At 56.2% G+C, this 54,726-nt stretch overlaps 3 protein-coding genes, 1 long non-coding RNA gene and 1 other non-coding gene across 6 annotated transcripts; 1 reads left to right on the top strand and 4 right to left on the bottom strand.

The window, feature by feature from the left end:
* Positions 1 to 4,320: 4,320 nt before the first annotated feature.
* CPNE7 (copine 7) lies at positions 4,321 to 16,242 on the bottom strand. 2 transcript variants are annotated; one of them, XM_061134341.1, is made up of 15 exons: positions 16,069 to 16,242; positions 13,960 to 14,142; positions 12,426 to 12,500; positions 12,149 to 12,223; positions 11,683 to 11,766; positions 11,150 to 11,239; positions 10,807 to 10,917; positions 10,472 to 10,558; positions 10,022 to 10,081; positions 9,308 to 9,441; positions 8,881 to 8,935; positions 8,423 to 8,474; positions 8,224 to 8,357; positions 5,194 to 5,430; positions 4,321 to 4,683 (listed from the first exon to the last, which is right to left on the bottom strand). In XM_061134341.1, exons 1-15 carry the CDS (start codon positions 16,240 to 16,242, stop codon positions 4,573 to 4,575), a joined length of 1,662 nt encoding a protein of 553 aa, XP_060990324.1. In that variant the 3' UTR covers positions 4,321 to 4,572. The 2 variants fall into 2 exon arrangements, with proteins under 2 accessions (XP_060990324.1, XP_060990319.1); XM_061134336.1 differs by having other exon boundaries at positions 10,819 to 10,917.
* Positions 16,243 to 24,174: 7,932 nt separating this feature from the next.
* RPL13 (ribosomal protein L13) lies at positions 24,175 to 26,443 on the bottom strand. Its single transcript, XM_061138379.1, has 6 exons — positions 26,337 to 26,443; positions 26,041 to 26,161; positions 25,792 to 25,933; positions 25,418 to 25,591; positions 24,877 to 24,933; positions 24,175 to 24,358 (listed from the first exon to the last, which is right to left on the bottom strand). The coding sequence occupies exons 2-6, from the start codon at positions 26,142 to 26,144 to the stop codon at positions 24,200 to 24,202; spliced, it is 636 nt and encodes a 211-aa protein (XP_060994362.1). The 5' UTR covers positions 26,145 to 26,161; positions 26,337 to 26,443; the 3' UTR covers positions 24,175 to 24,199.
* LOC133055325 (small nucleolar RNA MBII-202) lies at positions 25,647 to 25,730 on the bottom strand. Its single transcript, XR_009692614.1, has one exon. It is a non-coding gene; the product is annotated as a small nucleolar RNA MBII-202 (small nucleolar RNA).
* A 15-nt stretch (positions 26,444 to 26,458) lies between the features above and the next one.
* Positions 26,459 to 33,501, top strand: LOC133053920 (uncharacterized). The gene is made up of 2 exons (XR_009692349.1): positions 26,459 to 26,977; positions 32,650 to 33,501. It is a non-coding gene; the product is annotated as an uncharacterized LOC133053920 (long non-coding RNA).
* Positions 32,069 to 53,050, bottom strand: SPG7 (SPG7 matrix AAA peptidase subunit, paraplegin). Its single transcript, XM_061138378.1, has 17 exons — positions 52,855 to 53,050; positions 50,059 to 50,161; positions 47,861 to 47,950; positions 47,220 to 47,461; positions 46,012 to 46,151; positions 44,974 to 45,076; positions 43,758 to 43,883; positions 43,352 to 43,514; positions 42,956 to 43,129; positions 38,876 to 39,000; positions 38,281 to 38,383; positions 37,589 to 37,699; positions 36,201 to 36,316; positions 35,051 to 35,207; positions 34,386 to 34,552; positions 33,814 to 33,891; positions 32,069 to 32,419 (listed from the first exon to the last, which is right to left on the bottom strand). The coding sequence occupies exons 1-17, from the start codon at positions 53,035 to 53,037 to the stop codon at positions 32,261 to 32,263; spliced, it is 2,340 nt and encodes a 779-aa protein (XP_060994361.1). The 5' UTR covers positions 53,038 to 53,050; the 3' UTR covers positions 32,069 to 32,260.
* Positions 53,051 to 54,726: the final 1,676 nt, after the last annotated feature.

Raw genomic sequence — 54,726 nt, 5'->3', positions numbered from 1 at the left:
TCACACCTGCAAAAACTTATTTACAAGTAAGGCCCCCATCCACAGGCCAGGTTGAGGAACTGAACGTGTCTTTTCTGGAGACACATGACGCCTGAGGATGGGGGAAACGGTTGCTGGTCTTCCCCCAGGAGCTGGGGGCCTGCTGCAGGGGCCCCCGGGACATGTGGACTTTCCCTTCCCTTCCCTTCCCTGATGTGGGGACTGGACACATTACTCCAGCACAAGCGTGAAACAGCGCTGTCCAAAGGCCTTCCCCTCCCCAGGATGTTGACTGACCCCGTCCCTGACCCCCAACATGCTTCCTCCCGCCTTCCCTTGGCCACTCAGCCGGGGCCCTCAGCGCCAGCCAGCACCCAGGCCTGGCAGCAACAGGGGGTGCCTGCTCTGACGACCCTTCCCCACTGTCAGTCATAAGCCTCAGGGAAGCTCACCCCTTCAGGAACCCAAGGCCACACAGAGAGGGAAGCTGGTGAGAACCCGCGGCTCTGAGTTCAGAGCTCGAATCTGTGTCCATCAGCTCTCCCAGAGTGAAGAACTGGGGTCCTGAGATCCCATACCTGAAAAACCCACTAACCGGGCTGGTGTTATGACACCACAGGCCTGCACTGCCCGGGGCTGACAGCTGGTGGCTCAGACCCTGGTCACAAGAGGCAGGAGCCGCCGTGTCCCTGTTCTGTGGCTGACGGCCAGGGTGGGATGGGAGGCGGGCTCCTCGCTGGGACCACCTGAACCTTTGACTGGCCGGCTGCCCCCTCCAGACGGAGCCCGGGGCCTCCAGGAGTCTTCACGGAGCCTCAGGCTTGAGGGCCCTGGAAGTTAAATCCCCAGAGGGCAGCAGCCTAGGGAGCCACAGCCTTGGCAGGTAACCAGGTCTGGGTCCTCTCACCCTGGGCTCGGCGGCTGTTGCAGGTCTGAGTCGGGGAGAGTCTGTGCTGGGCAGGGGTCCCGGGTGCCCTCACTCGGGGGCAGACACCAAAGCCGGGGAAGCAGGGCTCTTGCCCATGGCCCTGTGCCTAGCGTCTGACAGCCCTGCTGCCCACACCAATCAGAGCACTTAGTCTCCTGCTCAGCTTCGTCTCCGCAGCAGAGGAAAGAGCAGGTTGGAGCTTCAGGGTTCTGCTCCCTCGGCCCACGGCTGACTCTGAGGACGCGGGGGTGGGGGCCTGGGCCTGGAGTCCTCCCCCGCACAGGGCGAGGCTGACAGCCACAACTAAGGATACTCGGAACAAGGAAAGGACACCCTGCTCCCTCAGGAAATGGATATTTATTTACCAACAGGTGTTTTGTCTCAGGCCCAGTACACCCTCCCCCCATGCAGTCCTTACAAGAACGTGCAGAGCCAACTACCCCCAAAATGTGGTGGCTTAGCATACCAGCAAACACGGACGAACTCATTCCATTTCTAGAGGTCAGGAATACAGGAAAGGATTGTGATAGTCCCAGTGAGGTCTCTCCCAAAAGTCCAGGAAGGTGTCACAGGCTCTGGCGAGCCCCTGTCCAGACAGCAAGGGACCAGGACGGTGCTGTGTGTGTCCATAACTGAGCCTTGGAGACATACAGCACTGAGGCTACCTGGATTCACGGGGAAGCACTATACACCCCACTTCTCCAGGGGAGGGTCAGTCAAGTATTTCAGGGTCACCCTGGTTCGATCCCTGGTTTGAGAAGATACCCTGGAGGAAGAAATGGCAACCCACTCCAGTATTCTTGCCTGGAGAATCCCACGGACAGAGTAGCTTGGCAGGGTACAGTCCATGGGGTCGCAGGGTTGGACACGACTGAGAGACTAACACGCTCGCTTTTCACACCCCCAAGTGAAGCAAGGGGGTCACGTGCAGGCTGAGGAGAGTGGGACCAGGTGTCCAACCTGACTCTGGACCAGTGCTTAAGTCATTGACCACCATAGGTTTACACGAATCCCAAGCCCACCCTGCAAGAAGGAGCTGCTCCAAGAAGTGTGTTGGAGCAACTTCTGAAGACAGTCAGGCCCAGGTGCCTCCCACAGCAGCCCCAGTCCATAGCACACCTTCAGGTCGACTTGTTCTGAACCCCACAGACCCCACGTTCAACTGTTGTGAGCAAGAGTGAGGCTGCAACCCAGGACAGGTGGTGCCGAAGAGCTAGGGGCTGGCATCTCGTCTGCAGGTCTCCACGCCAGCTGTCAGGATTTCTGACTGCCCTGTCTGGGTCTTCCCTCCCTAGGAGCCCATCTGGATACCAGAACCCTTGATGGAGGGTCTTGCACTGAAAAGTGAAAATCCAAGAAATTGCACGGGGCTGGTGGGTCTTGCATCTGCCACTGCCAGCTGTGTGACTCTGGGCAAGTCACTCAACTGTTCTGAGCCTTGCTTTCCTTGTCTGTGAACTGGGAATATTTGCCATCCTTGTGGGCCAGACTCTGTGGGTGGCAAGAGACAGAAGCCCCGTCTCTGACCCCAGTTGGCCCGAGCGGAAAGGGAGGAGCTAGGTCTCCGTGCCCCGGAACCATTGCTCTGTCCACCTCCTCTGTGCCAGCTTCCTTCCCAGGCAGGCCCTGCCCACATTGCAGCAGTGATCACCAGCTGCTCCTGGTGCCCATTCACCAGCTTAGCAGCAGAAAAGTCTCAGAACCCAGTCCCTTTGGCCAGTAAGGTGGAGTGCCCACCCAGAGCCAATCACCATGCCCAGAGAACAGCACGCTCACTGAGTGGCCAGGTCTGCATCATGTCCACCCTGGGACTCAGACAGTGGTCCAGGCCCATTAAATACATCGACTGGGAGATGGACCCCCAGAGAGCAGGGCTGCTGTTACCAAGGAGGTGAGAGCGGTTGGTGCCTATCTGAACCACCCTGAGCCATAATCAATTTATTATTTTATTGCCTCTGGGCAGAGTTGGCTACCTTCTTGGGCTGGGCGCTGGCTGAAACACTCCTCGCGTCCTTACAGCTGAGTTGGCTGATGCCTTCCTGACCCCAACCCCCCCAGCGGCTCCCCCTCACCTGCACGTGCCCAGCCAGGCCACCCACAGGCCAGGTCCCATGGCTGCCTCCCGTGGTCCTCCCGTCCACACATGCTCTGGCCCTAGGAGGGCATGCCCTGAAAGCGGCGCTGCCCCCGATTCCACTCCTATCCAAGGTGGAGAGGAGAGGCTGGGGCCTTGAACCTTGGCCCTTCCCGGCCCCACGTGCTCTGGAAGAGGCTACAGCCCATCGAGGCTGCAGCTCCCTGGGCCATCACTGCCCCCACTGTTGTGCATGGACTCCCCCATCCCCCAATTCTTCTTGGCTTCTGCCTCCCCAGGGATCTCAGCTGACCAGCTCCTGCTGGCTTTGCCCCTGATCAGTGCCCAGGAACTGTCCGAGGCTTTCTGCTCCTGAAAGGGCAGCCCAGTCACACGAGACTCAGTGGCTGGGTTCTGCTGACACTGACCCTCCCTCCTCAGGGCCACAGTGTCCCCCAGCCTGCAATCCTGCTGCCTCCCAGATGTGAATGGGGGGGGGGGGTGCTGCATCTCTGGTGTCCTCTCACCCCCGAAGAGACCAAAATCAGCCCTTCCAGAATTCAGCGGTAGCCAGGTTACCATGGCGATGCCCATTATCCCTGCTGAACAAGAGATGAATCAGGAGCTAAAAATAGGCCCCCAGAGTGGATGGATGGACGAATGGATAGAGGCAGGGGTGGGTGGGCCTGCATTCAGGGTCAGAACAGTCTGTTTTTCCCAGACAAGATAATTTAGGGGGAAATCTCAACTGGAAACCCATGCCCACAGAGCTGGGAGGTGCTGCAAGTGGTGTCCCCTCCCCTGACAGGAGCACACACCATGCAGCACCCAGTAGGTCCTCATAAAGCTCAGGGCTTGGAGCCCTCTCCACCTGAGCCCGGCTGGTATAGACTTCAGGCAGGGAACAGGGGAGGCTCTTGGCTTGGGGTGGCCATCGCACTGACTGGCCCTTTCCAGAGTGGAGCACTGCCCCCTGCACCCTTTAATTCCCAGGAGGGCCCTTGGTTCAGTCCAGGAAGGACCTGGGGAACCTGCCGAGGAGCTCCCTACTCTAGTGTGAGGCTTCAGGGCACAGAAACACAACGCCCCACCCCTCCAGTGGGGTACAGTCCTTTGCTGGTTGGGGGGTGGGCAATGAAGGCACAAAGCCGCTGCAAGGACAAGACACTTTATTCTGCCTAAGTCCCCTCCCCCACCCCCGCAGACCCCACAGACAGAGAGACAAGGGCAGATGCAGCTGGGACCAGGAGGAATCTGGCTGCAGGGACAGGTGTCTGGGGGACCAGGGTTTTCTCAGAGACAGGGCACTGCCTGCTCACTCTCCCCAGTGAAGATCAGAAGCAAAGGAGCTGTCCCCCAGCCCCCTCCCCACCCACCAGGCTGGGGTAGGGTTAGGTGTGCCCCTGGGACCTCTTCACCCTTCAGCCTGGGGGCTGGCCCACCAGGCAGCAGGGTCACAGGAGCTGAGGGTGGGCCTGGGCTGCAAGATGGGAGGCCCCTGGGGAGTCGGGTGGAGGATGCTGGAGGCAGACGGTGGACACAATCCTGGCCACCCCATGGGTCCTCAGAGAGCAGAGCCCAAGCTGGCTTCTCAGGCGTGGGCACCGAGGTCTCTCGGAGGCAGCTCCTTGTGGCTGTAGTATTCCACCAGCTGCCTGGGCACCTCAGCCAGCACACTCTTGGCCAATGCCGCGGGGGACGCCTGGGTGTGGGGACAATGTGCCTCCAGCCAGCTTCCCATCCCCTAGTCCCCCTTTCCCACCTACGCACATCCAGCCCCCTTCCCTAGAGCCCCTGGCTCCAGGCACCACAACCAGGAATTCACCAAATGAGCAGGTAGGTGAGCCTGTGTTAAGGTTGAGACTGCAGTGGCTGGACAGTCCACCCCTGCTGACACTGCGGGGGCACAGATGGCCCTCTGGGTGGGTGTGACCCTGCTCTGGGCACAGGGCAGAGTGGCTGAGGCCCCTCGGATGCCCAGGTCCTCCCATGAAGCTGCGAGTGTGTGTCCATGTGACGCACAGTTCCTACTGCATCACAGAGGCTTGAAAGCCAGAGAGGTGGTTGCCTGAGGGGCACCCTGCCCTCTGGGGCGTCCATGGACACTTCTCATAGTGCAAAGGCTTCTAGGGGCTGAAACTGCTCAGGATGGGGTGGGGGCTCAGTGCCTGTAGCCCCCACAATGCTGCCGAGGGACCCGCCGGGCACTCACGCTCTTGAGCTCCCGAAAGGGCACGAACTGCACGATGTCGCGGAGGGCGGGCTCGCCGCGTGGGGAGCGCAGGACACCATCGTCACCGTCTAGCACCTGCATGTCGGTGAAGTCGGCGTTGCCCACCCCAACAATGATGATGGACATGGGCAGGTGGGAGGCGCGCACAATGGCCTCACGTGTGTCCGCCATGTCGGTCACCACGCCGTCCGTCAGGATCAGCAGAATGTAGTATTGCTGGGGGCACAGGGGAGGAGGGGCCGCGGGAACCCTGCAGGGCCGCTGCATCTCCCCCAGTTGAACCCCAAGTCCACCAACCAGACCGCCTGGGGGTGACCACGGTTGCCAAGCTTTTCTAAAAATGTATTCGCAGAAGCGTACCACATGCACACAGGTGTACACACACACACACATGGAATCACAGTGAGCTGTGACCACATGCTCCCTCTAACCTGGAGGTGGATGTGGCCACACCTTACAGGTGGGGACATTGAGGCTAGGGGAGCCGGGGTTGACCCAGGTCTGAGGCCAGAGGAGAAGGGATCATCAGCCCTCGGTGGGGAGGGGCTCCCACACCCCAAAGAGACACTGAAATTTCAAACAACACACTCTGGCCCAGTCTGGCCCAGTGCCCAGTGTGTCTGCACATGACAGACTGGGGCTTGTTTCAAATAAAGGTCCATTTTCAGTGTGAAAAAAACAAAACCACTCAGCAATCATTACTAAAAATCTGGGCGAGAGAAAACACAGAAGAGCTGCAAAAATCACCCTGGAGCTCCAGCGCTGGAAGGCCGGCCAGACTATCCACTAGCCCGCCCAGCTCTAGCCAAGTGGGTACCCTCTCCCAGGGACCCCCTCTGGGCCCCCAGACCAGGGGGATGGCTAGTCTCCTGTCCAGGGCTGGTGGATTCCCACAGTGCCTGGCCCAGCCCTGAGCCCCACACACCCTCCTCCCACCCCCAGAGGAGGGGCAGCACCCACTGAGACCTCACAGCCCTGCATCTGCCAGCAGTGCAAACAGCACACCATCACCGCCTGCAATGGAAGCGTCACCTGAACCCGGGGACCACTGCAGTCGGGGCCCCGGGAGGCATCAGCCAGAAGGGACAGGGCTTCTCCATGGGACAGGAAGACGGGTGAGGGCAAAGTTCAAGAGGAGGCTCAGGGAAGGGGATTCCAGATGCCGTCCAGCCTCCACCCACATCCACCTCACGCAGCTAAGATGAAGGGTCTGAGCCCCAGCAAGGACAGAGGCAGACCTGAGGCCCCCAGAGTTTAACTCCTCCCAGAGGAATCAGATGGGACATGAAGGCCACCACAAAGGCATGGTCAGCAGACTCCAGCAGGGGACCCTACTGTATGCACACGCTGATCTCTTTAATGAGGGGGTGGCAAGAGGACCCCTGTAGGAGAAGGCAGGGGTCCCCAGCAGGATGGCCACACCCACTGTCAGGCCCAGCCCCCTTATCTTAACCCTGTGCCTCCTGGAAAATCCACCATGGTGTGGACGAGACGGCTGGACACTTAATACTCGGGAACTGACGCTGTCTTTAGGTGTGATAATGGGACCCTACTGTACCTCTTTCAGAGGTTTATACTGACATTTACAGATGAAATTTTGTGTCTAAAACTTGCTTCAAAACAATACAAGAACATGAAAGCTGACTGTAATCCTTAACTCCAGGCTGGATTCTACACCAGAAATAATATTGTGATAAAATTATTATTTTTTTGGCAATTAATGCAATTGGAGCATATTTTATAGACTAAAGTATTGGATCTAAATTAAGCCACCTGAAATTGATACTTGTGCAGTAGAAGAGAACGCCTGGATCTGAGGAAAGAAGGGGTGGGAGGCGACACTGCGACCCTACCTTTGGGGGCTGTGTGTCTGGGAGAGCCACCCCCACTTAGGGCGCGGGACCAGGGACCACCAGAGACTGGGTGATGGCAAGTCCCAAGGGTGGAGCAAGGCTGAGAGCAACAGCCCAGTCCCACCACAGGGAACTTCCCTGGTGGTGTAGTGGACTTTCACTGCAGGTTCAATCCCTGGTCAGGGAACTAAGATCCCACATGCTGAAGGACACAGCCAAAAAAAAAGGGGAAAAAACAGATCAGGAGACCAGAACACGGGAAGGACAGGTCCTGGGACAGTGAGGAACAAGGACACATGGGGACAGATGGAGGCTGGGTTGAGACAAGAGGAGGGGGTCGCCTTCGATGTGAGACTGCAAAACAGTACTGTACAGGATCTTGTGAGCAGATCAACACCAAGAACTTGGGGGGAGGGTGGGGTTCAGGAGGCCAGCAGCCTGCTTTCAAGTGATTCAGAGAGAAGACAGGACCAGTGTGTAGATGGGGGCAGGGGAGGAAGAGAAGTAGGAGGAGGCAACAGGGCAAGAAGTCGCTGACCAGTGAGTCCAGGGAAAGGATGGGCCAAAGGTGTTGCGTTATTCTTCCATGAAGTTGACTATTCTTTTTTTTTTTCCAGAATAAAAGGTTAAAAGAAGGCAACAGAGTCATCCTGCCTCAGGCAGGTCTACAGAACCCTAATGTAGGAGGCAGCCTTTAGCGTCTTACCACTTGTGCGAATTAAGAACAGAGGGATTTCCCCGGCAGTCCAGTGAACCAGGACTGGGCACTTTCACTTCCCCGGGCCTGGGTTCAATCCCTGGTCAGGGAACTATTTTCCCACAAGCTAACACAGCGCAGCCAAAAAAAAAAAAAAAAGAAAGACCATGCAAACAAAATAACAGTACATGTACAACAACTACAGACAGCAGATCAGCCTCCAGGGCGAGAATCTCCTGGGCAGAGAGCAGCGCTCAGCTCACTGCCTCTGGGGCCCTCGAGGCGTGTCCACGCCCGACCTCACTTGGTCCAGACTCGGGACTCCTGCTTCCGGCCCCTCTTCCCTCCCTCAGCCTCCCCCTACCCACCTCCCGGCCCCGCCTGACCTGACCCCTCCCTCCTCCCCAGCGGCCGCCGGCAGCCCTTCCTCACACACCCGCCCTGGCACTAGGCACCTACAGAGGCCTCACGCGTGCGCTCCTCGGCCGCGGCTGTGCGGGCCACCTTGGAGATGATGGGCGCCACGTTGGTGGGGCCGTAGAGCTGGACCCTGGGCAGGCAGTTCTGGTAGGCCTCCACCACACCCTGGATCCCTGTGGGGGGAGGGGTGTGAGCACAGCCCCAGCGCACCCCCACCCTGGGCCATTCACGCTCCTACCTTCGCACTCATCGTCCTCGGGGTTGAAATTGATGGCAAAGTCATGGGACACCTGGGCAGAAGGGACTGGTCAGCGGGTCCACCTCCTAGCACCCCACACCCCAACTACTGAGAGAGGTAGGTTTGGTGCCCCCGGGGCCACCATGTGAAACATCCTTTGTGGAAGGGGGTCACTGGGGACAGAGGGCAGAAGGCCAGCCTTGGATCCAGCAGGACCTGGAGCTTCTGAGATGTATTAGCCAATAATTCCCCAACCCCCAAACTTTCTGCTTAACCCAGTCAGACACCCTTTCTAAGCGGAAAATTCCAGGCGAATGTCCCCCTTCTCCTCACAGGGCCGCAGGGCTGACTGAGAACACCAGTGTTGGAAGGTCAAAGACAGGTCCCCACCCCCTGCCCCACCGCCTGTCACATCGCACTGCTTCCCCTGGGGCCCTGGGACCCGGCCTTTCTCCTACCTCGTACTTGGGAGGGATTCGGGCTCCAAAGCCCAAAGCAGAGAGCCTCTTGTCGCTGGAAGAGAGGCCGCCTCATCACCCAGGGCCCCCGACCTCACTGAGGGAACGGGGGCTTTGGGGAGACACCAACAGAGCCAGGGGACCAGGTGCCCCGAACCACATGGGGGAAACTAAGGCCCAGAGCTGTGGGCCCGACCCTGTGGGGAGGCCACCAGGCTCGCAGGCAGGCAGGGGCAGTGCTGACTGGATGCAGGGACCTTGGCCCCATCACTCCCTAGGCCTCGAGAGCCCTGCCCCTTCATGGCCTCAGTTTACTGCTCTGTGTCTGCGAGAAGGACTCGGACCCCCATGGGGGGCGGCCCCATCTCCCTCTCAGGCCCTGGGGCGCTGCCCTATGACCCCTGCAGAGCCCAGGAGGCCGGCGCACCTGTCATAGTCCTGGCAGATCTCTCCCACGGCCACCAGGGCCTGCAGGTACTCGTTGGGCTGGAAGGGGTTGATGTAGTGCAGGGAGCAGCTGTTCCTGGGGTCCCCGTTGGAGGCCGTGAAGTCAATGGCCACCTGCAGAGGCCACGGCATCATGAGCCTGAAGCCTTCCTTCCTGGCCTGGGTGGCAGCTGCACCCCATCTGACAGCTAAGGACACCGAGGCCTGGGGAAGCTGCTTGCCCAGGGATGTGAAAACCCCGGGGATGTAAGCCCAAGGGTCTGATGCTGTGCTGGCCAGATCACAGGAGAAGGGACAGGCCAACCCAAAGCTCCTGGGTCCCCAGGCGCAGCCAGCACCTCTGTGGCAACACCAGCCAGGGATCTCAAGGAGGCAGAGCAGTCACAGTGGACCCTCAGCACCTCCTCCTGCAGTCAAGGGTGGGGGGAGGGGCTGGGCAGGGCCTGGGAGGAGCAAGCTCTGAGACGGGGTCCCCTGTGTCCTCCTGCCCAGTTACTACCCTCAGGCCTTTCTGGCTGTCACTTGAAGAAGCTCGGAGGGGTCACAAGGAAGGGGCCTGCAGGCCCTGCAGAGGGGCCTTTTCTGCACACATCCACCCCGGGTGTCAAAGGGGCTCTGAGTGGGGCCAGGCGCCGACCCCCCCACCCATCCTCTGGGATGCAGCCCACAGGCGGTGTGGAGAGTGCAGACTCACCGTGAAGTGGATCTGGCAGCCGCCCATGACGTAGTCCAGGAACGAGTACACCCTGTAGAGCTTTCAGGGTCCCCACCCCAGGGAGACTGAGGCTGGGGCTTCAGGGCAGGGCCTCTGGGGCTGCTGGGACCTGCTCTCCCCCAGGGCAGCTGGGGCAGGCAGGAGCCTAGCAGCCTCAGTCCCTGCCTCTCAGGCCCTCAGGCTGTCTGCATGCCCATCTCCCCCCACCATCTATTCTCTTGTCTCCCCCTCCCCTCCATTTCCTAACCCACCTCCATGCACTGGGGGCACAAGAGCCCTTGAGCCCATCTGACAATGGGGGAGATTCCAGGGAGTGGCCTGCCACTGCCGAGCTTGCTCTTCCGCAGAGCTCAGGTGGAAGCAGGACTGCCCCCCAACCTCATACAGTGGGTGGGTGGGGGAGGGTCTGCAGCCTGGGCTGAGGCTCACCTTTAGGTCTGCCAGGATGACCACCCCAGAATTCTTGTAATTGCGCTTCTTCTGCTTATACTTGGAGTTCACACAGTCCCACTGGGCCTGGGGGACAGGGACAGGCAGAGACCCCCACCCCAGAGTGCCAGCGCCCAACACCCCACCCTAAGGGGCCGGGGAGGCCTTGAAGCCCTGCCCATTGGCGTCAGTCTGTCCAACACAGGCCGGTGATCCCTACTCTGACCACCTAGCGGGCATGGCTGTCATGCTCTGTCATTAGCCTCTCTAAAGCCATCACAAGCATTTTTGGGGAACTCAGCCCAGGGCCAGCGCCCCAGAGCATTCTGGGGGACAGGCCGGCTCACCTGGTCCTCCCCGAAGGCTTTCTGCATCTCCTCGAAGGTGGTGGAGAATTCTCCGATGAAGTCGTGCTTTCCGCGGGAGTCGTAATCCCAAACGAGGCCCTGGGGAGCCCGGGACTCAGCCGGTCTGCCCTTCTGGGGTCCCAGGCCTGGGCGTCTTCATGGCCCTGCAGGCAGGCTGCCCCCTCCCCACCACGCCTCTCCAGTACCCCCGCCCATCCCGCACCTCTCAACTCCAAGAGGGCGTGGTCTGGCGGGGCTGGCCCCGCTCCAGCCGCCCGCCCCGCCCCTTCCCAGCCACACTCCCATCCTCCCGGCGCAAAGCCCCACCCACCTTGAGAGGCCGCGACTCCTCACAGCTGCACAGGCTGTTCAGAGACACCTTGAAAGGCTGCCAGGTAGGGCTCAGGTCGTTCTTCACCACCTGTGGGCCGGGAGGGGCGGGCGGCTCAGGGGGCCCGGCCTCAGGCTCCAGGCAGGACCCTGCAAGCCCAGAGCTGCATCTTCGAACCTCGTTCCATCCAGAACCCCCTTTGTAGCTTCCTCCACATTCCGGGACCACCTGGACTCCTTTCCTTGCATAGCCGTTTTTTTTTTTACTCAAATTAATTTATCTCAAAAGGAAACGCTTTCCCACTGCTGTCACTGGGATCTTGTTTCATGGGCAGGTAGTCACAACAAATGCAGATCCTTGACCCTAGGACACAAGGTCCACCCGCGCCTGGCTGCTCCCTGTTCAAAGGGGGATGGCGATGTTGGGGATCAAGACCCCTCCAGCCGCAGCGGGCAGGGAGGTGCCGGGAGGGTTAGGGGCAGCCTCCTCTGTGCTTTCACGCTACCCCCGGGTGCTGGGCGGGGACCCCGCACCTCTGTCCTGTACACCAGTTGCTCACTCTGATCATCATTGATCCGGTATAACTCCAGGAAGGGGTCTGACTTGCTGAAGAGGTCCTGCCAGAGGAGCAAAGGATGAGCTTGGCAAGCCGGGTTGGGGGCCAGGCTCTGCCACTCTCCGGGTGTGAGGGCCCAGCCCTCCTTGAGAGCATCTCCACCCCCCCCCCACCCACTCGAGCTTCCCTAGCTCCCCAGCACCCTGGCTCCCCAGCACTTCCAGCCCAGAGCCTGGCTCCCACCAATTCCTCTACTGTCTGCCCTGGGACCCCCCGAGCCCCTGAGAGTTGTCACAGGAAGCCGTGAGGGCAGTCACACAACAGGACCCTGACAGCAGCACAGCCGCCCTGGCTCCGAGTGCGTTCCACTCCGCGGCCACCTGTCTCCTCGTGGACACCCCCTGACAGGAGGGGGAGCTGGGCTCCAGGGGAGCACCCCACACCTTGTCGTCCAGTTTCCTGGCCCTGAAGGAGAGCTCCACGTAGCCGTTGTTCCCGGAAATGTCCTCGGCTATCACCTGGGTGGAGGGGGCAAGAAGGTCCTGACCCCTCGAGCGTCTTCAGCTGGCCCACTCCAACCCTTCTCCGCCCTGCCGCCCAGTCTCCCAGTCTATGGGAGGTGCCTAGACACCGGGCAGCCTGGGCCTCGTCCCCCCCACAGCCTCAGTGACGAAGGGGCGGGGCCTGAAGGGGAGGGGCCGGTGGAAGGCGGGGCCTCACCGTGATGGTGGACTTGCCCGCGTTCCTGCCGAACTTCAGCAGCAGTGCCCGGGTCACCTTCTTCTGGGCCACTATCTGGAAGTCAGAGGGTCAGGAAGGGTCCGCACCTGCTCCGAGGACTCTAACCCCACCCGAGGTCTCCCAGTCTCCTTCCCAATGCCCCCAATCACCCTTGGTGGCCTGGCTCCCCAAACCTACCACCCAGGTGAGGAAGTGGAGATTCAGGCAGAGGTCGAGGACTTACTCAAGGGCCACCACTGGGATTTGAAGCCAGGGTCCAAACCTTTGGCCGGCCCTGCAGACCTGGTGGCACTGGGTGGCCTTCCCATAATCCAGAGTTTACGTCTATATCCAGACATACATGTCCATACATGTGTCCATGAATCTGCACCCATAGGTGCACACATGCTTGCACATGGATGTCCGTGCTTGTGTGTCCCTGCATGTGAGGGAAGTGGGAGGCCAGCACTGGGTGGACCCTGCTGAAATCTCAGTCCTCTTATCTGATAGAGGCTCAAGGCAGCAATGGAGATTAGTCACATGGCCTTCATGTTGGGGAAAAGAAGTCGGACACAAATGGGAACATACTGTGTGATTCACGGACACAATGTTCTAGAACAGACAAAACTATAGGGGGAGGGGGTTGAGAGAAGCAGGGGGACATGCTGGATGACAAAGATGTGCTATGTGATCTGGGCGGTGGTCAGGTGTGTACAACTGTCTAAGCCCATCAATCCCAACCCTAGAGGTCTACACATATTACTGTATGTAAATTATACCTTATTAAAAAGCCCTCAGAGTATTCATGAGAATCGAATGTGTGACACATGGAGTGTTCTGCCCAGAGCCTGTGCTGAGCAGTTTGGCTGGAGGCAAGACCTTTTGTTTCACTGACAATCATAGAGCTAATGGGAATGACTTCACTGGAGGATGCAGGGTCCCTTAGACCAGTCACTGCCATGGAGACAGGCAAGGGAAGGGCTCCCTTATGTCGTGGAAGTGAAGAAGCAAGCTGCAGAGCAGTGTATGGCATTTGTGCTTTTAAAAGTGTATATATAGGGACTTCCCTTATAGTCCAGTGGCTGAGACTCCATGCTCCCAGTACAGGGGGCCTGGGTTCAATCCCTGGTCAGGGAACAAAGATCCCACATGCCTCAACTAAACCCCAGCACAGCCAAATAAATAAATATTTTTTAAAAAGTGTATATATAGAGAAAAAACTATATGTCCCTTTGCTCTGATAAGACTACCTCTCTCCAGAAGGATGTAATGAACCTGGGGGCAGGGCAGGAAGGAGACACCCAGAGTGTGCCTGTTATACTTTCTGAATTTAGATCCATATGACTATATTACCCAGTTCCAAATTACATTTTTTAAATTAACTAAAAGACATTTTTTTAGAAGGAGCTAGGAGCCAGGCAGAACACCTGGTACACAGTTGGTGCATAATCTTGCTGTCCCCAGACCACCACTGCACCTGCTGAGGTGCCCATGCTGCCCTTCTCCTTTGAGAGCATGGGGACGGGGCACCCACCTGCCCCAAAGTGCATTCCATGCCCCCCAGGAAGTCATCCTCTTGGCAGCTCAGGCTACTGGGCCCATGGGTGTCGTAGACCTCAAAGCGCAGCTTCTGCACCTCCTCGAAGTAGTAGTCAAGTGTGAAGACCTTGGAGAAGACCGGGTGCAGGCTGCTCCGGACCACCTCGGTTCTGCCCACCTGCAAGCGGCCCGGGGTGAGCAGAGCCCTGGAGGAGGGGGACAAGATTCTACCGGGGGGCGCTGCCTGGAGACCCTGTACCTCTGCTGTAGCCTATGGAGTCCCCTGTCCCACCCACATGCCCTTGGGTGGTCCTGGAGGATTTGCATCCAGGTTGTGCTGTGGCAAGACCCATCTGCTGCTTCGAGGCTTCCGGTTGTCCCCTGGGGGGTCATTCCCCAGAACCCTGGGCACCTCCCTCCCTGAGATAAAGGCGCAGTTCTCTAGCCGCCACAGGCCACAGCTTCTCGTCTCGTGCCCCCACAGCCTCCTCCATCCCCACACCACAGATGGGGAAGCAGGCTCAGAGAAGGGGAGGGGTGTCCAAGGGCACCCCAAGTCAGGGACAGAGCTGGATTGGAACCTGGCTGGGCAAACCTTAAAGCAGAGATATTTTTCCAGCACCCAGGTGGGCAGGCAGGGAGACTCCAGAGTGGGGGGGGAGGGGGGGTGGCAGGGATTGCAGAGATAACCCCTTGGTTCAGCTCTCTCCTCCAACTTGGGCCCCAACCCATCAAAGTGCAATCTGGGCTGGGGAGGTAGGTTTCTGTGCCCTGCTCCACAATCGCACAAACTCCCACACCCAAGATGAGGGTGTTTATGTGCTTTCTCAAGAGACATATGCCCCCACGGAGCACTGAGGCCAATCAATGAAGGCTAATGGGGGCTTGGGCCCCTCCAGCAGATCCTTTGCCCCCGAAGTCGATGTCTGGAGGGTTTCTCAGGTCAGGAGGCTGGTGGTCCAGAGATGACAAAAAACAGCACAAGGTCATAGCCAGGGAGCAGTGCGGTCCAGGGAGCTGGCGCAGCGCATCTCTAAGACTATGCGACCCTCAGCGGCTGTACCTCAGACGTGCCCCTAACATCCTCCCTACCTCCGCCCGAGCTGTATGCGGCCACCGAGGCCAGGGACGCGCGTGCGCGGAGAGACCCGTCGCAGGGGGAGCGCTGGAGGCTGGGGAGAACTCGGGTTCGAGTTCCGGCCCCCCAGCTCTCCGGGGGCTCAATGCCCGACTTCACCTATTCACCCCCGACTTCTTGCCCTTTCGAGGTGAGGCCACGCGTCTCACGTGAGATGGTGGCGGAAAAAGCGCTTCGTGGGGCGCAGAGCGGTCTGAGCAGTCCCGCGGCCCGCCCTCCGGGAGCGTAGGTCTGGGGTGAAGAGCCCGCCCCCGCGCAGGCGCCCCGGCCGCTCCCGGCACCGGAGGGAAGCCCGCGTTGCCGAGAGACGGGACGCGCCCAGAGCCAGGTCCGCGAGGCTTGCGAACCGTCCGCTGCTGCCCAGACCCCGGCCGCACGCGCCGCGCTCGCCAGGCCACCCCGCGGCCGCTCGGTACCGGCTCGACTCTTCCCGAACTCGAGAGCCAGGCGCCAGCCTGGGAGCCCTCCGGGCGGGGCGTCCCGGCCTCGGAGATGGAGTCCTGGCTCCCGGAGCGCCCGGCTAGCCTCCTGTGGGACCCTCGGTGCGCTGTCTCCGCCCTGCGAATGCGTACCCGGCGGAGGACTGGTGCTCCCGGCTGCCCCGCGTGTCCGAGGTGGACCCGTGACCTCGGTCCAAGCCCTGTGTCCCCCAGTCCCCTCTGCGCCCCCCAGGAGAGCCCCTGCGGCACCCTCAAGCCTGGGCGTTTCACTTTGGCCCCGGAGCCCCTACCCGGACCCGGGGTCGCACCCTCCACTCCAGGGCTGCCTCCCTCTACCTGGAGCCCCTCTCGGGGTTCCGCCTCCAACCCAGCCCCTACACTTCAACCCCACAGCTCCAGGGCACCCATCTCTAGACCAGGTAACCCCACCGTGACCCAGCTCTGCACCCCACTAGGCTCGCACATCCATCTCGGCTTCCGCGTCCGCAGCTCCAGGCCCCCACCCCCCGCCTGCCCGCGCCCCTACCTGCACCCACTGGCCTTGCGATTGCAGCAGCAGCACCACGCTCGGGTCGGACTTGGTGAGCGGGTCGCGGTCCAGCAGGTGCCGGCAGCTCAGCCGCAGCTCCACCTTCGAGGCGCAGGGCGCCGGCACCACCCCGGGGGCCGCCGCCGCCCGGCGCTCCGAGCCCGCGCTCATGCTCCCGGCTCCCGCGCTCCGGGACTTGGTTGGGCCCACCGAGGGGCGGCTGTCCGCCAGTCGGCGCCGCGGCAGCGCGGGGAAATGATGGCCTGGCCAGGCGTGGCCGCGCTTCTCTCCCCGCACGCCAGCCCGGCGCGGGCACACGTGGCTCCCGCAGCAGCCACGGCACGGGAACTGCAGGAGGGGGTGTCAGAGAGGGTGGGACAGAGGAGGGGGCAGTGGAGGGGCGGGGCCTAGGCGGGGCCGGGCAGAGAGGGGGCACCGGAGCCCGGGGGGAGGAGTGGGCGCTGAGCGGTGGCCTTAGCCCGCCCTTCGTCCCCATCCCCCTCGGTCCCCATCCCCCTTCGAGGATGCCGGGGTTTCGACGGGTTCTGATCCCCAGGGCGAGAGGTTTGAGGTCCAAAACGGGTGGGCCCTCCCAGGATAACCAGAACCCCACGGGGCCCCCTGCTTGGAGACCTGCTCAGGTCAGGAGGCTCTCTGCTGGCCTGAGCATGAGCCCCAGGTCCCTGCAGACTGCCCCCCTGGGAAGCTAGGGCCCAGTAGAGGCCCAGTTTAGCACCAAATCCACACCTCCCCCCATCCCTCAGACCCCAATCCCAGGCCTTGCTGCATTTAATGAGGCATCACTTCAGTCAGCAAGCATGTGCTGGGCGCCCCCTGTGCGCCCGGCGCCTTGAGGCTGGGACTTGATGCAGGAACAACAGGTCTGCCTTCCCAGAGCCTGTTGTCCAGGAGCCAGTACAACCCCTGCTGTCCTGGGGGTGTCTACACTGAGGGTCAGGGTCTGGGGTCCTTCCACATCTGCCTGCTGCATTCGAGTCAGAACAGGCCTGGGCTCCTTGGGAGGGGCCCCTGTCGTCCTGAGCTTCACCCCACCTTGGACCACCCTGTGCTTTCAGCGAAGCTGTGCAGAAGAGGAGGTGTTTGGTGGAGGCAGAAGCCACCTCCCAGTCCATTTTCTTTGCCAGTTTCTGCCTAAAAATAGGGCACAGACCTAGCCAAAAGCCATGGTGGGAGACAGGAAGAGGGTTTAAGGTGAAAGGGGACCCAAGGGCCAGGGGAACAGAAACCAGGTCTTGGGCACGCTGGGCTGTTGTGTCACCAGGACTCCAAAAGATCCTGGGGTCGGAAGCCCCACCAACAACAGGACAAAGATGCTGCCCAGGTGGAGGTGGAAAGTGGAAGTGGAAGGTTGCACCCCCGGCTCAGAGGAGGGTTTTCCACAGGTGCGATGCAGAGGACAGCATCCTTGACAGTGGGATACAGGCTCACACCCCAGGGGTTCCTGCAAGGCAAAGACCTTGTGCCCAATTTGCAAGGAAGGGGAATTCTTTGCAGGCCCATCTGGTGCCTCTTTCTGCTGCCTCAAGCCTCCATGTCACCCCTCCTAGAAGCTGGCCCAGGTCCCAACAGCTTCAGACACCAGCCGTTGGGAGGGCCGGCTTCTCTCTGTAGATAGTTACCGGCCTGGAGACACTCTGGGCCTTCCAACTCCTGTATCTTTCCTGGCCTGGCTTCCCAGAGTCCATGTTTGTTGCCCATCAGCTGTGCTCTTGGGCTCATGGGGGCTCACCGGCTTGCAGAGGCCCCGGTTCCACTTGCACCCTGGCCAAGGCTTCTGGCCTCTCTGAGTTTTATGGGATTAAGAGGGTCTTAATCCCTCTTAATTAAGACCCCAGAAGGGTGGAGGCTCAGATGGGCACCCAGCTCCACAGTGGCATGCCCAGAGGCTCAGGGTCAGCCTTGGGAACTTCATTGGGACCTCTCCCCTGCCAGCCCCGAGGACAGCTCTTTCCAATGCATGTGTTCATGCTAACTGTGATGTGGTAGCAACTGACCCACTGCAGCCCCATTTCACAGACGAGGAGGGGCTGCCCAGCCCACCAATAGAATAGAGCTTACACCCAGCCACAGTTCAACTCTTAACCATCACACACAGCACCACAGTAACTGTATTTCCACCCCTGGGGGAGAGGGAAAAGAGAATTCAGAGTTTGGGGATTCAAGTCTCTGAGGTCCAGAGATTTTAATGGACCCACTGGGGTCTCCACTTCCCTGGTGGCTCAAAGCTAAAGAATCCACCTACCAAGCAGGAGACATGGGTTCAATCCCTGAGTGGGGAAGATCCCCTGGAGAAGGAAATGGCAACCCACTCCAATATTCTTGCCTGGAAAATCCCATGGACAGAAAAGCCTAGTGGGCTACAGTCCATGGGGTTGCAACAGAGTCGAAAATGACTTAGCAATAAACAACAACTGGGATCTCCACCACAGCCTCACAGCAACCGGCTCCTCCCTGCCTTGCAGGGTGACCCTGGGCTCAGCTCCGGAGCTGACCTGGAGAGGAGGCTGGCAGGGCAGCTCCCTGCAGCACTAGTGGAGAGATTTTCCAGAGCTCAAGAGAGGCTGCTGGGCTGCAGGATCCACCTGCCCTTCCTCGCCCAGCAGCCCACAAAGGCCTCAGGGACAGGGGAGGGCCCAGAAGGTGGGGAGGGGGCGAGAACTCAGGCTGCCAGACTCAGGAAGTGAGATCCCCACCTTCATATATTCTGTTGTTACTGCTGTACAGGAAATAATAACACATGTTCCTTGTTGAAAAGTTAAAAAATGTAGATAAGCAATTAAAAAAAAAAAAAAAAAAAGGAAATTCTAGCACCCAGGCAGAAACACTGTTAACACTTTGATGTTTATCCCTCCAGCTTTTTTTCCACGCAAATCTGTTTGTATTAGTTCTTACAAGCTGCTTCCCACCCTTAGGGCCCTTCCTGCATGTGGCTCCTCAGACTGCACGCATGGGGATTCTCTGCCCCACCTGACAGCTGAGTTCCTGGGCCTAGCACTGTGCCCAGCACACAGTAGATACTCAGTAAATGTTCAAAGAGGTATTCAATAAATGTTCCTGTGTGGTTTTTTAGTAGCTGCTTTTCTTTACATCATAAGGCCGTCTTTCATGCCATCGACTGTGCTGCCCCAAAACTTGTATGTTGAAATCCTGACCCCCAATGTGGTGGCATTAGGAGGTGGGTCGTGGGAGGTGCTTAGGTCACATGTGTGGAGCCCCACTGCCTTTGTAACTGGGACCCTAGAGCACTCCCTCACCCCTCTGCCATGTGTGAGCCAGACACCAAATCTGCTGGCACCTTGATTGATCTTGGAGTCAGCTTCCAGAGCTGTGAGAACTCAGTATCTGGTGTTTATAAGCCCCCTGCCCCCCCCACCCCCACCCACCCCCTGTCCGCAGTCTATGGTGTTTCTGTTCTGGCAGCCTGAAGGGACACTCTATCTCCAGAAGCTGAGGCCGACAGCAGGGGGCTGGGGCACTGCAACCCCTGGGGCAAGTCTGGAAGCCACTGAGTTGCAACTAGAGTTTTACTGGAGCATGGCCATCCTATGTGTTCACGGATGGTCTGAAGCCGGCTTCACCCTGAAAGAGCAGAGGGATACTCTGTGGCCTGGAAAGCCTGAAATGCTCACCATCTGGTCCTTTAGGAAATGGCCTGCCGCATGCATCTCCCTACCCTTCCCCCCTGGGTGCTCAGAGGGGGCATCTGAGGGGGCCAGCGGGGTAGAAGAGACCCTTCCTCATGTATTTAACTAACCCCATGCTGAAGCTGAAGCTCCAATACTTTGGCCACCTGATGCAAAGAGCTGACTCATTGGAAGAATCTGATGCTAGGAAAGATTGAGGGCAGCAGAAGGGGGCGACAGAGGACAAGATGGTTGGATAGCATCACCAAGTCAATGGACATGAGTTTGTGCAAACTCCAGCAGATGGTGAAGGACTGGGAGGCCTGGTGTGCTGCAGTTCAGGGGGTCGCAAAGAGTTGGACACGACTTAGTAACTGAAAAATAACAATCTTTATCTCTTTAAATGCTTCCACATCACCAATTTTTGGAGCAACAATAAAGCATCCTTGTTTTAGACAACTTGCTTCTCAAGCCACAGAACCCTGCTTGCACTGGCTCCCCACCACCAGCCAGCTCCTACTTACCCTTTGAAGCCTGGCTGAACAAGCTCCAACCCCAGCACCAGCTCTGAGCTTCTGGGAATTCACCCCCTCAGCATCAGATAGGTTGCCTCGACCAAGTGCCAGAAAACCCAGCCCCTTGGGAGGGGAGCAGAGCTATGTCCAAACTGTGTGCAAGTGACGCATTGCTCAGGCGAGGCCATCACCACACCCTCCACCTTGTCCTCCCCAGGGCCCAGTGGGCCTGTTCTGGAGGCTCTGGAAGGCACGCTGAAACTGTCAAATTTGCAAGAACGGGAGGTGGTGGGGCTACGAAGTCTTTCACAAGCTTACACCCATGGGCTGGGTGCTTCTTTGACTAACCTAGAAAGGTCACTTTATCTCAGAACCCCTGCTGTCAGAACTGGACTGTTTTCCTACAGGATTTGGTATTTCTCTTGTTGTTCAGTTGCTCAGTCATGTCTGACTATTTACCACCCCATGGACTGAAGCATGACAGGCTTCCCTGTCCTTCACCATCTCCTGGAACTTGCTCACTCATGTCCATTGTCTTGGTGATGCCATCCAACCATCTTGTCCTCTGTCGTTTCCCTTCTCCTGCCTTCAAGCTTTCCCAGCATCAGGGTCAGCTCTTTGCATTAGGTGGCCAAAGTATTGGAGCTTCAGCATCAGTCCTCCCAATGAATATTCAGGATAGATTTCCTTTAGGATTGACTAGTTGGATCTCCTTGCAGTCCAAGGGACTCTCAAGACTTCTCCAGCACCAGTTCAAAAGCATCAATTCTTTGGTGCTCAACCTTCTTTATGGTCCAACTCCCACATCCATACATGACTACTGGAAAAACCATCGCTTTGACTCTGCAGCATTCTCTTACTTATTAATGGCTGCACCAAGTCTTACCTGTCGCACATGGAATCTGTAGTTGCAGCATGTGGCAGAGTTCCCTAACCAGGGATGGACCCCAAGCCCCTTGCATTGGGAGCATGGAGCCTTAGCCACTGGACCACAGGGAAGTCTTTCACTTTTAAAAATGAGACAGGTGAGCCCAGAGAACTGCTGTCCCAGAAGAGCACAGCATGCCACACATATGTACACACATGTGCACATTATCACACATGGCAAACATGTTTTGTCCCACACACCGACCACACACATGCTCACATCAAAGAGACAGATACAGTAAGACATAAGCATACATGCAGTCACAACTGAACGTGCTGAGACAACAGGCATTCCACCAGAAGCAGCACTGGGGGGACTGGGTTGGGGGGGGCAGAAACTCCCCCTCCCATTATTTTCTCAACCCTCCTCCAAAGACATGTCCGTCATTTTGGTACCTTCCCACAATCAGCCCCCAGCCCCCACCCTTCCCCCCACGGGTCTGCTGCCCACTCTGCAAACAGCTGGTCTGAACATTCAGTGTCACTGCCAAGGCTGAGAGGGGGATGGCCTTTGTGAGGTCACACAGCAGTGGGACTCTACCCGGACCCCACTCCCTACCCAGAACCCAGTTCTCTCACCTCCCTTGACTCTCCAGGACACAGAGTACCATAGGGCATGAAGTGCTTGTGGTTGGCTGGGCCATCTGAGCCGCTCCGCCGTTAGCTCGGTCCTTGCAGCCCCTGTGAACCTGCCCAGGGCCAGCTGGAACACATGACACTGTCCAGGACGAGCTGCCCTGCTTCTCGGCTCCCCTGACCAGGAGTCCCGGCCACCTGATACTGATACTGTTGCTTCCAGGATGGTGACCTGCTTCACTGGGTGAGTGAGATCTCTGCACCTTTAAACCCAATCTCAGCATGCTACTTCGCTTAAGCAAGCTGCTGGGTCCAGCCCACACTTAAGGGACAGGACAGACACACGACAGTGAACCAGTGGCTAGGTCAGGAGGCGGACACCCTTGTGCTTCCAGTCCGCGCAATGATGGCAGCCAGTGAGCCAGGGAGACAGGCAGCAGCAGTGTCCAATGGGTGGGCACTTCCAGGCGACGAAGACCTGGTTTTGTACCCGACTCACGTGAGGGCTTTGAAGATATTCTTGGTGAAGCCTCCTGGATGGTGCTCAGACCCTCTGCCCTCAGTCCCTTTCAACAGTGACCCAGTTTTGCCTCCTCCTCCCCAGGAAGCACCATCCTTCCTGGTGAAATTTTCAAAGAGGCAGTAACTAACCATGCAGGGTGTTTCATACGCTTGCAACTAGGGCTTAAAAAGGAGGGGAGCCCAACTAAAGCACCAGAGCTGGAGGGTGGCAGGACCAAGGTCTAACACAGCTTCCCACTGCCCCACAGGCAATGACCAAGAAAGCCCTGAGCCTTTCCCAGGAGGGTGGGCCCAAAGAATCTGGAAGGCCAGCCCTCCCCTAATGGTCTGCAGCAGGCCCTTCACCAGCCCTCCTGTAGGCTGGTGACTGGCCAGTCACCGCTGCAACCCAAGGCTGACATGTGCCCACACACTGGTGAACCAGCCAAAGGACTTACAGAAAGAAAACTCCACAAAGTTTTGTGTTAAGACTTTGTGGAGCTAAAACTGCTTTGTGGTTACTGCTGTGTTCCTAAGACACAGTGGGTGCCCAACACCTGAGTTCCTTTTCTCCATCCTGAAAACTTCCTGCATTATCACTTTCTAACTTCTCCACCCAGCACCTGCTTGTCATCAGCTTCTACAGTCCTCAGGATGATCAATGCCAGGCTGGCCCTGTGTCAGCTCACTCCTTGTCCTCTGGTCTGGTTCTAAGCAGCTGAGGCAGCAAAAAAGAATACTGACACTGGTAAATTCCTAGAACTGGGCACGAACCACTGTGGATTGAGGCAGAGATTGGAGAAGGGAGGTCATAGCTTCTCACTGATTCTCCTCACATCTGGATGTTTTATGAAACAAACACCTTATTTTCCCCCTGTAATACCCTAAAACCAAGAAAAATATTAAGTGCAACCACCTATGTAAGACCTAGATAAAGGAGGACTGTCAGCTCTTTTGCATAGGTGTCTCAGGCAGTAAAGAGTCCGCCTGCAAAGAAGGAGACCCTAGATCAGGAAGATCTCCTGGAGAAGGGAATGGCTACCCATCCCAGTATTCTTGCCTGGAGAATCCCATGGACAGAGGAGCCTGGCAGGCTATAGCCTATGGGGTTACAACGAATTGGACACGACTGAACGACTAACTTAAAGGGGTACCAAAAAAAAAAAAGCCTAAGTAATCTCTGGAAATTAGGATAAATTTCAGATCTTTTAAAATAGCCTGTTAACTTAAAATAATCAAGGAAAAAACACAGAACAAAGTAAACTAACCTTTACAACCACCACCAAACCAATGCTAGCCTCCTACAATTTATAATCACCGGAGCACCCCTTACAGGTACGGGCGATGTTACCAGTGCAGCCACTATGGTTATCCATCCCTGAAACCCACAGTTCTGCCCAAGCGGACACTAACCACAGCAGCCCCTGGCCCCGCACACCTGGAGGCCTCTGTGCCCTCCACTGAGCACTGTAGCCAGGGCTCCAACAGGAAGGCAGTCACCTGACCTGGGGGAGCGTCCCAACTTCTCACCAGGATCCCAAACACAAAGCAAACGGAACCAGTGGCTTGGGCCCTCCAGAGGCAGCGCCCCATGAGCCCTCTTTCATGGATGGATCAAGAGGCTTCAACCCCCAGGCCTCCACACTAGCTGATCCTTGACGGATCGTGAATTTTCAATACACTGAGTGTACACGTTAAATCAGTGTCTTATAAACTGTCAGCTTTAGATATGAAAATAGTATTTTAATAGTAATGGCAATACACAGCACCTCCTGGGCTGGAGAGTCCAGACAAGAACACTCACTAAACACAAGCCTCCCAGGTACCAAACCGCTTCCCTCACAACTGTTGTGACAAACGTCAGACACACCTCAGGTCCCCCTCGAGGTCCCCCCAGGCCCTGGCTCCTTACACAACGAAGGTCACATGGACACTGCAGGTTTATCATAAGTTGCCAACAGCACTTTATTTTTTCTTTTCAACATCCTGTTCTGCGGCTTCCTTGGCCCTTTTTGCCCGGATTCCAAAGAGCCGGGCGTTGGCACGGGCCATGCGGAGACTAGCAAATGCCTTAAAGTTCTTCTCCTCCTCTGTGATGACTCTGGCTTTCTCCTTCTTATAGACCTAGAAGGGAGCCCAGCAAACTGTCAGCAAACTGAGAGGCCTTGGAGAGGAATCCACCCACCAGAGTAAAGCTGACTGGAGGCCACCAAAAGATTAGGACAGTTACCTCCTTCGTTGAAAGTAACCCCCAACTCAACCTAGTGCCCAAATCATGTGAAGGGTGGGCGGGGCTTGGATACAAAGTGGGTGTAGGGGTTCAGGCCCACCCCACCTCCCACTCCCAGGAGCCTCAAGGGCCTTGTCAACTGCTGGTCAGGCTACAGGATCACCAAACACGCATGGAGAGCTGCCTCCAGCCTGGGCTTCCCACAGACATCAAGGAGTGGAAAGGACCCTACAGAAAGGGTAACAAGTGAGGGCGACAAAGCTTTCCTCAAGGGGCCCCTCTGTTTGGATGCGACTGACTCTCCTCAGGGCAGAAGGAAGGTCTTTCACAAGCTCAACATGGACCCCAGCTGCCACAAAGAATCCCTCCAACCCGACCCCAGATCCATCCTTCTCCCAACACGCCCACTTACGTTCCGTATGGGCATAACAGGTCCAGTCAGCTGAGTGGCCAGTTTGAGCTCTTCAGCCTGTTTGTCAATGAGAAGAGAGAAGGGTGAGTTTAGCTCATCTCCCAAGGAGCCCCAAACTTGTCACCCCTGTTTGAGTGCCTATGGATTCCTGCCTGATCAAGTAAAGGCAGGCACGGTCAGATGTGAGTCACCCACGCGTGAACCAAGGATGCAGGGAGAATGACTGCCAGCAACAAATGTAGATGGGCACTGCTGATCTCATACAAACACTACTAACATACAGTGCACTTTCAATTTTAACAAAGCTGACTCCAAGTCCTGCCCTTAGTGAATCCTGGCATTTCAGGCAATTAGTCTGATGCTCCTCCGAGGTTTTCTCCCACATTATGTATCTTTTCTCTACTACTCTACTACTTTGCATGGCAAGCCTGCTTTAGATAGGAAGCTGCAGACAAGTACTTTGTCCTTGCAGCCCAGCTAGACCCACAGCAAGACCTACACACCCTCACCCCGCTGGGCGCTGTGGAAGTCAGGTACTCACAGAGCTGTCTCCCTTCTTGGGGGCCGAGGGCTTCCTGGGGAACAGGATAAGCTTGGAGCGGTACTCCTTGAGCCGCTGCACGTTGGCCTGCAGGGACTCCGTGCACTTGTTCCGCCGCCTCGGGTCCACCGAGATCCCAATGGTCCGGGCCACCTTCTTGTGGATGCCGGCCACCTGCCCCGACACAAACAGCTGAAGCCCCGAGAACTCCCTGGCCCCCACCCTCTACACCAGGAGGGCCCAGCCGTCAGATGGAAAAGGGTTCAAATGCACTTTCATCATAGCAGTGCAGCGATTCCGGAGAATGTCATCACTTGGCTGTGTGCCACTTAGAACAACCAGTAGGGCTCAGGACACGGGCTGGCGACACTCACCCTAAGCTCCTCCAGGCTGAAGCCCCTGCCGGCGCGAACCTTCGTGTGGTACCTGACCGTCGGGCATCTCACCACCGGCCGGAGAGGACCGGACGCTGGGCGCGGGGCGATGCGGCGCGCCTTGGCCTGCCGGGCCTTGCGTCTGCGCAGAGAAGCCGAGCGGGGGGTCACTGTCCGCCCTCCCGCAGCAGGCCGGGCGCACAGAGAACGGGACGGGAGGAAGGGGCGCGGTCGCTCCCGGTCGCTCACCTACGGATCTTGCGAGCCGGCTGGTTGAACCACGTGGCCACGCGCCGCTGCCAGTCCTTGTGGAAGTGGGGCTTCAGGATCATGCCATTCCGGCTGGGCGCCATGGCTGCGGCCGAAAGGCCTGGAGAGAGGGTAAGACAGGGAGCGAGTTAGGTCCGGGGGCAGAGTCCAGTCGGCGTGGGCACAGAGCACGGGCCAAGGCCCGACGCCGCTGGCAACAGGTGGACCCCGGGGACGGCGGATGGAGCCAGATGGGATCGGATAACAGCGATGGCGCCGAGCTCCGAAACACTTACCTCCTCCGAGGGCTCACGGCCGGGAAAGGAGGAAGTGCCCCACAGCACTCTGGGATGGTAGTGAGCCCGGCCAATCAGAAGCGTCAGAGCGTTGTGACCAATCAGAGCCAGGGCCACAGAGTGACGTCTATGCCTTCCCGGCAGCCCTCGCGGCGCAGGCTGATATGGATCTGCTCTGCAGGCGTTATTGTGGTTCCTGTTGCGGGAACAGCGGTTGTCTGGGTCTGGGGAATCTCTGGCCTGCCAGCCTGCTAGTGCGCCACGGGAGGCCTCGCCCTCCGCGTCCCAAGCTGTAATGCCGGCCGCCGCGTGGAGCCCGCTCACCCTCCTTGTGGGCGGAGCGCGCACTTAGGAGCGGGCTTCCAGAGCGCCCCGAACGTGTCGCCCGGAGCCTGGGCGCGCAGAGGTCTGTGGTCGGGCCGCTGGTGGCGAGTAGCCCGCAGAGAGTGTGGAACTAGGAACCGTGGCCGGCCGCGGGTAGCCGGCGCTCCGCTGTGCACACTGCCTTCCACGCAGATGAGCGTCGTAAAAACACCAAGTAGCCAGGCAAACGTCCGCCTCCTGGACCCTGGCGCCTCCTGTTCACGGGTCAGCCTGGGACGAAGCCAACACATCTGCCATCTGTGAGCCTTTCCCCCCAGGTACCGCCTTCCTTTCCTACCCTCACGCCAATCGCCAAGATTCCTCTCGCGAAACTTGATCACCGTTTTAAGAATTTCATGACGCAAAATGAGAAATTCGGAGGTCTGTATCCTGCACTGAGTAAACAGGTAGCTGATATTGATGCTGATAGCTTTGTGCCCTCTTGAGACACCCTTGGGTACTAGAAAAATCAGGTTGGGGCTCAGTGAGGAAATTTCGGTAAGGTAGACAAAACATGTTAAGGGCAGAGGAGGTGTGGAACACAAGTGCCAAGCCTGTGGGGAAGGTTGGAGCCCTGACACCTAGTAGGTGTGTGCTCAGTTCTGAAGCAAATCAACCCTGAATATTCATTGGAAGGACTGATGCTGAAGCTGAAACTCCAATGTTTTGACCACCTGATGTGAAAAGCCAACTCATTGGAAAAGACCTTGATGCTGGGAAAGATTGAGGGCAGGAGGAGAAGGGGGCAACAGAGGATCAGATGGCTAGATGGCATCACTGATTCAATGGACATGAGTTTGAGCAAATTCTGGGAGATAGTGAAAAACAGGGAAGCCTGGTGTGTTGCAGTCCATCAGGTGGCAAAGAGTTGGAGGCAACTGAGCGACTGAACAACAGTAGCTGTGAAGCAAGGGCAGTACAAGGCTTGCTTTCCTGACAGTTAGCAAATACAAGAAAGCTCTTCTCAGTAAACTTGGAAGTGATGCTTATCTCTGAAAATAGGGTCATGTTTAAAATCTCTAGCCTTTCACAGACACAGACAGCTAAACTGGAAGGTCAGCGATCCAGAGGAAAGTGTCTGTGGAGTTGGCTAGTATACTATTAGAATCTTTGTACTAGATTTGAGACTTTGGGTATGTGCTTGGTGTGAAATGGGAGAAGCTGCTGGGAGCCCTGTTAGGCCTCAGGACAAAGCTCAGTGCCCAGCTCTTGGTAAGTAAAGGTCACACCACTTTGTTTCCAGGTGACAGAGTAGGAGCCAGGGTGGGGAAGGCAGGGCAGGAGAGAAGGAAGGGAGAGAGCAAGAGATTATCTACCTCACAAATTACTTTGTCCATTGAAACTGAACCCACAGTCCATTCTGGCAGCAGAGGGTCTGTGTAGGAGATGTTTGCTGAAGAAATGCTTGCGTTGGCCTGGGGTTTATTTCTTTTTTTTTTTTCCTCCTCCCTCCTTTGCCTGGGGTTTATTTCTTCAGACACAATACAATGTTAGCTCTCACCTTCCATGTCTTTTTTTTTAAACTAAAGATTTCTTTGTTTATTATTTTACTTTATTTTTGACTGTACTAGGTCTTTGTGGCTGCACAAAGGCTTTCTCTAGTTGCAGTGCTCCAGCTCTAGGTGCCCAGGGATCAAACCAGTGTCCCCTGTGTTGGTGGATTCTTAACCTCTGGAGCTTCAGGCAGTACCCCGTGTCTTGGAGACACTTTTCAGTGATTCTGCCATGGGTCCTTCTCATTGAGAACACAGTCCCCATCCTCTTCTCTTTCTGGACAGACCTACTCGTGCAGCTCATCTGCTCATAGTCAGGGTGCTGCCGGGGTACCGGGGGAAGATTTGAAGTCTGGAGTTAATGGTGAGAAGGTGAAGCTGTAGCTTGAGGACCTCAGTCTGCTGCACACAGCCCAGCAACCCAACACTGTTTTTCAACACCTGAATAGTTCACACTTGAGTCCTTAGGGAACATGCAGAACAGCAAGTCCCGAGGCTTCCACGTGACTGCTGAGAGCCTGCTGAGCTTCCCAGTTGGGAAGACTGAAGAAGTGAGCAGGAGTCCTGATGCAAACTCTTGTTTGCTCAAGGTTGTAAAATTTTGCAGCTACAGGACAAGCCCCTCCCCGCTTGGCACAGAACTCCATGGCACAGCTTTGCCAAGGGGCTTTTGTCCCAGTCTGGGACCTGCAAGGGCTGCTGAAAGGACTGGCCAGTGGCCCTGTACTCAGTGCTCACCGGGCACAAGGTTTCTGGAGGAGCACCTGGAGGGGTGGGGTACACATGGCCTCCCAGAATTTCCTTGTAATTGTGCTCCAGTTACTCACAGAGGGGTCTGCTTGCCCCATACCTTGACCTGACTGGCCCCCTCCAGCTGGTGCTTCAGGGTCAACCTCAAAGACAGTCAACACTACCTCCTGGAGCCCTTTGACATACAATCTTGATTTTTTTTAAAGTTTTTTATTTATTTATTTTTGGCTGCACTGGGTCTTCATTGCTGCATGCAGGCTTTCTCTAGATGCAGTGAACAGGGACTGCTCTTCATTGCAGTGCACAGGCTTCGCCTTGCAGTGGCTTCCCTTGTGGAGCACCAACTCTAGGATGTGCGAGCTCAGTAGTTGCATCTCCTGGGCTCGAGCACAGATTCAGTAGTTGTGGCACGTGTGTAGCTGCTCTGCTTTTGGTGTCGTCCTGGATCAGGGATCAAACCCGTGTCCCCTGCTTTGGCAGGTGGATTCCTAATCACGGGGCCACCAGAAAGGTCCCTCAGTCTTGATTTTAAAAGTTAATCTCAAGTAATTCCCTGGGGATCCAGTGGTTAGGCTTCTGTGCTTTCACTGTCAACGGCCTGGCCGGGTTCAGTCCCTAGTCAGGGAATTAAGATTAAGCTGTGCAGTGCAGCCAAAATAATAACAATGTGTGTGTGCCAGGTTGCTCAGTCATGTCTGACTCTTTGCGAGCTTGTGGACTGTAGTCCACCAGGCTCCGCTGTCCATGGGATTCTCCAGCCAAGAACACCGGAGTGAGTTGCTATATCCTCCTCCAGGGGATCTTCCCAACCCAGGAATCAAACCCACATTTCCCGCATTGGCAGACATATTCTTTACCACTAGCGCCATCTGGGAAGCCCAATAATAATAATTAATTTAAAACATTAATCTCAAAAAAATAAAACATTAATCTCATAGCAGCAATGTGTTTTTATTGTTTTGACACATAAAAAAAGTCATGTTCCTGTAGCACTTTGCAGAAACTAGCACACTAACAGTGTCCTCAATATGAACCATTGGTTGAATTAGGAAAAACAGGAGCCTAATAACTCAGTAGGGACAGGTTGATGTTAGTGCTTCACCACAAAACTCAACCATCTGGCCTCTCAACTCTCCAGTCAGTTCACTTGCTCAGTCGTGTCCAACTTTGCCACTCTATGGACTGCAGCACCCCAGGCTTCCCTGTCCATCACGAACTCCCAGAGCTTACTCAGACTCTTGTCCATCCAGTCGGTGATGCCATTCAACCATCTCAACTGTCATCCCCTCTCCTGCCTTCAATCTTTCCCAGCATCAGGGTCTTTTCCAGTGAATCAGCTCTTCATATCAGGTGGCCAAAGTACTGGAGCTTCAGCTTCAGCACCAATGAATATTCAGTGTTGATTTCCTTTAGGATTGACTGGTTTGATCTCCCTGCTGTCCAAGGGGCTCTCAGGAGTCGTCTCCAACACCACAGTTCAAAAGCATCAATTCTTTGGTGCTCAGCTTTCTTTATGGTCCAGCTCTCACATCCGTAGAGCCAAAATGTAAACCTGATCAGAGGCTGGGAGATTGGTGTAATATGAGGACCACCTCATGTCAGTGACCACCTGGTAGTGTTACTGTAACACAGATGTCTTACATGAAAGTTGCTAAGAGAGTGGATCTTGAAAGTATTCATCACAAGAAAACCTTCTGTGACTGACTGTATGGTGACAAATGTCAATTGTGATCATCTCCCAGTACATACAAATATGAACCACTGTCTTATACACCTGGCATTAATATGATGGACCCCAACAAAAAATTTTAAAGACAAAAAGTGTAACAAAAAAATTGTTTATTTGAGCATAGATCAGATTGGAAAACAACTTGCATTATGATGTGTGAACTCTGTAAGTTAATTTTTCCAATATTCTTTGTCTTCTGGGCTCTGATGTGTTAAATGTATGTTCACTTAATGTCTGTCTCAGCAAGGAGCCCTCACACACCTGAGACAGTTCCAGAAACTGCAGTCAGGCCACGCCATATCTGCTCTGCTGGGCAGAGTAGGTTGCCCAGTGGTCTGGCTGCTGTGGGAGAACCTCTTCACCCTTCACCCCCAGGAGCCCGTTAGGGAGGTGTGAGGAGTAGCAAGGTGGCTGAGGTCCCACTCCCAGGGCTCTCCCCGAGTGCTGTGTCTCAAGGACCAGGAGGTGACATCACCTGTGACAACTCACTTCTGTACATCAGAGCACTGTCCCATCGGCCTCCCCTTGCTGGGTTCCCATGAGCCCGATCCCTGGCAAGCCCTGGGAAGGCAGGCTGCACTTCCTCACTACAGTGAGGTGCCCCTCTTCACCCCACTTGACAGCCTATTCCTGGCTAAGTGTCACCAGACACTGGCCGTTTTAATGGTAAAGTACAAGGGAGTGAGCTCGGCAACGTCCCAGTGAGGTCACAGAGAGGACCCACTCTCCTAACTCCAGGCTGTCTTCAGGAATGAAACAGGACGGGGCAGAGGCAAGGTGTCGCCTCAGGGCCCCTCCTTGGGTAGGCACCCGCACCTGCCCTGCCCCTGTGCTTCCCCGGGGCACTGGGCGTGGGGACGGTTCCAGGCGCTACGCATGGAAGGGGGAGTAGTAACAAGCAGCAGGTCGTGTCACAGGGGACTCAGGGCCCTGAGTGCACCTCGTCTGTCTGTTCCCCCCACCGCTGCTCAGTCTTAAGGGAGCTGGTTCCTGCACAGCTGACCTCTCACCCTGCAGACGTGGGATCCCTGATCCAGGACGCCATCAGGGCAGAGCTGACCATGCAGCACAGGCTTCCCTCCCACACCCCAGACACCCCCCAGGGGCCCGCGTCCACACTGCAGGAGGTGGCCATGCCTTACTCCTCCAGGCCCAGCGCCTGCCCCTGACTGACCGCTGACCAGCGAGCCCAGGACAGGGCCCCACAGAGGATAGGCAGCAAGGGCCTCAGAGGCCCTTCGTGTGCAGAGCTGGGGGTATCCTGACCAGGTCTCAGGGGCCAGGAGGAGCCTCAAACCATGATACTGTCCAGATCCCTCACAAGATGGGGCCACTCCATGCGCACCTGTGACAAGCACAGGTGGCCTTTCCACACAAGGACAACCCACACACGCAGATGAACCATCCATCTCGGCAGAGATTTATTCCTCCAGGCAAGGAAGTCAATAAATAGATCTTGGGGGGCCTTGACCAGCGAGGGGTGAGAGGTGAGGACTGCATGCCCAGCACCCCTGGCTAGCACCAGCATGGAGGCGTGGGTAGGGTAGCTACCGGGGCCAGGATGGCTCCTCCCAGAGCAGGGGCAGCTGCTAGGCCCCTTCCTCCTCCCCCGAGTCCTGCTTCTCCCTCTGGGCGTCGCTCCACTTCTGCGGCGCAATCCTTTTCTTGGGCCCGTGGGGTGGCGGGCCGATGAGGGCCTCGATGTCCTCGTAGTTGATCACTTCCTTTTCCAGTAGGGCGCTCGCCAGCTGGAGGAACAAGAGGGCAGTGTGAGCGGCAGATGGGGGCCCGGACAAGAGCCCTTTGAGAGCAGAGCACGGAAGGGGAGGGCCTGGCCTCCCAGACCTGCCACTTCCCAGGGACGCAGCACAGGCGGGCAGCCCACGCAAAGAATAGCTCCCTGTCTCCACCTTAGAGACAAACCCAGCTGCCAGCCTCATTAACTTTTCTGCTTCCCTTCCCAATCTGTTTATTTTAGGCAACTTGGATTTCTTCTGCAAACGCGTGTGAGTGTCAGCATGGGGGGCAGCAGAGCTGACGTCAGCATGGGGGGCAGCAGAGCTGACGTGCAGGATATAGCCCCCAGTGGGTTCCCATCACCCCCCACACTGGCTGCTCTGACAGCTGGCCCTTGGACAACATGGGCTTGAACTACAAGGCTCTGCTCACACTTGGGATTTTCTTCAATGAACCTGACTGCAGGAATGGAGACCTACAAGCCACAGATGCAGAATAGTGGGCAGGGAGGGCTGATCATGAAGGCGGCGCCCAGGGTAAGTTGTGTGGCACTCAGTCCTGGAACTCCAGGACAGTGCGGGCAGGTCATGGTGCACACAGCAACAGGACAGACTCGGCTCCCACGACAGGGTCCTGGCAGGTTCTGCACTGCCCACGGCTCCCAGCAGGCAGGTGTTGCTGGTCTGAGGACCCCATACCACAGTCCCCACAACGTTGCCTTGAAGAAACAGCTGACCATCCACCAGGAGCTGCCCCTTCACTAGGTCCAGAGATGTTGCGCCTCTGGGGTCACTCCAGACCTGACACCCAGCATCACTGTGAGGACATCACACACAGCGCACCTGGGGATGTTCCCCACACATGAGACCAGCCCTCATGCTCTGCTGTCTGCAATAGGAGGGGGACTATCCCAGCCCAGAGGGCCTGGCAGACGTGAGCACCGAGAGCAAGTGACCTGGGTGAAGTGTGGGTGTGGTGGTCACTGGGCTGCGGAAAACAAGCCTGACTGACCGGGGGGGGGACCGGTCACAGGCTGAGGGTTCTGTGCCTCGTTTGCAGCTCCCTGTGCGTCTAAAACTCTTCTGAGCTTTAACGTTTAGTGTAAAATTTCCAGAAGTTTGAATTGTGAAGGGGTTAAGCCACATCAACCAGACCCACTGCACACAAGTTGGTAATGGGCCCCGAGAGCTGGCAGTGTCCTCCTGTCTGTCCTGAAGGAACTGGCCCTGGCCTGGCAGGTGCATGACATGAGGCTCAACAAGGCAGGGAAGACGCTGGATCCAGTTGAGCTGGATGGGGCCCGTTTGTCATGTGGTTTTCTGGGATGGGTGAGTGGCTGCGTCAGTGGGAAGTGACAGCAGCCCAGCTCCTGGCAGGCACGGGGCCAGGGACAGCGGAGGCTCACCGCCTGGAGCTTGTCCAGGTTGTCCCGGAGCACCTGTTCCGTGTGCCTATAGGCAGTGGCCACCAGCAGCCTTGCTTCCTGCGAAAGGAGATGTGTGACAGGTCAGGATGGCTGCCGCTGTGCACAGGGTCCCCTGCGGCCTGGCCCCGGCACTAAGGTGCACGAAGAAACACAAGTGCAGAGCACAGCCTTTCATGTCTCACAGGGCACAGGAGAGCTCCACGGCCGAGAGTCTCCTGCCTTCACCTCCACCCGGAGAACTGTGCAAGGGGCTGCCAGCTCCTGGAGACTCGGGCCCCGTTTCGTCCTCCACACCCAAAGCTGCCTACGTGCCGGTGCGCCAGGCCGCCCGAGCTGCCCGAGGGTGGTGACACTGCCTGGCCGTCTCCTCAGGCTGCAGAGATCATAGGCGCTGGCTCTGTCCCCAGAGGCATCTATTTGCTGCCCCTGATGGCCCCGCGGCACCCACAGCAGCCAGTGGGTCCTCACCCAGAATCTCAGCTCCTGCAGGTGCGGGGCCAGCACACCACACCCCCTCCCCACACACATGGCTCAGATTGGGAGGGACTCACGTGGTCCATCATCTGCTGAAGGCCCTGGCTGAACGGACGCCGTCCGATGCCTGTGACACCCTCTTGGGCCTCAGGGAAGGAGACAGGCCCAATGCTGGGTGCCATCCCAAACTGCTTCACCATGGAGTAGGCGATGCGGGTGACCTTCCGCAGGTCGTCCTGTGCCCCTGGAGTGTGGGATCAGAAAAGGAGGTTCTTCCCTGAAGCTGCAGGTCAGGGGCCCCACCAGCCCTGACAGCAGAGGTGGGTCCTCAGGGAACAACTGTATCCTGTCACTGGTCCTTAAAACTTAAAAAAATTTTCTTTTGTGTAGAAAAACAACTCAGGGTTTCCCTGGTGGTCCAGTGGTTGGGAATCCACCTGCCAATGTAGGGGGCACGGGTTCAATCCCAGGTCCAGAAGATCCCACATACTGAGAAGCAACGAAGCCCATGGTCCACAACTACTGAAGCCGACGTGCCCCTCCAGAGCCCATGCTCAGGAACAAGAAAAGCCACCACAATGAAAAGCCTGCATGCCGCAACCAAGACCCAGTGCAGCCAAACACAAAGAACCCTTAATGAAATTCAAGGTGGCGTGTGCATTCTGCTTAGACCCCTCCACAGATTCCCCCTCCCTCGCAGAAGGGCTGAGGGTGCCAAAGCAGCGCAGGAGCTGCCACTCACCGGAAGTGACCCTGTTGAAAGAGATGGACTCGGATGCACGACCGCCCAGGGCCATGCACATGCGCTCGAATAACTGCTCCCTGGTGAAGAGGTGCTGGTCTCTCGGGAGCATCTGAGCGAAGCCCAGGGCCGCATTGGTCCGAGGAGTGATGGACACCTGCACAATGAGGTGGTCTGTTAGCCGGCAGGGCCCAGGCTTCAGAGATGAGGGGGCACAAGACAGCCTTTGCTCAGAGGGTTTGAAGCAAGGGAACCAATCTGAGGTCCCCATATTTATAAGAGTATTTGCAAGAAGGGCGTGAGGACCCCACACATGACCACGTGTCCATGAAGGAAAGACTAGTGACAAGAGGTGAGCCCACACAATGAGGCCAGCCCTAAGTAGGCATGGGTCTGAGGGTCATAGCCGCAGGAGGCCACCCCAAGACACTGAGGTGTGCACGTCACCATGCTGGCTGGCAAGGAGCTGGGTGCAGGCAAGAAGACCTCAGCACAACTCATCTACCTGGCCCTCAGCCACCAAATGAATGTCCTATATTCATTTTCTTGAGATACTGCATGAAAACACTGATCATAATTACTGGGTTTTCTCACACACACGGGTCTCAGTCACAGCCCTCTACAGAGGACACAACGGACCAGCCTGAGCAGCAGGGCACCATCCAAGGCAGCCTGACAGCAATGCTCGGCTGTAGCCAAAACCCCTGGGAGACACCCACACCCCGGTTGCAGCTGCCAGCACAGCCCTCTGTCTGGAGGTCAGGGAACAAGGAATGAGGGGGGACAGGTCCAAGTGGAGGGCAGTTAACAACCCTCAACACGGGGCACCCATGTCCCCAACACGGGCACTGTCCCCAGTGGTCACTCAGGGATGCCCTGTCAGAATGTTACCACCAGGGGCAGCGTCATGGCATTAGCCCTGCCACATACGTAAGGTGTGCTGACGACCTTTCTAAGTCAGCACATCTCAGAGCTGATGGTTCGCCTGGCAGTTCTTATTTCCACAACCTACCACGCAGATGGGGAGGGAGACCACAGGTCGTTATGTGGCTTTCCCACAGTCACCCCACCTCCGCCCCTCCAGGCACAAAACATGGGCCTTCCAAAGTGAGCCCAACTGGGCAGCCAGGCCAGGGCTGCCCACACACACCTTCATCACAGCCTCCGTGTGCTCCAGCAGCCAGCCCACCAGGGCGTGGCCCGACTCGTGGAACGCAACCACCTTCTGCTCTTCCTTGGACAGGACCTTGCTCTTCTTGGCAGTCCCTGAAAGAAGCCCAGAAAGGTGAGCTCAGGCACCCCGGGTATATGGCAGGCATGTTCCCAAGGTGCCAATGCAAAGTCGCCACTGGACACTCAGCTTCTGTGTCCCCAGCCCAGCCACCCATCCTCCCCCTGGCTGCTCGGACTGTGAGGATGCCACAGGAGCCTTGCTCGGCCCACTGACCCCACCACTGAAAACCCCTAGGACTGCAGCCCCTTCAACATGGCCCTCGCTGGGCTGCGGGGCCGACAGCGTGACGTAGCAGGGCAGCTGCAGCCCGCGACTGTCCAGTCCTCTTACCTGAGTCGCTTGACCCTTCACCTCATAACCTTTCATTACATCCCCTGCTCAAGTCACTGCTGAGGCCTCACCTGCTGTCCACTCATTGTTATCCCGAGTAAGCCCTGGGTTCAGGGATGCGGCTGGGACCACCTATGCTGCCAGCTTCGAGATGACACATCCGACGTGCTGGCTGTGGCAGTCGGGCTGTCCCCCTGGACCCTGCTGGCTGCCACGCGGGAGCACCCTGCCTGAGGTGCTGCACTCGGGCAGGATTCTGGGCGCTCTTCTCTAGTCTTTCCTGCTTAGAACACACTTGCTGGAAGCATATCAGTTTTCACACAAAACAACTGGCTTATGTAAACCCTGATTTACAGTGAGAAACCTCAAGGCGAGCCCTTCTGTCTTCGCCTACTCGCCGTCCCCATTGTGGAGGGTCCTGTCCTAGTCTGAAAGACTGGAGGACAGGCCATCTGAGCGAGGCGCTGCTTCCTCGGTATCCCGCTCAGTGCCTTGGTTGGAATTCCGTTGAAGGACAAGACGCACCATGTCTGGTGTTGCCACAGGGGCTACAGGAGCCCTGGCCTGCTCTCTTCACAGAAGTCCACGCATTCCACGTCCAACAGCAGTGGGTAAGCACTGCTGAGACGCCGCCCTCCCCTTCCCCCTACAGGGCACGGAGACCCTGGCATAAAAGGCCTCTTCCTAGACCTCAGGAGCAGCAGCTCCAACCCCTGCCCATGTGGACAGTGGCTGTCTGGGCACCGCCCGTCAGCTCGTGGGCGAAGGACACTGAGTTTGTGAGATTCTTCTACATTTCTGTCTCAACAGCCCGCCTGCTCTTAGTCAACAGTTATCTCAAACTAAGGAGAACAAGTCACACTGTAACATCTGACAGGAAAGCAGGAACGGGTGGCCTGTCTTCCCTCTTGGGCAATAATGCCATCACATGATGTCTAGGCCGCCCCCCCACCCCCACAGACAAGTCCACGTACCGGCCACGACGCGCTCCACAGCGTAGTCCAGGTTTGACGTGTGCACAGCTGTGTGCCCCTCCCGCGCCGCATGCAGCGCGGCCTCATTACAGATGTTGGCGATGTCAGCACCTGTCAGCATGGGGGTGGGGGGTGTTAGTAGACGCAGAGGTATGGGGGTGGGAGGGGAGCCACCCTGTCCCCCTCGAGCCGCCCCACAGCTGTGGTCAGCAAGCAGCCTCTCTGGACCCCCTCTATCCTTCCACCCACTGTTCCACACACACACTGAGGGATGAGAAAGGTTCTTGACACCCATGAGGTTCTAGTTCAGGATGTTAAAGGTCCAAAGGGAAGAAACCTACACCATGGTAACAGGTTTACACCATAACAGGGGGTTTTATTTACATCACCCTGAGAAACGAGAACCGTACACAAAAATCTAGATTTGTGATAACATGGAGAAGGTGGCGGGGAGGGACACGGCCTCGCAGGGTTGCCTCTGGTGGGGAGCAGTGGGAGGGAGCGAGGCTGGGACCACCCTGGGGCACAGGAGACAGAACCTCGGGGAAGAGTCCCTCTACCTCTGCCTGCTGGGCACACACCACTCCCACTCAAGCTGTGCTGGCCAAGGAGCCCAGAGCAGGGCTGGAGAGTTCCTCGGGAGGCCCGCCCCTGTTGCCCTGAGACAAGGACCAGCACTCCTACAGCCCTACCACTGAAGCCAGGCGTCAGCTCCGCCAGCCGCTGGGAGTAAAAGCTGCTGGCTTGTGTCAGCTTCAGGCCCTTCAGGTGCTGCTCAAAGATCTCCTTCCGTTCCTAAAGAACAGGGTACAAAGGTCACAGGTCAGAGGCCACGGTGCCGGCTCCGCGCCTGCTGATCAGGATTCACTGGTTGTAAGGTCAGTTTCTACTCTCAGAAACAAACTCAAGAGCCTCAGACAACACTTCCATGCGCGTCTGCACAGAAACGCTAACCTGCCAGCCACCTGCTACACTTGCCATCCAGACCCTTCCCTGCTCCTGTAGGGTCTCCTGCTCCCTCGGGAGCCACCAGGAAGGCCCGACACCCTCGGAGGTGGGCATCCAAGTTGAGGCCTGAGGCGGCAGGGCCAAGAAGTCCCAGGGCTCACAGCCGTCCACCCCAGCAGGGCCACTGTGCAGCTCACTCTCCAAAGCCACCAGCACATGGGCGTGACGCTCTGCAAAGGCTGTCCACAAAACTCAGCCCAGACATCTCATCATAAAGGTCAGTGAGAGTCAAAACCAGAAGGGCAGGGACCCTGGATGGACCAGCCAGGTCGCACTGACCTGCAGCGTGGGAAGGTCAATGAAAACGTGCCGGTCCAGTCGGCCTGGCCTCAGCAGAGCATTGTCCAAAATGTCAGCTCGGTTGGTGGCTGCCAGGACGATGACGTGGTCGGTGGTACCCATTCCTGGAGGGACAGACAGTGGCCGTGAAGGTGCGGAGCCCAACTGGGCAGCTTCCCTATGGACTGCTAGGACAGCGGCACCACCAGAAAAAGTGAGTACCACCACACCAGTGTGTGGGAGGTACCACACACGTCAGCCTTGCTGACGGAAAAGTGAAAGTCTCACACGGAAACGAGAGGCTTGCTGGAGGCCAGGGCCCTGGACAAACCTGACTCCACTCCCTGGGCCACCCCCACAGCTTGTCTCAGACTCCTGCCTGGGTTGCCCCTTAGGGCTCCCCAAATGCCTGCCCACCACAGGCTGGGGCTATGAACACAGAACCGTGAGATTATGTAACAGTGAAAAGACACTGAAAAACGGCAAAAACAAAGGGTACATGAGAAAACACCAGCTGTGCCAGGGGCTCCAGGAGGGCGCTCCCACAGAACGGCCTCTATCAGCAAGCAGCCACAGGGCTGGTTTAGGGACTCACACAGTTGTGGACACATACCAAGGGGTGACACCGTACAGACGTTCCCACGGCTGAGTGCCGACTCCTGTGCAGGGCCCGCACTGCAGGTGCAGGCCATGTGCTGCCGCCCCAGCAGCTGGGCACGTGCCTCTCCACTAGCACCACCACGAAAACCTCACCGTGCCAGCCCCTCACAACTACTCATCAGTCTGCTCTCTAGAAGTCTGTCATTTGCACAACCTCATATACATAGCCTCTGAGGCTGGCCCTTCTCACTCGGCATAAATCCTGAGGTCCAGTCAGGCAGGCTTGCACGACAACACCCGGTGTCCGCACTGTGACCGGGTGAGCACACATGGAGCTCAGCCAGGCACCCACTGGAGGTCGCACAGGCTCTTTCCAGGGTGTTCAGCTATCACAAGGGAACACTGGAGCACCGTGTTCTGTGGACACCGGATCAGTGTGCAGATCAGACATGCTCAGTCTGTTCAGAGCCGGCCCAAGAGGCTGCATGCTGTCCGCCCCTGCTGCAGGGGCTCAGGTTTGCTTCACGGACGCCTTTTCACAGCTGCTTCACTCACTTGAGGGCCCAAGTTCACACAGCGGTCTGGGATCCAGTCTCCTCATCCTCACCATGTCTGCTGTTGCCACTACCTTGATCAAAGACTTGAGTGCACAGCTAAGTGACAAGTGATGCATGTGTGAGGACAGAGTCACGGCCCAGTCACTAGGGAGCTGAGAACAGGCTCTGCCGAGGCGCTGGCTGCACTCGCGAGGAGGTGAAGGCTCAGTGCAGGAGGATGGTGCTTCAGCAAGACGTGCTGGAGCCGCCAGCATCCACACACACAGTGAGCCAGGACGAAGCAGCACGCCTCACGCAGATTCAGTCAACACGGGTCACAGACTAATGTTTTTCCACATTAGGCGTGGGAGGGCTACCTGCGGTTCCCTTTGTTTCCTTTCTATTTTTCTATTGAAGTGTATGTTATTTACAGTGTTCAGGTACGCAACACAGAGGCGCCACTATATTTGCGTATATGTATGTATTCATGTACATTCTCGCAGGTTTTCCTCTATCACAGGTCATTACAAGGTACTGACTATAGGTCCTTGCTGGTTAGATACCTGGGCCTTTTCAAGAACTTGGGCAGAATCGAGTCCACGGGGGTGTGGATGGAAATGTCCACCATGGGGCACCGGGCACGAAGGCCTCTCTGTGCCCATCAGGCTGTGAGAGGGGTGGCAGATGCCTGGCTTCCGCCTGTGTGGTGGGCTTCCTCCAGCTCTGGCTTCCCACGGCCAGCGCCCACTCCTCCCCAAGGGGTGACAAAGGCTCCTCAGTTGCCCCTGCAGGTGGAAGAGACTCAGCTGTCTCTGTGCACAAAGGCCCCTTCGCAGCAGCCCAGCCTTGCCAGGGCTTCTTGGGGGCATCCGGGGAGGGGGGGGCTCCTGCGGCTGCAGCAGAGCTGGCAGAAGTCGCCCCCCTCCCAGCAGCATAGAGGAGCAGAGAAGGCGCCAGCTGGGAACGCTTCCTGGGGGTGCACGTCGCCTGGAGGGTTGGTCTCTGGCCTCAAGTGCAAACAACAACAGGAGCGGGGGTGGTGGGGGGGATTGTTGCACTAGGGCCACAAGGGAGCCCCCCATCACCCACACGAGGTCACGACTAGGCACGAGGCTGTGCTTCAGCCTGACGACATGTTAGGAAACCCCCGCTTGGAGAGGAGAGGGGCACCCCACCATGTCCCTGCACAGCCCCCATGACAGTGGCTTCAAAATGCTCTGCCTGTGTCCCACAGGAGCACCACGTTGCCCATCTTTCTAAAGAGAGCCAGAGGTCACAGTCCTGTCTGCACTTCTGACAGCAGACTCATCACATCCTATGATGGGATATCTGGGGAGCAGGAGTCTAACTTGCACACAAACAAACGGCACACTCAGGATCCAGCCGCTCACAGCCCAGCACACAGGAAGGGGCCGGTCAGAGCCGGGGGTGGGGTGGGGGGCAGACCCCACTGGGGACCCCATCTCCAAGAAGCATCTCATACAGCCATGTCTCAGGTCCACAATTCTTGGGCACGTCCTCCCCAGGAAGATGGCTCCTCAGACCTTGCCCACGGGGCAGAGACCCTGGGCTATTCTGACTGACACACCCAGATGCAGAGAGGGACGCGGGTCTGCAGGGGCACCCCCAGATGCAAACGGTCGTCAGGCCCTGACGAGGCTGCCCTTTCCTCGGCCATGTGAGAAATCACTTTGATTTTGAACCTGAGGGGCTTTCACATGATGAAACGCTCCCGTGCATCAGCCCCCTGACCTGACCAGCTGCAGGCCCGAATCCCGGCACCAAGGTCAGGGGGCGTGGGCGCCAAGGCCAGCTGCACGGCTCTTGCCAACACCCGGGCCTGACCTGGAGGAAGTGTCAGCCACAAGGGCAAGGACGGGGAGTCAGGCCCAGGCTGGAGAAGACTAAGGAGACAAGACACTTAGGCAACATAAGCCTGCCCTGGGCCCTGCAGAAGCGCACATCTGCCCGAAGCCCACGTCATGCCTCTTCCACGTCGGCCTTCAGGCTGTCGGGGGTGGGGGGGAAGGACGCTTATGGGAATTCTGACTGCTTCTGCAGTGCTTTTTAAGTCTGAGACTCTGAAAATAAGAGGCCAAAAAAAGTTTCACATTTAGCCACATACAGCCAGAGTCCATTGCCCCACACACTGGTCACCAGATCCACCATCCCAAACACTAAGAACACTTTAAAGAGGAAAATAAATACAACAATAAATGATTCTCTTAGGACCAAAACTACTTTGAGAAAAAAGCATCTTTCTCATCTTCAAGACCTAGAACAGAACTAGAATTCTGATTAAAGAAAACTTACAGATGGCTCCTGCAGAGCTGGAGCATGGGGAGGGGAGAATGTGGAGCTGGTATTTAATGGGGACAGTTTGTGTTTGGGAAGATAAGAAAGTTCTGGAGACGGATTGTGGTGATGGTTATAGAACACTGGGAACGTACTTAGAGCCATTAAACTCTGCACTTAAAAATGGTTAAAATGGCTTAATTTTATGGTTTGTATATTTTACTATAAACAACACAAACACATAATATCTACACACACACACACACCCCCACCAAAGAGGATCTTACAAGAGTAGCTCAAGAGAAAAACAACTCCATTAAATAACTGTGTGGCAGCCAGTTCCAGAGGTCATCTCAAGGACAGCTGACACAGCATCCCCAGCAGCATACCTGAGGCACCCACTGTGCCCTTGCTGGGCACATAGACTCCTGTCAGCATGACCCCTGACCCCCTCTGAGACTGACGACCACTGTCATGACCCGACTCCACATGATATTCCCAGCTTTTCTTCCTTATTTCACCACTGCCCTAACTTTGGGAAATTGAAAGTTATGTTTCTGGTTACCTCCTGCTGGAGAAGAGTTCCTGGTGCTGACGTCCCCTCACTGTCCACCAACATCCCCGCCGATCCCAGCCCCATGGTGCTCACCGTCCATCTCCACCAGCAGCTGATTGAGCGTCTGCTCCTCCTCTGTGTTGGAGAAGCCAGACATGGCGGTAGAACGCTTCTTGCCCACGGCATCGATCTCGTCGATGTACACGATGCAGGGGGCCCGGGCCCGGGCTTCCTTGAAGAGGCTCCGCACACGGGCTGCACCAAGGCCTGAGGACACAGAGGACGGGGAAGCGGACAGGTCATGGGTACGAGCCCTGCTATCACAGAAAGCCCAGTAGGTGGCCTCTGCTGCACACTGGCTAGCCCACTCCCTCCTGGACTCCCCAGGACGTCAGCGCCTGCTCCTTCCACGCCCATGACTCCCAGACACAGGTCTTGTGTTTCCACCTTCACCCCCACAGCCCCTGACATGCAGCCAGGTGGGCCCACCTCCAATGACCTCCACGAATTCCGGGCCAGCCATCGCCAGGAAGGGCACCTGGGCCTCCGTGGCCACTGCCTTGGCCAGCAGCGTCTTCCCACAGCCGGGGGGGCCGAGTAGCAGCGCACCCTTCGGGACCTTGGCACCAAGCTGAAGGAAGCGCTCCGGGCTCTAGGAGAGCAGCAGAATGTGCAGGCTGATCTCTGGGCTCCAGAGAATCATCCAGACACGACCCTCGGAAGGCTTGGGTCCTGTACTGGTCCTGTCCATGCAGCTTAGGGAGAGCACAGTGCTCCACCATGACAGGTGACGGGCCGCGCAGGGCACCATCGGTCCGGGTTGAGCAGGGGACGCACCAGGAGCCCAGCATCAGGCTGGGCAGTACCTCCCCCGCACCGTGCCCCATGTGCTCACCTTCAGATAATCCACGAACTCCTTGACCTCCAGCTTGGCCTCATGCATTCCTGCCACGTCTTTGAAGCTGACTCCTTTCCCCATCTTGCCATCCACAATTGTGAAACGAGCCATTTTCAGCTGATTCTGGGCAGAAAGATAGAGGGCGGAGCCCTGTGCAGTCCAGCGGGGCAGGGCAGAGGAGCCTGGGGGCCTGTTCACCTGCATGTCCTCCCACCCCTCCACTCGCTCAGACGGCAGGTAAGGGCACCGTCCAGACACATGAGGGCAGTGACAGAGGCTGCCTGGCACTGAGCAGTCTGCTCTAAAGGAAAATGCTCCCCACGTTAACCAGGTAATTTAACAGAGTCTGTGTGGGAGTGTTCTTATTTCTCTATGTGACTTTCCCCATTAGCCTCTGACTTCTTTTACTGATTTATATAAAAGTTACCGAAAGACACTCAATTCTGCAAGTGTTGGTAAAAACATCACCTCGTCAATTTCTGGCAAGCAATCTGGCTGGACAGACAAGCTCTCAGTGAGCAGCTCACCTCAGCCAGAATCTCCTTCAGCTCTCAAAAGAGGCAGTGTGTGGAATTCATCACAGTGTTATTTAAGTACAACAAAAAAACAGCCCAGAATGTGCAAGAATTATCACACCGGTTGGGCCAGGTATACTGCACCCGAGACAACACGCTGCCCAATGTGGATGCAAGTCCAGAGCTCCCGAGGGCCCATTCGGGTGGAGGCAGGGGCACTCTATCCCTGCCACCCCAGTTCCCAGGAGGGCCTCCTCTGTGGCCCTTTGCTGACGTGGCCGATGAGCCAGGTACGACTTGACAGGGAGGGCAAGTGCACACTGCACTGAATGCACTGGAATAGGAGAATACTTGTGGAGTGTATTAAGGCTGTTCTTTCGAAGACAACCTTCCAAGATGTTTCAGCTAGTACATGAAACCCCCAAAGTCAAGCCCAGCTGAGAAGGAAGTGCAGAGCACACTGTAGTATGGACCCCCTTGGGTTCAGCCCCTCCCACATCACAGAAGCGGCCTGGGCTAGAGCTGGGGAGCGGAGCCCCCATGTCAGTCAGACAGAAGGAAAGAAGAGCTGCCAGTTCGGCCTTTGACAGGCTAGCATCCACTGCGCACCCATCCTGCCATTTACGGGAGAGGGTTCAGCCCAAACACAGACAAAATCCCAATGGCACAAGTTCAGGGGAACAATCTGCACAACTTACAAAAGCACTGAATCCGCCTTCCCGTCCCGTCATCCCAGCCAGACGGAAAACATACCACAGGATGGCCAGGCCCACAGCCGTCATCCCCAGGGCGTAGAGGGCGCTGGCGAGAGAGACAGGCGGGCAGAGGCTCAGGCGTGGCTCTGGGCAGCCCCCGGACACACCTCACCCGGGCTGGGCCCAGACCTCCCAGAAGGAAAAGGACTCCCTTACTCTGAGACTAACTGTGGAGCCAGCACTGAAAATGCATTTCCTCGTCTGGTTTTTACCACCTCCCTTCCTTCATACATTGCCCAGGTCTGGGTACCACGGTGCTGAGCAGGCAGCACCAACCAGGCATGAAGCCAGAACCACCACCCACTGTCCAGAGCCCTGGACAGCTCACAGCCACCAAGAGCAGCTCTTCACCGTCCATGCGTTTTGCTTTCAAAAGTAGGCCATCGCTTTGGGTCACTAAGCAAAATCAGCTTAACAGTACAAAGAGCAAACCCTGGGGCCTCACCCCAGATGAAGAGGGGTGTGCCCCCACCCCCTAGAACAAGCAGAGGTGCTGCCTGGGAGCCCTGCCCCGAGGAGCTGGAGCTGTGACAGACACATGGCACTTTCCAGATGCCGCCAGTCCCCATGAGGGGACACAGCCCTGTGGACACCGCAGTCCCAGCGCCCAGCTACACGCCCAGGCCCACCGAGTAACTGGCTCCCCCTCAGGAGGGTACAGATCCTGCCGCCCGTAGGCCCTGCATGGAACCAACAGGTTCCCAGGGAACCTCTGCTTCTCCCTTCCCCGCCCCACCTTCCTGTTTGCAGATGGCAGCAAACCCACCCTGCACTGAACAAAAAGCACCACAGACTACTGGAGCAGTGACCAAGGAACTCCAGGCTTTCCGCCCCACGCCACCCACTCCCAGGCCTGCCTCCACCAGGGGCTCAGTTCATGGTGGGCACAGCCAGTGTGAGACTCTGTTTGGACTTTTTGTCTCTCACGTCACAGAGTGAAGCCTGGTTTAATTCAGAGGCCCACAGAAACGACCAACCTACTTTCCAAAGAATCCCGTCCGCTTGTAGGAAACTGGAATCCTGTCCTTGCCTTCGATATTCAGCTCATCCTCGGCTGCTCGAAGCTTCTCTTCAAATTTGTCGATATTTGCCACCTGCATTCGGTACATCAGCGCCAGCCGCTGGGGGCAGAGTGCAGAGGCATGTGAGAGGGACAGACAGGCCAGATAGCTGACCCCGAGGACAGAGAACGGTGCCCCCGCCACACGCGGACAGCGACAGGGCTTCAGAAGCAGATGCCTGCTGCTCAGAAACCTCCTCCACATCTTGAAAGTTTTTGTTTTCTCAAACACAATTACAATGAAATGTTCACTAACAGAAGGTTTTGAGCAAATGCAGGGCAGCACGTGCAACTGAAACTCAGCACCGGGCTGGCACTCTGCTGGAGGGCAAAGCAGACCCTGACAATGAGCCTCCAGTGTGGGACCTGGACCCATAGTCACCCTCCAAAGATTCATTGTTTGCCTGTCGGCTGGACCTGACAGTCAACCAAGGGGGCTTTCTCGGTCCTCAGGGAGACGAGAGGCTAAGGAAGAGGGAGTGGGTGGCGTTTCCTGGAGGCTAGCAGGAAGATCTCATCACTGCCACCCCGGCCCACATCAATCATCTTTCCAGCAGCCATGCTTTCCAGAGGAAACTGTCCTTTCTGATTCTAAGTTCTCTTGGAACTTAAACCAAGCAACTAGATCTCCCTCTGAAGTCTCTTCAAAGTCTAGTGTGATGACCATCATTGAGTGCTCAGGCTCCACTTTGGAGGTTAAAAGGCCAGGTCCTCACAGCAGGATCCACCCAGCCAGGTTCCAGCACTGTCACAGGTACCTCTCTGCTCCCTGATGCCAGACCTGCTACTGGGGTGAAGCCCATGCACCCCTCTGCCTCTCCCCTGCTGGTATAGCTGGGGGCTACCTGTGGTGGGGAGGAGCAGGGTCCCTCTCCTCTGCCCCCTTTCTTTCCTGTTTCTTCCAAGGGCCGGTCCTTGCCAACCCGTCTCTCTGCCACCTGTTCCGGCTGGAGGGGTTTCCACCTCCCTCCTGCTGCTCACATGCCAGGGGGACCCTGGACGTCCGCTGCCACCCTCCCGGCTCCTCCCGAGGACCACATGGCCTGGCCCCCTTCTCAAAGCCTCCAGGCTCCTTAAATCAAGACACTCACGGCTGGCTCTAAGCAACCCCCGCTGGCGCGGCACTCACAGGCCGCCCGAACACCACCGCACCGGGATGCAGGTACACCTCCACCACGTCGCTCTCGGGCACCACCTGCACCCGCTGCACCTCGCCCTTGGCCAGCATCTCGTGCACGAAGTCATTCCAGGAGATGTTGCCTCCGCTGGAGCCCAGCGCATTGAGCAGACTCATGATCACTGCGATGACGAATAGGGTGCGCAGCCGCTCTCGGTACATCTGGTCCTCGCGCTCCCGGCGCCTGCGCTCCTCTGCCGTGTGGGGAGCAGGCGTGAGAGGAGGGCGGAGCTCGACGGGGCCCCACGCCCCGCCCCACGGCCCTCCCCACCCCCACCCTACACCCAAAGGAGGGCTCTGCACCCTCTGCAGTCTCTGCGTCATCCCACTGCGCTTAGTTGCTCAGTCTACACTTGGCCAATATTACAACAAAATGACTAATTACAAGCTGTTCAAGGTCACTAACATTCCTGTTCACTGAGGTCCCATCTGCTTAGATAACATGAAACCATTTTTAAAGTAAAAAACCTCCCCTGGGTACTTCTCTGGAAGTCCTGTGGCTAAGACTGCCCTTCCAATGCAGGGGGCGAGGGTTCCATCCCACAGGTCCCGGGGGGAAGCCCCCCTCTGCCCAAAAAATTAGACTGATATACCTTCGTCATCCTCAGGGCTCCGCCCCTTGCCTTTATCATTGTCCTTGGTCTTCTGCTTCCTCCTCGAAGTGTTAAAATAGTAAGTGCCTCCTACAAGAAATGGAGAAAGTGCTTAACAGCAACCAGACCTGCAATTACAGGGAGACATTCAGGACAAAGGGCTTCCCTGGTGGCTCATACGGTAAATAATCTGCTTGCAATGCAGGAGACCTGGGTTCAATCCCTGGGTTGGAAAGATCCTCTGGAGAAGGGAATGAGAGCAAAATGTTTAGCCACTCAGTCTGTCTGACTCTTTGTGACCCCATGGACTTAACTTTTCCCCATGGAGCCCATCAGGCTCCTCTGTCCATGGGTTTCCAGGCAAGAATACTGGAATGGGTTGTCATTTCCTTCTACAGGGGATCTTCCCGACCCAGGCATCATACCTGGGCCTCCTGCATTGCAGGCAGAATTCTTTACCATCTGAGCCACAATGAAGACCAGAAGGAATGGCAACCCACTGTAGTATTCTTGACTGGACAATTTCATGGACAGAGGAGCCTGGCGAGCTACACAGTCCATGTGGTTGCAAAGAGTCGGACATGACTGAGCACTAACATACACACTCAGGAGACGAGGACACTTCCAGACAACCAACAAAACATAAACTATCGAGAACCTACCTGCAGAGGATTTAGAAATTCAGATGATTGTTCTTGGTACAATCTTTACTCACTATACATGATAAACTACTTCAATTGAAGATAAGTGTTTTTATAATTTAAAGTAGCCAACGTGATGGAATAAAAGTTATGAACATAAACTTGAGAAAGCGTCACAGGTCTGTGGGAGAACTACCCTTCCCACACACAGTCGTCTTCAGAAACGAGCAGCACAAGCGGCTGCAACACAGCAGCGCCCACTCCACACATTGAGGCTCTCGCTCGTCCACGTCAGCGCTTAAAACAGGGGAGAGCGCCTCAGAAAGCCACTGGGCTGCACCTTCCTTCACAGATACTAACAAAATCACAAATAAAACCGCCTCTGTGCCCACCAGACACAGGGCTGTTGGAGGGTGAGGGCTGTGCTGCTGGGGGCACATGTGGGCTGCTGGGACTGGGTAGGCACAAGGCTGCTTGTCTGCAGCAGTGGAAGATTCTGCTGTTTTCCTGTTCCAACTGAACAAAGCGGGGAGTAAAAGCATAGCTGTCAACCCTTACAGGCCTTTGACCTAAGATAAAGGAGACAGCAGGGGACTTCTGTGGTCCAGTGGTTAAGATTCCCCCTTTCAGAGCAAGGGCGCAGGTTCCATCCCTGGTCTGGGAACTAAGCTCCCATACGCTACCGGATGCAGCCAAAAGTTTTTAGAAAGAGAGCAAGAGAGACAGCAGGATTATCACAAGATGTCATGAAACGGTGCAACTCTAGTGTAAAATCAAGGTATGTTTACTTAATTTCTGCACATAAACCATACACAGTTTGTAACTTCTTACTCACCGTTGCTGGAGCTCACTACAGAACATGAAAATGTTAGTTGCTCAGTCACGTCTGACTCTGTGACCCCATGGACTGGAGCCCACCAGGCTCCTCTGCCGATGGAATCTCCAGGCAAGAATGCTGGAGTGGGTAGCCATTCCCTTCTTCAGGGGATCTTCCCAACCTAGGGATCGAACCCATATTCTCCTGCATTGCAGGCAGATTCTTTACTATCTGAGCCACCAGGGAACATGAAAAACATTTGTCAAGCAGCCCTTACTAAGCTTGTAGCTCCTGAGTAAGCACTACTGGAGCTGGCTACAGAGCATGAAAAACCTTTGACAAGCAGCCCAATCATGGCCAGAAATTTTTTTCTTCCACTTATTTTTACTAGTTGGAGGCTAATTACTTTACAATATTGTAGTGGTTTTTGCCATACACTGACATGAATCAGCCATGGATTTACATGTGTTCCCCATCCCGATCCCCTCTCTCCATGGCCAGAATTTTTAAAAAAAGAAGAGACAACTCAAAATAAGCAAAAGTGGCCTGTTCTGACCTTAGACAAATTTCCTTCTCAAAAACTTCACTTCAGAGCATCTGAGGGCTCACACTGGGTAGCAGCTGAAGGGCCTCTTAAGTGATTTCGTTTTTTCTGACAATGTCAAACAAGCAGTCCTCTGAATTTATTCACAAATGCCACACGTTCTGCCTGTCACTTCTGTCTTTCCAAACATACAAACCTAGAAGTTTCCAGAGTCCGACTGGATTCTGTACAATGTGCTGTTTCACCAACAATCTGCTGATTCCTTCAAAGGTAGGGGTTAGCAGTTGCAACTGGAAACTCTGAAAAGAAGGACACAGAGCCTCAATCACACAGACGCCACAGCACAGCTGGCAGTGCCAACTCACCCCCGATACAAAATTTTTCCTAATAGCGCCAAGATTCATTTATGTAATATTTACACTGCCCTGAAATATGAACCAATAATCTGAGCATTATTTCAAAGTTTTACCATAACATCAAAAGAAAAAAAAAGTTCCAAAGGTCAACAGCAAACAAGTCAGAGAAACGCTGAAATGGAGGTGCAGAACACTGGCTGCCATTCTGTGCCCTAGGATTCCTGCGGGACACAAGGAGCAAAGGCTTCACTGGTTGTCCAGACCTTTTTCTCCCAACATCTCCAGACAACCATTCCTTGTGGAACATTCCCAGGAAGACCAGTTTCCCACTTGAATGTATTTTATGTTATGGTCAATGGTTCAACTTAATTTTTTTATCTCAGTGGTAGCAATTTCTTCATTTATATTGACTTATTTATTTTAAGGGCTTCCCTGGTGGCTCAGATAGCAAAGTCTGGCCGCAGTTCAGGAGACCAGGGTTCGATTGCTAGATCGGGAAGATTTCCAGGAGAAGGGAATGGCTACCCATTCCAGTATTCTAGCCTGGAGAATTCCAGGGACAGAGGAGTCTAGCGGACCATAGTCCATGAGGTCCCAAAGACTGGGACATGACTAAGTGACTAACACACTTAACATACATACATTTGTTTTAAATTCTTTCCCTTAGTTCATCCCTGGTCGGCTGCTGTTATGAAGAAAAGTACTCCTTACCAAAAGAGTATGCTACATATAATCTATTAGCAACAGGTTAAAAATTCCTAGTACATACAATTATTATCCAGTTTAATTAATACCACTGTACTTGGTTCAGTAATGACCAGGAGGCATATAAGGGAGAACCACAGAGAGACAGACTGGGTACCATAAACGAGGAACAGTGTGTCAGGCACAGCACAGACAAGTCATTCTTCAAAGTCAACCCTAAACGCTGTTTGTTTAAACCAGATTTTGTTATTACTGTTCTAGTTGTTAGTGAGGTAATCTGTTAAGTATCCACAAGTATGTGTGAATTGCCTACTTCAGTCCTTATTTATTTTCATAGAATACTCAAGTCTGACTAAAATTAATGAATTATGATTTTCCTTTCAATAGAACTAAAAACAAAAACAAGTGTAATACATCCATTCAGTTCAGTTCAGTCGCTCAGTCGTGTCCAACTCTTTGCCACGCCATGGACTGCAGCACGCCAGGCCTCCCTGTCCATCACCAACTCCCGAAGTTTATTCAAACTCATGTCCACTGAGTCGGTGATGCCATCCAACCATTGCATCTTCTGTCGTCCCCTTCTCCTCCTGCCTTCAATCTTTCCCAGCATCAGGGTCTTTTCAAATGAGTCAGTTCTTTGCATCAGGTGGCCAGAGTATTGGAGTTTCAGCTTCAGCATCAGTCCTTCCAATGAATATTCAGGACTGATTTCTTTTAGGATGGACTGGGTTGGATCTCCCTGCAGTCCAAGGGACTCTCGAGAGTCTTCTCCAACACCACAGTTCAAAAGCATCAATTCTTTGGTGCTCAGCTTTCTTTATAGTCCAACTCTCACATCCAAATATCACTACTGGAAAAACCATACCCTTGACTAGACGGACCTTTGTTGGCAAAGTAATGTCTCTGCTTTTTAAAATGCTGTCTAGGTTGGTCATAACTTTTCTTCCAAGGAGTAAGCGTCTTTTAATTTCATGGCTGCAGTCATCATCTGCAGTCATTTTGGAGCTCCCCCAAAATAAAGTCTGCCACTGTTTCCCCATCTATTGCCATGAAGTGATGGGACTGGATGCCATGATCTATAGTTGTCCTCAGACTCAGAAAGGGTGTAGAATAGGATTATGATATGAAATTGGTCCTCAACTTATGGTAAAATACAATAACAATACATTACAACCTAAAATGTGAGGGTTGGGGTCCTAATAGAGGGCTAAAAAAATCAGTGAAAAAAGCACTTAGGGTCTGTTTCCAGAGTGAAATGTTAACAGTAACAGGGCCTGGAACACACCCGTCACACAGAAGGTCAATGAATTTGTGTCCATAACATGTCAAGCTACACGATAAGAGTAAAATACAGTTACAAGGTACTTGGCTCACCCAAAAAACCGCTCAGAGCAATTGGAAGGCGATAGAATTCATCTTGGAGTGATCTGATCTATATGAGTGCAAATAATTCTCTGCTAGAAATTAGTGAAACTCTTAGTCGATTCAATTTCAAAACGCCAGGAAGACGCGCAAAAAATATCAATATACGAAACAAGTGCTGTTGTTGTTCAGTCGCTAAATCCTGTGTGACCCTTGAGACCCCATGGACTGTAGCCCGTCAGGCTCTTCTGTCCATGGGATTTCCCAGGCAAGAATACAGTGGGTTGCCAGTTCCTTCTCCAGAGATCTTACCCACCCAGGGTACCATCCTGCACTGGCAGGCCGGTTCTTTACCACTGAGCCACCAGGGAAGCCCGAAACAAGGACTAGAAAAGTCCAACTGTGCGGCCTCACCCCTGGTCTCTCCCTTTGGCTGCCCGCCGGCCTCGCCGCCCGCCTCTCCTCCGGGTTGCAGGCAGGAGCGGCCTCTCGGAAGACGAAGCCGAAACGGCGGAGAGCATATTCCACATTACCATCCCAAACGCCGCTGCCGGAGGCCCGCACATTACCTGCAGGGCTCGGCCTCCAGGCCCGACGAGGCCCATCGGAGGCCTGTGGACGACATACGGCCACCTCCACTTGGCCCCGGAGGAGCAGCCTGGGCTCCAGCCTGAGTAGGGGCACCGCAGCCGCCCCGGACCCGGTCCCGGACCGGGGCGGAGAGCGCGCAGCAGCAGCCACACGGCCGCCATGTTGACCCGGAAGCCGCGCCTGCTCTATTGGGGGCCTCCGCTGGGCGCCTGCGCGGGCGGGCGTCCTCCCGGCGCCTGCGCGATCGGGGCCTTTTCAAGTCAGGCCTGTTTGTCAAACCTGTGTACCTCGCGATCGGGTTCCGTGACCGAGCGATTCGCTGCAACTCTAATCCGGCTGGGATTCTTTAGCGGGTTTGAACTGCCTCGTTGTACTGCGAGTACAAGCGCTGCGAGTAGAACTGCAGCCTGGCGGGCCCCGACTGGGGGCATCAGACACCTCTCCAGGTCGCGGCTCCCGGGAGGATTTGGCTCAGCGGGTCCAGGGGCTGCGGAGGGAGCCCGGGAGCTGGAAGGGAGCGGACGTGCGCAGATGGCGGGGCCCGCCTGAGGCCCTGACCCCGACTTCGTGCCCGAACCCTGACCAACGACTCCCGCCTCGGATCCAGACTCTGAGTACGACTCAGACTCCCGGACACCGACCCCGACTCCCACCTAGACCCGGGCCCCTGACCCCTATCCCGCCGCAGTCTTGGCGCGAGGAGGATGCTGCGGAGGGGAGAGTTTGGCTTGTCCGGGCTCTGGCCGCAGAGCCTGCCCGGCTGGTGCCCCAAGCGCCCTGTGCACGGAGAGGAAAAGGAAAGGGCTTAGGGTAAGAGCAGGGACTTCAGGGTAGCTGAGCCAGCTCCTGGGCGCGAGCGGACGGCAGTCTTGTTCTACAGATGCTTAATTTTGAAGAGGTAACCGTCTCCTCCAGTATTCTTTTCTCCTGAAGACAGGCCGACTCCCTCTGGAAGTCATGCCTAACTCTGGAGACCCAGGATCACAGCCTAGGAGACTGTAGTCCACTCCATCCCTGGGAGAAGGGGAGGAGTCTGTGGTTTTATCCCTGGGATTGCGGACCCCAGGCTCCCTGAGGTCTGGTGCTGGAGTGCTTAGCCCTGAGACTGCTGAATGTATGGTGACTTAAGTTTGTTTCTGTGTTTTTCTGTATTCCCCAAATTCCCAAGGTCATTAGGCAATAACCGTTCTTACTGAGTGCTAGCTAGCGCTTGGCTCTGTAGCAGGCATTCTTTTAATCCTCACAAATGTGAGAAGTAGATACCTTTACATCTGTTTTACAGATAAGGAAACAGACTCAGGGCAATTTAAAGTAACTTCTCCGAGCTCACAGCTAAGTGAGGGACAGAGTTTCAGAGCTGGTCTGACTGGTTTCAGGGCCTGTGCTCTCAGCCCTATGGCTTTGTGTGTTACAGCAGTAACATGTATGACGTATAAGTCCTGAAGCTCAGAAGGTTTAGGGACATTGTTTTAAATGCAGTCTTGATTATTGGTCCTCGGCTCCAGCAGCCAGGTTCTTGTGTGTGGAGAGGGGCTGCCCCTGACCCGCACATCTGGACTGCTTGCCTTTCTCACTTTCTCTTTTCACAGTCCATCCATCCTCCCTGGTTTCCTCCTTCACTGTTTTTCTTTCTCTGGTTAGATTGTCCCGCCCACATTCCACTGTCCACTCCCCCTAGACCAGTCCCGTGACCGTGATCATGACCAGGCTTCATGACCAGGCTTCCGAGAGTGGTTTCTTGCACCCTTGCACCCTATTGAAGCTTATGCAATGCTGCCCTGACAGGAAGTGACCCAGCCCCACCCTCCCCCCGGTTCCCTCTTCACCCAGACCAGAGAATGTGTGACTCA

The sequence above is a fragment of the Dama dama genome, chromosome 4, assembly GCF_033118175.1.
Source record: "Dama dama isolate Ldn47 chromosome 4, ASM3311817v1, whole genome shotgun sequence".
Classification (NCBI taxonomy): Eukaryota; Metazoa; Chordata; class Mammalia; order Artiodactyla; family Cervidae; genus Dama; species Dama dama.
Note: the sequence above shows the minus strand (reverse complement) of the source record. Positions and strands in the feature narration are given on the sequence as shown.

Coding starts and splice junctions, on each gene's coding strand:
- CPNE7 (XM_061134341.1), bottom strand. CDS start 16,242: ATGAGCGCGGGCTCGGAGCGCCGGGCGGCGGCGGCCCCCGGGGTGGTG. Junction 14,143..16,068: donor CGCAAGGCCAGTGGGTGCAG/GTAGGGGCGCGG, acceptor GGCCGCTTGCAG/GTGGGCAGAACCGAGGTGGT. Junction 8,475..8,880: donor GAATCCCTCCCAAGTACGAG/GTAGGAGAAAGG, acceptor CCTTCTGCCCAG/GTGTCCCATGACTTTGCCAT.
- RPL13 (XM_061138379.1), bottom strand. CDS start 26,144: ATGGCGCCCAGCCGGAATGGCATGATCCTGAAGCCCCACTTCCACAAG. Junction 25,934..26,040: donor CCGGCTCGCAAGATCCGTAG/GTGAGCGACCGG, acceptor TTCTCTGCGCAG/ACGCAAGGCCCGGCAGGCCA. Junction 25,592..25,791: donor TCAGCCTGGAGGAGCTTAGG/GTGAGTGTCGCC, acceptor GTGTCGGGGCAG/GTGGCCGGCATCCACAAGAA.
- SPG7 (XM_061138378.1), bottom strand. CDS start 53,037: ATGGCGGCCGTGTGGCTGCTGCTGCGCGCTCTCCGCCCCGGTCCGGGA. Junction 47,462..47,860: donor GAGCCCTGAGGATGACGAAG/GTATATCAGTCT, acceptor CCCACACGGCAG/AGGAGCGCAGGCGCCGGGAG. Junction 43,130..43,351: donor ATTCGTGGAGGTCATTGGAG/GTGGGCCCACCT, acceptor CTGTGTCCTCAG/GCCTTGGTGCAGCCCGTGTG.